The sequence below is a fragment of the Nyctibius grandis genome, chromosome Z, assembly GCF_013368605.1.
Source record: "Nyctibius grandis isolate bNycGra1 chromosome Z, bNycGra1.pri, whole genome shotgun sequence".
NCBI classification, from domain to species: Eukaryota; Metazoa; Chordata; class Aves; order Nyctibiiformes; family Nyctibiidae; genus Nyctibius; species Nyctibius grandis.
Window position 1 is genome coordinate 46,140,715 of NC_090695.1, and position 72,089 is coordinate 46,212,803.

At 38.6% G+C, this 72,089-nt stretch overlaps 1 protein-coding gene across 1 annotated transcript; it reads right to left on the reverse strand.

The window, feature by feature from the left end:
- Positions 1-13,359: 13,359 nt before the first annotated feature.
- RASEF (RAS and EF-hand domain containing) lies at positions 13,360-45,277 on the reverse strand. The gene is made up of 17 exons (XM_068423470.1): positions 44,916-45,277; positions 33,665-33,811; positions 32,796-32,886; positions 29,938-30,033; positions 28,749-28,826; positions 28,175-28,290; positions 27,433-27,501; positions 26,016-26,100; positions 24,579-24,670; positions 21,536-21,770; positions 20,357-20,494; positions 20,129-20,276; positions 19,058-19,139; positions 17,682-17,796; positions 16,709-16,828; positions 15,618-15,694; positions 13,360-13,629 (listed from the first exon to the last, which is right to left on the reverse strand). The coding sequence occupies exons 1-17, from the start codon at positions 45,275-45,277 to the stop codon at positions 13,521-13,523; spliced, it is 2,160 nt and encodes a 719-aa protein (XP_068279571.1). The 3' UTR covers positions 13,360-13,520.
- Between the last annotated feature and the right edge of the window lie 26,812 nt (positions 45,278-72,089).

Here is a 72,089-nt window from a genome sequence, read left to right on the forward strand (position 1 = left end):
GTGAATTGCCCAAACACTTGTCACATCCCTCCTTCCCTAGGTGCAATCAAGCCTGGATTGAATCCTAGGATTGGTGTTTAAACTATTAGGCTTCATATGTATGGAACTCATTTGAAAGGCAACCCTTCTCCTTCGCCGTACTCGTAGAATTACTAATACCAGAGTCTGAGCTGGAACTTCAGTGACATATGAGAAGGCACAGCTGGTAAGACTTTCAGCTTCAAAAATCTACTTTCTTACTTGTTCCAGAACAACCCTTATCTGTCTCTGGGGCACACTGAGAGTAACTGCTGAACTGGAGCTGCAAGAAAGTGGCTGGAGATGTGTATGACTACTGAGTTAGTTGAGATGTGAAGACTAACCTCCTATATCTAACACTCCTGGATTAACTTTTATCTGATTGAGTTTCACTCATCTGCTAGGACAGCCAGTTCAACTCAGTGAGACCAATTATTTTGGAGTACTGGTAATATAACAGTTAAGCCTGCTCTTGTGGTCTAATCTAGATCAGCATTACATGTGCCCTGTAATGACTGTTCCACTATCATCTTGTGAAGACTCTGTTAAGGTCACATAGATATTTGCCTATCTGAAAAAACTTTCATAATCAATCCTGACAATACACTGTCAATTAGGATTTTTTCTTTATGCAAGGAATTAAGATATCTTCATTTACAAAAACTTATTTGCCAATAATTCACATTTCAGTTCTACCACAACACGCAGCAACATTTACATCAATTATTAACAAGTTGTTCAGTTGCATATTTTAATGTATATGTTGAAATCTAATTAGCCTCTTAAGTCAAACCAATTATGTTTTTTTAAATGTTTGCTTTTCTTATTTGCTATAAGTAAGCTTTTAAACCCAAAATATACTAAGCAGAATTTCATCTGAATCCTATCAAACAAAGTTATTGAAGCATGAGGTCTATATAGCCAGTGAAGCAGAAGACCATGCTATTACATGGATAAATGCTCCAGAGTTACTGAAGCAACACAAAAACAATCATAGAAACATGGCTTTTGAAACATCATAAGCAACTCATTGGAAAAAAATGTGTGTGCGTATAGATATATATGCTTATATATATATGAATATACACACACACACAAAAATATAAGCCATTTCACATCAGAAGTCCAGAATAGATGTATGTGGCTTTGATTAAAAAAATATTTTACTATTTCCCGCTCACCTCCTCCCAAAAACAACAGAAATAAGCCAGAAATCAAAGCTATCTATCTATGAGACTAAAAAAAAAAAAATAAATCCTTATTTCTTTATGGTTCGTTGTTCTTTTTCACATGTTCATACAACGGAGAAATAACAGTTCTCAACCCATTTTGTCTCTGGAAACACCATCACCTCACAGTAGCTTGATCACCTACTGTCTTACAAACTCCTCCAGGGCTCCAAGGGGGCTCTGCTCGGGCTCTTACGCAACTCATACTCAGTTACCATTTGGGGTTAGACCCTACCTCCTGACCTACCTTTTAGACAGCCAAACTTAACGCCCATATATGTAGGGCATCGGAGCATTTGCTCCCCAGGGTGACGGGAGAGGGTTACTGGGTACTTAGGCCCGGATGCCTCAGCTCCCAACCCCTCAGCAGCCCATCAGGGAGGTGGATGATGCCAGGGCTGGGGCTTTTCCAGACACTGGACTTGACTGATTGATCTTGAAATCCTCTGTTTAAAATAAGCAAAAAGAAAAAAAAGCTTATGTAAAACAATGTGAGTTTATATAAAGCAGCACAGCAGAGTCCTGTGGAGGGCTGCACCCCGCACCCCGCATGGTGTGTGGAAGCGTGAGGCAGCACCAACACCCAGAGCAGGGCAAGGCCCAACGTCACAGAGAGGTTGGCTGAGCACGAAATTTTACTCTTCTTTATGAATTCACCCAGCGATGCGGAAGAGCACGCTTAGCAGCCTGCAGCCCTGACATCCTCTCAAAAATAGGTGGTGTTATACGCTGCCCATATAAATAGCACTCTCTCAAGGCCTCCATTTACCCACTCTGTGCTTTCTGTCTCCATCTCTCCCCAGCCCTCTGAGCCTACTCCCCTTCACAAACATTAATTTCCTCACCACCCACACCGCAGCCTTGCCAGCCTGCAGCAGGGCAATGTTTGCTCTCTCCCCACCCACACACAGGACCTCCACACATAATACGGGAGGCGTTTGGCTCAAAAAATCCACCCTGGGGCATATCATCAACAGTAGACATCAGCACCCACCACACTGCTTACCCTGGGGGAATACCATTTTACACCACCACATCTGGCAGAGGGGGCGGCCCTGCAGCTCTACCCTCACACCCTCCCACCCCCACTCAGCAGCCCCACTGCTGTGGGGGGAAACCTTCGGGTCAAGCCCTGGAGCCAGGGTCCCGCTTCACCCTTGCCCACCAACTCCCAGGGCGCCCCAGCCTCCTCAGCCACCCCTCACCAGCACCAGCCGGCGCCTTGCAAGTTTGGGACCTCACAGGAGGACAGCAGCAGCTGGTTGGGCAGATCCCTTTTCTCCTGCCTTGGTGCAGCACCTGGAAATTTTTAATTCAGGCCTCCCATGATCCCAGGGGCCAGCAAACTCTCCACAGCTGCAGGCAGCTAGCTCAGCCCTCAGCGACAGGGGCCCTGGGCTGTGGGGGCGACAGCAGGCCCGCTCTCACCTCAGCCCACAGCCTCCACAGTGAAGGCAAAGGCTACAGTAGCACCAGGCCAGCGTCTTTGATTAGAGGTCAGAGGCTTGCCACTTAATGAGTCATTTTTACCACGTTTGCAAGTGTTTTCCATGGCACAGTAAGATTAGCGTGGAGCTCATTTGTTTCCAAATGCAAACATTTGTTCATTACTCTAGGCTGATGGGTAAAGAACAAACACTTGCTGCATTGATGAAATGGGGCAATGAATAAACACCTTGGGACTAGCCATTCTTAACATTTACAGTTGTTTTAGTTAACTAGAGTTAATTGCCAGTTAATACATGCCACTACAAAACCAATCAGGATAGTCCCAAAGTGAAGGCCTTCTATTTCTTGTATTTTAATTGTTTACTTACTCAAAAGTAACAAATTCAGACTATCAAGATACATGTGTAAAGGGTATGTCTTTACATATGTATCTTGAAGTAATCAAGAAGTAATCGCTTCAGTCCACAAGATACTCCAGGACAGAAAATGTGGTGCACATTCTTCATCCTGTGCAACGATGTCAGTCAGAGGAGCTGGAATGGGTTTTTTTCCCTCCATTCAAAGACCATATTGAAATGCTTTTCATTACAGAAAACTACCCTACAGCAATTTGTTTTCATAATAATAATAACATAAAAGACAAATGAAAGCAATCAAAGAATGAAACTAATCCAAGCATTTTTGCAAGACAGCAGCTGGCACCCATAGCCACAGATATATCTGCTGCACCACTAACTGCAACACAAGAACAGCCAAACCAATGTACAGCAAAAGAAATGTGCTACAGGAGTTGGGCGGCAGGAAGATTTTTGAAGGTGAAGCTCAGCCTTGGGGTAATTTTCACAAGCAAGTAAGAAGCCAATCAGAAGGGTTGTTTTACTGAAAACAGTACTGAATTTAACTAATATAGTATGAATGTTCTGCTATACTAACTTGCTTTTTGACTGTATGTATTACTAATGTGGGTTTTGTGTGTGTTTGTTTGTTTTTACAACAGGAGCCTAACCTGAGAGATCAATAGTGAGAGCAGCGTGTTACCCTGGACATTGCTGCCCTCTAGTGACTACACAGAACAAGCAATTGGAAGAGAGAGAGTACTTGCAAAAGGTTTCTTTGTTCTCAAAATATAAGTGATCACTTGAGTGTCATTGAACTACGACAGAATTCTATGAGAGTGAAATCTTAGTTAATCTGAGCCTTAAAATATCATTTGAATAAACAAAGTACTTGAATATAAATAAGTAAACATTTCTGTAAATGGAATGTGTAGTGCAATAAATGATCATATATTACAATCAGCAGTACTTTTGTGTTGCATTAAAACACTGCATGACAAGTAATTCAGAAAAGTTACTGCTGTAAACAAGAAATCTATATTACATGACAACTAGTTCAATGAAAAAATTGGTCTACTTTATCTAGGAAACGTTTTATGTATGTCACAATGTTTACATTACTGGGGATTTTCACAATAATCAGTGTCACACGTTTCAACAAAAAATAGTATAAATCATAAATATGCATCATTGCCTTCATTCCATAAATTGCGCATGTGCAGAATTGCCCATCATTTCAGTAGGAGTAAATGAATACCATAAGGTTTGTTAAAAATTCAAAGTGTTTTTTTTACAAAATCTGTATTTTATGGTGGACAAGGTGTTTCATAGTCCTTAATATTGCAGTTTCAAATTTCCAACATTTGTGTGTTTTTTGGTTTAGTTTATAGATGTTAACGCTAATGGGCCCTTGCCCATATTACAAACAATGGTGAAAATCATACCCTTTGATGTAGTTTCCTGATGCAAAACCTTAAACCTATTTGTTTCACAGCATAAATACCAGTTAACTGAACTAAATTATAACAAACTGAAACATTATAATAAACCACTTCAGTGAAAACCCTGTTTTTTATCTTTATATGCAGCAAGATGTTGGAGAACATCTGAATCCTACAGACATAAACTTCCAGTTAGACTTCACAGTCATTTGCAACAATAACATCAAAGTATCGCAGCTAGCAACATAATCACATAACTAGTGTAGGTTTACTGGAAGGAAAGGGGGTTGGAAAGGGTTAATGCACCCTTAATGCTTCCTAGTGTAATCATTCTTGAGAAAGTTAACTATTGCTTTTCAAAAGTAAGTTCTGGAGTATGAGATGGTTGCTTTATGAAATTAGTACTGATTTCTCAAATTTAACTTCCTTAAAATGGCATTTCCTCACAATAAGGAAAGCTATTGCCACTCAAGTACAGCTACAAATTAGGAAAAGGAATAGTCTGTTCAAGAATTACTATCTACGGCATCATTGTCTGTATTAAGGCATTACCTAGGCCTGTGTTTGGCACTATCAGGACATCAAAAGTCAGTCTCTGATCCAATGAGATTATAAACGAAGTAGATGGTGCATTTACATAAATCAGACTATTTCCTTTTCCAAGTTCTCAGACTATATCTAAACAGCATGCACCACAGATGCTCCTCGGATGCTCCAGGGAAGCTGCTTCTGGACATCACTCCCATTTCCCTTCTGCTAAAAAACAAGATGAATCTGCAAAGCAAGGAGGAAAGGAAACAAACACATTGTAAACGGGGAACACGACCAAAGCACATACCCAGGCCTCACAGATCAGTCCGTCCTGAGTCCGTAATGTTTTTTCGATAGTGCAAACTTGTAGCTAACTTCAGTAAAATTCTCTTTTGAATCAGATTAAAACTGAAAAAAAGCACAACTTGCTCATGCCACCTTTACAGTCTTTCTGTTTGCCAGGACCTTTTGGTTTCTCATGCACTTGTGCTCTTGACTAGGAGAACACATTCCACTTTTTGGTTAACCCAGGACTACAATGCTCCAGATGAATGCAGCGAAACTATTTCTTCTTTCATTAGCAACGTTTTATCTCTGTAATGAACCTGGCAGAATGGAGGGTGCTAAATGCTAAACAGCTATCTAATAACCAACCCTGGGACACACACGTGCACTCTTTCAGATTCTTGCACTGATTCTACTCCACCCATAAGCTCTTATCTGAAAAGAATCAGTGATAAAAACAGCTACTCACATTTTCCTGTCTGAAACCAGATCAATGCCAACCACCCTCAGAGAAAGTGGCTACCACCTGGCCTCTTCTTCAGTAACTTGGCAAAGAAACTATCCCATGATTATCCAAGAAAGTTTTCCCCAAGGCAGGGCAGAGACAGGCCCAGGACTGTCACAAGACAGAGCCCTTGCACTGGGATCACAGTGAAGCAGAAGGGATGGAAGTTTGCAAAGCACTAGCTATGGGTGAAAGAAACATAGAAAAGACATGAATAATTGGAAGGACATGAATGAGAGGGGTGTGGAAAAGAATGGAAGAAGGATAGTGAGAGTATGGGTTTAATCGAGACACAGGACAAAGTTAAAAATAAAAAGGCTAAAATAAGAACTAGAAAACTCCAGGACTTGGAAGCAGAACAGCAAGCCTTTCTGGGTATGCTGTGCAAGTCGACTTTTGGCCTTCGAATATTTGGTTACATTTTTTGGGCATATTACTTTCCTTCAAGAAGAAAATATTTTAAATGTCTTCATATATAAAGTACTCAGTTGCCTAAATCCTAAATCTCAACTTTAAAAGTAAGAAAAAGACAGGTTTTAATAAAATATTATGACTTAACAAAACGTTTACAGAACTTGTCTTTAAAGAAAAAAACCCAGGTTAAACGTGCTTATACCTCTTACATTCAAAGTTACATAGGCACTTCTGTGCTTTGCTAGTTGCGACTTTAAAGCCCTCCATCTAGTTTCAAATGTATTCTTTGGAAATATAACTTTACCACTTTTATTCAACAAAATCCTATCAGTAGCTAATCACCAAAGATATTTCACATTCCACATCATCTATTTGTTCCATTCATTGAACGTGTCATATTCTATTTTGAACTCGCTTAAAAGCTTGATTCATCATCACACTCTCTGGGAAAGCCACTACACACAGGCTGCATGACTCGTATCCTCCCAAAGTACTTCATTACTTATAAATACACTTCAAAAAAAAAGAGACAAGTCTTTAACAGGCAGAAAAAACTCTCTCTCCACTACACACACAAAATGATGTGTATGTTCCCAATTTTCGAAGGACAGATTTTATGCCTATCACAGCACTTCACTGCTCCAATTACTCACGTTCCTCTTCAAAAAGCACAGCTATTCTGTGAGAACTGTAGTGCTCAAATAGTCCAGGTAAGTCTTCAGGAAAGACACTATTATTGCTTGGGACCACCTTGCAACCTAAATCATTCACGCAGGTCTTTTGAAAGAGGATCATTCTGAGGCACTTCTATACTCAAATATTGATGCACATTCCCAAGTAATTACAGAACAGAATGCAAAAAATGTTATAGAACTTTTGTCCAGGGAAGTGTTTGAGGCAGCATCCCTGGAGGTATATAAAAGACATGTAGAGGTGGTGCTTAGGGACATGGTTTAGTGGTGGACTTGGCAGTGCTAGTTTAACAATTGGACTTGATGATCTTAAGGGTCTAAATGATTCTGTGATTCTACAACAGCGCTTACAAGTTGCCAATTTTACCTGAAGCAGCTTTTAATTTGGGTTTTGGGGCAGTTTTTTCTTTGACATATGGACCCATAAGTATTTTGTGTTTGAGGTCTAGAGCCCTATATAGAGCATAACTGCTTGTTACTTCTGGTTATTTTTTTCTTTTCTTTCTTACCTTACCACTATCACATATTAGTGGTTAGAGATGGAGTAGCTAAAGCATCTCTGTAAACAGATACACCAGCATAATTTCAAGACTTATTTGGGACTCACAGTGAGGAACATCTCTCAGCAAGAGACATCTTTCAGCTCAGATGTAAACTGATGACTGTTCATTGAGGCTAATAAGGTGGAGGCAGTCAGACATACCAGTAGTTGCATCACTCTTCTACGCTGTTGGCCACAGAAATTGGTGAACCCTAATGACATTAAGCTGACAGGTCACAGATGCTATGCGAGACTGCTGCTCATGAGCACTGACAAAAAGAAAACACACTGAAGAAAAATGGCTATTGAAGCGTATTTTATTATACAGCAATTCATAATACAGAGAATGTGTAGCTCTTTTTAAACATACATATGTACAAAATTACAGTGAATGCAGTGATCTGTAGTTTTGAGGAGGAACAAACTGCATAACACAACAGTTCTACTTGTAAACAGCATAAAGTTTCAAAAACGTTTTCACAATTTAGAGCCTTATTTATATAATGTATAGACTTTTATTAAAAGGTGGCACATTCAATTGGCATTGAATTTCTTCCTCACACTAGTATGAAAATACACTTCTATTTTAAATACTTCACTTTATATTCAGTGGGAAACCTTCACAGCTTGGGTTTATTTGTTACTCAGCCACCTAATGACTAATTTCTATAAATCCAGCTAGCTATAGCCATAACTCAGAGCAGAAATTGTAGAAAAAGGACTCGAGTAACACATTTGAACCTACATTCCACATATCTGAGTCAAATTCTTTTACCATATGAAGAGTTTTGTCACAAAACAAGATACGTGAAAAAAAAAAAAAAAGAATAATAAAGAATATTGATGTTACCAGTCCTAAGGACACCAATAAGAAGGGATTAGGCCTGATAGTAATACAGTGGGAGAGAAACACTAAAATAACTGGTGATGTAAAAAGCTTCTCCAATCCGTAAGTAGCCTGGACAGGGTCAGAAGGAGAGCATTACATGCTATATGAAATCTAGCAGGGGTAGTGGTAAAGGGCATTTGAACTGCACATGAGATATTGGTCCATTTTTTTAACTACCTAATACAGTCAGAAACATCTTGGAAGTAGGTTTCTTTGTAACATAATAAAGTGCCTTGACTATATGAATAAATATCTCCCTTTGGTTTATTAATTAGGCATCTTCCAGTGAAATCTTTTCCCCCTAAAAAGTTACCTAGCATTGTTGTACAGCAGTGGATTGGGGAAAAAAGAAAACCTCTTTAAAAGGATCTATATATGAACAGATTGCCTGCACTAGCACAGAACCTATTAGCTTGCATGGGTGCACATGTACGTGATGCTCCTTGCAGGAGTGGCCCGTAGATATTTTCCTTGGAATACATTTTAACAGGCTATACAGATGTAAAACTGTAACCTATTTTCCCTAAAATAACAGAGGATTTTGTAGTCAATACAAAAATAGTTACAAAGAAAAACACTTAAACCATGTTAGGCGATAACAGTACTTCTAAGAACAATTAAAAGAAGCTGTAGCTTGTCTTATTAAGCCACTAACGTATGCTAAACAGGCATAAAGTGGTTACAAGAACTTACGTGATCAAAACATTTTCAGAGCATCTCACAGAAATTATTGCTTCAGAAACGCATACTCTGCCACAATTAAAAAAGGTTGAAAACAATACAGGATAAAATAATACTTCTGTGTCAAGTGAATAAAAATAATTTATTTACAGATCATGAGGAAAAACATGAAAGGCCTTTCCTTTTCAAATAAATACATGTATTAAGGGAACAACATCCACTAACTAAAAAAATAACTTTGTGCAATTAAATGAATAGTTCTTATGTACTAAAGAAACCATAAAAACATTCGAAGTACAATAGTGCAACCATGTCAGAGCATAAAGCTCATGTTTGCCAAAACAACAGAGAACTTCATATATTCACTACTCCAGTGTATAAATACACACTTTAATTTCTGAATTTAAGTATTTTTTTCCAAGTTCTTCTGCTTTAACATGAATTCTACATGTGAAAATTCAGACTTGATGGAGCTGATCATCAATTTCTAAAACTAGTTCCAACTGAGCTATAGCTATATCCCCATTTGGTAGTGCTTTTTGAGTAACTTACACATTGACCATAAAACTACTCCAAGGTAAAACTTTGTTAACAGTTTCCAATCCTGAATCTTATTTAAGAAACAACACTGCTTGAAATTAAAGTTGCTTTACATGACACACAAAAATCACAGAGCTTAAAAAAAAGTTATTTAGTTTATATAATTTGGCCAAATAACACGACGTATTTTAGTCATTAAAATAAATCAAAAATGTACCCAAAATATCAATGGCCCAATCCAGCAGAGAGAAAAAAATACGTGTGAAGGCAGGTCCCTGAACTCACATCCTTCAACCAAGCTCTCTACAGGCATGGACATTCACATGGCACTCTCCATATGATAAGAATCTTAGACATGAAAGCAATTACTGCACATGCATGCACACTGCTAATTCTGGGATGTGGAACCCACATTTGCAAGAGGTACCTCACTATGTTACTATACTGGTGAAAAGAAGGCCAAAGGGGATCTAATAGCTTACAGTATTGAAAGGGGAGTTACCAAGATGGCAGTCAAACTCTTCCTGGTAGCAGATGATATAAAGATGGCAAATGGCTACAAATTTGTAGCCACTTAGGAAAACGAGATTGGACACTGTCCTGGTTTGGCCTAAAACAGGCCAATATTCCTTTCAATGATTTTTACTTTCAGCTAAGTCGCTAAGTAACTGCACTTTCTGAAACTAACTGCATGTTTTGCAGACAGCATCTGCTTCTAGGACTGATAACACTCGAAGTTTATAGTTATCAGAGGCACCGGTAGGGATGTTCTGCAGAAAGGCTCTTGCTGTACTTGTTCTTAGAGAAACCAAGGTCACTGCTAAATTCCTCACTGCTTACGAGCGAAGAGCCGAAGGGGGCTCACACCTGCAGGGGGGAGCAGACAGGACAGGTGACCCAAAATTGACCAACGAGGGTATTCCGTCCCATACACGTCATTCTCAGTATAAAGCGGGGGGATCACGAGGGTCTCACTCTCTTTCTGCCATGGCCAGTGTTCGAAGAGGACTCGGTCCGTTTTCCTGCTGCTCCTGATCCCGATCCGTGCATCCCTGAATCCAGTTCCCATCCGTCGCTGGGCCCAGCCTGGGCCTTCCCGGAGCCTGCCCTGCAGTGCCGGTGGTGACGTGACTGACATCGGGGGAGCTTGATCTTGGTTTTGTATATATTTGTATATATTTAATTATTTCCATTATTATTATTATACTCTTTTTCATTATTATAGTTTATTAAAACTGTTTTAACTTTTCAACCCTTAAGTCTCTCTCCCTTTTCCCTTTCCCCTTCCCTTCCTGGGGGGCGGTGGAGGGTTAATAGAGAGCGTCTGCTACCAGTTTAATAGCCAGCCCAGCCTTAAACTGTGACAGACACGGAGAGAAATTTTTATCCAGAAGAGGAGCGCAAGCATGGGAATAGGCTGCCCAGAATGGTGGTGCTGTCTCTGTCTTTGGGGATTTTCACAGCCTGGCTAGACAAACCCACAGCTAACCTGATCTAGGGCTGGCAACAGTCTATACCTGCTTGGGTGCTTGGGAGGTTGGACAAGAAATCCTTCTTGCAAACAACTTCATGTGATTCTCTGTATCCAGCCAAAATATTTTGCTCGTGCAGGTGTGTCAAAAAGGTTTAGACAAACATATTTCACCTCATTTACTGCACGCCAGGATCACAGGGCTGGTCAAACACGTAGAACACTGAGCCTCAGTCTAAGCCTTGCAAGTTAACAGAAGTCAGTAACACTGAAGGAGCAATATTTTGGAATCTAAGTAACAGCTTATAATTATGGCCTTCTCATCCTGAGAAAATGCAAATACCTACATGTTGTAAGCTTACACTTCAGAAACCAAGCGCTGGATCACCTCCCTCTCCCCTCCCTACTGCTGCAGGAAGAACTATCTGCAAGTACAAGCCACATTAATTCTACTTCCATTTCACTCCTTCGGTGAGAGAGAAGCTTTTACACACAAAGAACACAGAAGAGGCTGTCATCAATATGCTCAATTAAGCGTGGTTTTCTCCTCAGAGAAGCTAATTACAACTGTAATTTTCTTGTTTAAATAATACAGGGTTAATAGTAAACAACACATATGTGACCAGGCATATTTCTGGTACACCTGCATCTCCTTCATTCTCTGTCACCTGCTCCAGGTAAGTCTCAGGACTACAGTGAGGCCTCTTGTACTGCTGGGTGGGAAGATGCTAACAACCCTCAAGTCTCCTGCACGGAATAAGGTAGTGTGTGAAGATTCCCTTAGTACTTCCAAAAGTACACCAAACATGTTTTCTCTTCTAGGGCTGAAGTACAGTACGGTGAAATAAAATGTCTTATTCTTTCCTTCTGGCATTAGATTTCTCTGTCTTGTTAAGAACAAGCTTTCAGATAGTTACCTGAGGATTAGCTGCTCTCAGCTAGAGTTTTGAAAGGATGCCTAAAAACACTGCTCTTCCTACTTTCAAACTGTATTTTTTTAAAATTATGAATCATCCTGTTTCTGGAATCATCCTGTTTCTGAGAACTCCACGTTCTATAAAACTGGTAACACAGCACACGCTATACAGTGTTCAAATACTGTACTGATAAAATGCAGTAACAGCTGCTAGTCATACGGGTTTCCAATCAGTCCATAAAACTTTATCCAAGGTTTATTTACTGAGCTAGGTTTCAGCCTGGAGATGTTTTAACATACCCAGAAACAACTGAAGTGGTTTACTGGCTCTGAAGAGGCCCTATCCCACTCCCATCAAAATTAGTGAAAGCTGAGAAGAACTGGAACAGGATTGTTAACTGTAGCAATACGTACAATTTTTACTACACTATAGGACTGTTGGGAACTATTATAAGCAATAACACTCAGTTTTTCGAGATGCCGACACCTAAAGCTACCACCCACTGGTGAGCTTCTCAGAATTTTCCCAAAATCAGGCAAAGGAATTCTCATTAAGGTAAGTGGTTGCTGTTCATTTCAGGGACTTCTTTTAAGGAACAGTTTATACAGATGCTTGTGCATGTGCAGTAATTCCGGATTTAAAACTTCAAAAATGCATAAAACGTACCCATTAAAGCAGGCTCTTCTGTACTATTACAATCTCTCAATTAATGTCTGAATGGAAGACATTTGAAAAACAAAGGAAAAATTACAACCCATCTCTCTGTAATTCTAATAATGATCTAGTCTAAACAAACAGGCAGGTATTGGATCATTAATTCATCTCAGTAATCCTACATATCACAGGTGTTACGGTCTCTCTGGAATTTTGAATGGTAATGGTCCATGCAAATGCTCCTTTCACTTCTGAGCTGTGTAGGATCAGATGTAAAGTCTACTTCTGAGTTCTGAATCAAACCCCAACTCCTAAAATTACATACATTCTCACCAAGTTTTGCAAAATTACACCAGAACCCCATGCACCTGCAGCTGTCTTCTCCTGAAAGAGAGAAACTGCCTCACGCTGCTTTTCCTGCTTCATGCTCCGAACTTAACGTTAACCTGGATCTAGGCAGCCTTTTAATGGTTTGGGGTTTTCTTGGGAAATATTTCATCAACATATAACTTAAGGCCTTCAAAAAACTACATAAGCAGACATGAGCAAAAAGAGATTAAATTAATTGAAGCTGTAATTTTTTCTTTTCCTACAAGTATATATGATATCAGGTTCCGTATGTAAGAAATATTGAGGCCATAAGGAAACAAGCAGGTAAAGAAGATAAAATATCTTACAATATTGTATGCAGTGACTACTGTAACATTGATTCTGAGCTCAGTTCATTGATTTACATTAAGAAAAATCAAACCAGAGCCTATGGGGCAAAGCAAGTGCATAAATATGAATGAGTCTGGATTTTTAACATGATGTGCCATTTCTAAATACACAAATGCATAAATCCACAATAAAAAGAATACATTATTGAAATCCTTCATTTTTTTAAAAATATACAAGTTATTTAAGCCAGGAAAAGTTATCTGTCACTTAAATATGGCAGCAGTTTTTCGTGAGAGCCGATTTTTTGACAGGTGTCCCAGCCAGGCTGGTTACTGACCTCGTATCATCTTGATTATCACTTCGTTTTCGCACTTCACTGTAAAAAAAACAACCAAACAAAAAAATGCACACAAATAATACATTTCTATTCATGTTCACTGTTCCGCCTCTCCCAGTGTATCTTACAGACCTCATCATCATCTATCGCATGGTTAAAACTACGGTTTTTAGTGCACAGAATCAACATGTCTCATAAGTTTCCACTTTGCAAATCACATCAATATTTCTATACAAATCTTAGTGACAGAAACACAATTATTTCTGATATGTAGTAACTCCACTATGTTCTGGTTTGCCTTTCCTTTTCTTTTGATTATTTTTCTTTAACGTATTTCCTTTAGTATATTATCACAGAAACAGAATATGTTCATAGATGAAAGTATAAAACTAAATAACTGCAATTTCAAGTATAAACTTACCCTCAGAGAAAAAACACACATTGTTGGTTTTTTTTATTATAAATGCAGACTTAAAAGTTGTATATATATGAGTGATTATTGATCTGTATTCTTACCATGGGCCCCTAAGAATGTCACAAGACAGAGCTAAAGTTTCTTGCTCTCTGTGTAAGAGAGAGAGTGAGAGAGATCTAAAAAATATTCTAGTCCTCCTCGTATTAGTAGAATAAATTTATTAAGTTCCTCTCAGAACACTGTATTATTCAACAAAACAATGGCAGAAAGGAGTGCTACAAAGCAGTACTCTAATGAAACCTTCATTTAGAAATTTTTATTTCAAAGTGAAATGCTTCTTTCAAAGAATACAAATTACTGAGTAAAGAAACTGCAGTCACCCATTCCAGACCAAGGTTCTGGGTAATGTCTAGACTACCTGAGGATCAATGAACCTTGTGAAGAAAAATACCTTTTTTTTTTTTTTTTTTTAAGATTCTGAAAAGAGAGCTTCCAACTGCCAAAACACTTTTTTATCCTTGGATCACTTAAACAAAGTTATCATGTTTAAACATTAGAGATAATTTTCCAACTGTGATTAATGTTATATAACTATGCTATGTATGTTCTCTAATTTCATAACCCACTGCTGCATTCATGGCCAGGTTCTTGGAAATGAATCATTTAACAAATCAGCAATTAACTTCACATTGACACTGACAGACAAATTAATGCCTACATTTTTGCTGCATCTCTGACAGATCCATTTTCCTAGAAATACAGGTGCTCTTGAAAGAAGCAACGATCCCCTCTAGAAAGCCATTACTTTGTATGCAAGCCATGTTAATCAGCAGTATTTTAATAATTAATAATCAAATACTGACCAAACGCCAAAAAGTTTGGTTATTTCATTAGGCTGCTGTAAAAATCACAGTAATATGGTTTGTAATTCCGGCCTTGAGGTCCATGTATTAAACTAAAAAATCAGAGGCTGAGGATTCATTACATGCTGTCAGCCCTGAAAAATCATATTGTAACCAAGAATAGTTCAGAAAGGTAGTGGAAGTGCAATGTTTGGCTCGCACATTACCACAGAAATACCAGGGTGCTAAATGGATATAATCAGAATTTCTATCTTTTAAATAATTTAGAAAAAGGGACATCAAAGAAAATATGTGGGATTAGAATGGTCAGTAATAAAACTGAATATATATTAATATACGTGAAAGAATTAAGAATTAATTATAAATTGAATTATAAGCATTTGAAACTAATTTAAGAAAGAAAGAAGAAAGTAAATCCATGTACCATTAAAAAAGTAATTCACTCACCAAACAGGTTTTAAAATTGTGAACCCCATAACGGAGCTCTAATTTAAATACTAATTATTCAGACAGCTTTGTAACATTTCAAGCAAAAATGTTACTTGATTAAACTGAAAATAAATCCTGCCTTGCATTTATCTATAAAGATTTAACATGGTATTCTTTTTAAAATTTTGTTTGTTGAATTTGATGTTGGTACAATTTTAAATGTATGTGTGTCTTTGTATGTATATTTACATACAATGAATGTCCTTTTTATAAAATATACTCAGATGTGTTTATTCGAAAATAGAAACATGGCTACTTACCGAGCAAGATGAAGAACTGCTTCTACAATATTAGATCCATCTTTAGCACTTGTTTCACAGAATAGCGCATTGTAAGTCTGTGAGTAAAAAGCAAATGTTAAGCCAACTAATCTGAAATGGTTCCCATCTGAATATGTATACTCAATTACAAATGGTTTCCTCAAAAACACAAAGAAAGATGACACACATTTAAATGAACAGGATTTCTTCTGGTACTCTTCATTATCCAATATATTCATTTTAGTACTGCAAAACAAAACAGTAATTGCTTTTTAATTGTACCTTTTTTATATTCAGTATATTCTGAATTAACAAACTGAACAAAAAAACACACCATAGGCTTAATGCCCAAACTCAATCTTCTTGTTCACAAGACTACAAAATAGCAAGAGTCGCTAGGACAAGTTACTGAATCCAGCTTGTAAGCTACTCATGAACTACAGCATCTGGTATTCTAGTTTAACCAGAAGTATCATTCCATACATAACAGATATGGTATCTGCCTTGGTATAATCAATCAGTTGCACAAGCACTCAGCAGCTCAAGACTCTAAAGATTCTACCTTTTTTCCTGAAAAATATGGGGTATGTGTATCCCTTACCCCTCACATAAATACATGCAAAAAACTTGTCCACACTTGTATTTGTAGCAGAGAGTTCCTTTTTTTTTCCAGAGACATGGCAGGAACACCAAGATAGTCTCTTGAAGATGAAAATATTCCACTCAAAAGCTGGACAGACACTAGCCCAGTGAAAAGCCTCATACACTCACTAGTGTGCTTCATATTTGCACTGGCAATTTCTCTTTGGCATCGGAAAAGCTCAGCCTCCTAGCCCATCCACTTTTTCACCATAAAGACTAAGAAGACTATCCCAGCCAACAATGAAGTTCAGCTCAGTGGACACTGAGATGTCACAGCCCAGCAAACATCATCAAAATAGGATAGTTTTCATGAAAAGTATCCATCAATCCTAATTACTAGATTTGAACAAATGACCACAAAATGACTTCTGTTTACTAGCTTCTCACATGGTTTTCAGGTTAAAGTTTTTAAGATCATTTTATACTAAAGAGGTAGCCCCGGACCTTACCATAGCCAGCTTTTCTCCACAGTTTATAGGCACACATTTTTGCCCTTGTTCTGTAATAGCTTGACGGAGATCTGCTTTGTTTCCCACCATCATAATTGGAATGTTCTCATGAGTTGCATCCTGTAAAGAGGATTTTATTTCTTTATTGCTAGAACACTCAGAATACAAAAAAGTAACTAGCAACATCATGTCATATCGATTTCCTTCCCACAAAAAAAGTCTTGCACGCTATCACAAAAAATTACAAATTATGAGTCATGCTGAGAACTTTTCATAAGCTAGTCGATTTTCAAGCAGCCAGCTTAAACATCAGCCTGCAAAGGTGTGCCTCCACTCCCATAAGCCACATTTCCCAACAAGGAATTTCACGTGCTAAATTAATCTAATGGAAACAGTTACTGTATCTGAATGCTATATGACAAAATTACTATGGGAAAAATGACCAACTCCTTTACCATGATTAAAAGAAATGTATTTCAGAACATGAATTCAAGATTTTTCTTATCACTTTACCTCCTATTAAATATCTCTGGTACAAGAGAAAAACTGTTTTCATTAAATGCAGATTTATATTCAAATAAACAAACAAGATGAAATAGTAGACAGAAATACTGAAAATTTCACTTGAATTATAGCTGATTTACAGAATCTAACATATTGGTTTAAAATACAGAGAATCCAAGGAATACCCTTTTGTTGACAGCTTGAGTATCTGAAATGGGCTCTCATGTTCATTTCAAAAGGAAGTGAACGGGAAGAGTGTGATTACATGATACCCTTTTACACAAAAAGACTTACCAGTTTTAACCCCAACTTAATATATCAGGATACATTTAGGACTTCCCTGTAGCTTTTATTTCCATGAAAGACTGCAGTCTGGCAAATTCCAATACACAGATATTAAGATTTTATAAATAAGGTTAACAATGCAGTGATACATAGTTTGTAAGTTGTACGTACTTAAGGTTCTTACCTCGATCATATCCACCCATTCTCGCACATTAAGAAAGCTTTTTTCACACGTTACATCATATAGCAGTAAGACACCATCTGCTCTTCTGAAGTACGATTTAGCAATACTTCGGAATCTTTCAGAAAAAAAAGATTTGCATAAGGCCACATTATCAAAAAAGAGTTCAATTTGACATCAGTAAGAACACAGCTTTACTTTATTGCACTACTAAGATTCTCTCCACGTTACAAGATGAGTTTTCTCATAGCTTCTTTCGTAAGTAGTTCTTGATAACTGATGATGCAGGTCTACAAATGCTCCTTAAGGATGCACAGGATTCTGTCCTAAACAGCAATCAACATTTTTTTGTATCAAAACAATCTACAATGTATCTATTACAAATCATCTGCTTTGCACTGGACTTTCAGTTAGGTGGCAAGGCTTTTTCGATTACATAAAACTTCATAAATAGAGAGGATTACTCTGCTACATTTGAAAAAATATGAAACCAATAAACTTATTCCAGAAATGAATTCATCAGTTACAGTCACCTTTGCCTTTAACGTAACACAACCTACTTAACAACCAAGTACAGCAACTAGGTATTTACATTATATATCAAAATATTCTTCACAAATTTGTTATGTGGGAGGAGAATGACTGGGCCTCTGACCACCTACTTCACATAATCACTCATTCAGGGAAAAGTAAACACACACAGCCCAATACAAATCTTGGTCAATAAACAGATTAAACTGACTTCCAAGGTGTTAGATTAACCTCTTAATAAGCCCCAAAAGCTGTCAGCAAAGAAGTAATGGCTCAAGAGTTAGGATGTCATAAGATTTTGAGGAAACTCTACACAATAATTTGAAGAACGTTCGATATACATTCAGCAATCTGTACAATTTTGACAAAAGTCTTTTTAAAGTCTTTGGGAAGAAGTTTTCATGCACTAAATACAAATCACATCAGGATCAGGAATTTCAAGGAAAGGAGAGGAGAGGAGGGTGAAGGGAAGGGAATCTCCAGGATAAAAGCCTGCTCAGAAATACAGGTCTGTAAGGATAAAGAAATCAAAAGACTAAAAACAGAAGAAACAATGTTTTTGTATTGCAAGACAGTGACATACGGATTTAATTAATTAATGCTGTGGTGAACCTCAACTATTTCTCTCTGCAAAGAGAAAATATTACCTCAGGCATTACCAAAGCTAACAAATAAACATTCCACCTGTCCTGGGGTCCCAGCATAGGAAAATCACATCTGTCTACAGACATTTACTGACTTACCTACTATAGGGCCATATAATATTTAGTGGAAACCTAGATGAAAAAAGGCAAATGTCTTTTAGAAACAAACCAATGGAAATTACCTAAGTGCAGAGAATGACTAACCTCTCCTGCCCAGCTGTGTCCCACAGTTGTAGCACTGTAGGTTCTCCATCAACAATTAGTCTTTTCATTTGAAAATCCACACCTGAAAAGAATAATGTGTATAGTCTAATCAAAAACAACAATAACCTTAAAAAACCCACAGAAAATGAAAAGTTATGCGCCATATACAACAGCTATTTCAAAATTCATTTCTTTTAATAGATTATGAGATTTCAGTCATTCACATAGCCTTGAACTGCAATAATTGCCTAAATGTATTTAATTTGTCTTTAGAAAAACAAAGAAATATTCTACCTGCACATTTTCCCAGAAGCATTGATACAAATTTGGTATTATGACCAGCAAACAAGAAGATCCCTCTCTACTTTTTCTTGCTAAAGAGTTTTATGGAAGAAGAGAAAATGTTTTATAAAACAGACTTTCTTTCAAATGCCAAACAGAAAAAGATAATTTAGAACAATAATCCTGACTCAGAGCCAATAAAACAAACATATAACTATGATTTGATTGGAAGACAAAAATTCAGTCTTTGGAATCAGTAAGACAAGTTTGTTAGCTGACAGCTAAAATAATATACACAACAAGCCAGTCAGAAATCCCTCCAGCTGCATTTAAACTAAAGCTTCAGTAACACTTCGAAGAAATGTGATTCTGTGATTCTGTGAAATGGAGACAAAAAATAGTACAAAAGACATCAGAGGATAGTGTGAAATACTAAGGGAGGAGGAAAGAGCTGAGAAGACAAGAAAGCAATGAAAAATGTGAAAAGGATCGTACACACATTCGCAGTTCATTGTACTGAAACTCTCTTTTCTGGTGCTTGGTATTGTTCAGGAACAGGCTTTGTGCTTTGCCAAGAGAAACTACATTAGAATAGTACCCTTTATCCACTCCAAACAGCAGTTAAGCACTTCTAAGCTTTAGTACTCAATTAGATCTCACAGCCTAAGAAACTACGTGTGTACATTCAGGAAGCTCTGGCAAGCAATCACAGAGGGTAATCTTTTCACCCACTTCTGCAGAACAGCAATGAAATTCACTTTAATATTTTAAGAAGAACAGTATCTATACCCAGGGTTGCACTGGTATTGCCTCGAAATTCATTCTTGCAAAGCCTTGTAAGGAAACTGGATTTTCCCACTGCTGCGTCTCCAGCAAGGACAATCTTGTAAGCCTTCTCTGAACTGGGATATTTTGGAGTACATTCGGTTGCATCTGACTGAAAATAAAAAGAATCCCTCTATTCCAACTCATACAAAAATTATTCTCTATATCACTTTTTCCTAAAGAACTGGTTACCTGAGGGGTGAGAGCAGATATGTATTTCCTTGTTGAAGCAACTGAGCTGCTTTGACTTATTGGTCGTGAGGGCTTCCAGTCTAATACTGTACTGCTGTTATCAGGACTGTATGCTTCTTCATCCCTGATCTCTGGAACCTGAAAGTATAAGCTAGTGTGTTAGCTCCAGTGAGAAAAGTATGCTTTTTTTGGAAAGCCACAGCTAAGACTGATTAAAACATTCGTTTTAGCAGTTCGGATTAAACAGAGATAAAGGACCAAATAGAGATGTGCAATTGTAGTCGAAATACTGTGATTATTCTGTTCTTATTCACATTTACTGTTTACTATAGCCTAGATTTGGTCCTTAAACATGCTTCCTGTTTGGCACATATGCCTTCAGTACAGTTTCCAGATAGAGCAAATTCATTTCCACATGGAAAATTTCAGCTTAAAAAATAATTACAATAAACACTATTACTTATTTTACAAAAATGAATTTCCCTACAAGACATTACTCTCTATGTTATTACTATTCAAGCTAAATTAAATACAGCACAGCTGTAATTAGGACTATTCATAGCACTTTCAACTGCAGAGACTCAATGTCTCTACTAAATGCATAGCAAAGGATCTGCTCTAAAAAAACCTCAGTGTTCTGTGCTTGATACTAGTCTTGCTATGTAGCCATCAGTAAAGCTCTCCATTTTACTAACAACAAAATGGACACAGTAACACCTTCCTACATTTCTAAATTCTCTGAGACTTACTGTGTAAGTCAATGTATGTATTGAACAGTATTCTTTTTCTCATACATGTGATTTTTTCATGCACTGCCGCAGGACAGTAAGAGAAAGTGAGCAGAAACTTATTTACTTCTGCAGTATCTGCTTTCTAATCATTAGAAAATGGGCTCCTGTCTGCATGCTGTTTAACAACCTTCAAAAATCCCGGCTACTTCAAAAATAAAGTTATTACCTCAATAATCTATCAAAAATGTCAAAACAAACAATTTGAAGAAGAGTAACTATTTATGCATTCTCAAAAAAATTGTCACTAATCTCATTTAAATGCATACAACTCAAATACTTAGTTTCAACTGGCCTATGGGCAATGATCCATTTCATTTTAAAAACAGGAAACTACTTCTGTCTCCAACCAAAGGTCTTTTTCAGAGAAGGAATAAAGTCTGGCACTTACATCTGTATCAGAAGCATCACCACCAAAGGTTTCTTGCATACACTGTGACCTTTGAAAAATCCTTTGATGCCTGTATTCCACTTCTGAATCATACTCATTTGAATCTCTCAGGGTAGACAAACCACTGTCAAAACAGCTCTCAGGTAAGCTGTCAACTTCACAGTTTATCCTTTGCATGGGATCACAAAGGGCTAAAGAATCATAATCTTCATCCACACAAGAAGAATGAGATGATCTAATAAGAAAATATTGGGAGGGGAAAAAAGATTATTCCACAATTGTTTTTCCCAACAAAATCTGAGCCATTCTGGAACAGTCAATACTTAGAAATGCTAACTATACAGTTTAAGACATATGTCAATGCCTATTTTGCCTTTCTAAATAATTTCTTTTTCAATCATATGTCTTAGGATGCTCAGATTAAATTATATAATCTATGTCATTGATGATGACTTGCCGAGTCTCAGTAAGAACACCTATTTATTCATACAGAGAAAAAATAATTGTTTAAAAATATTCAGAAAATTACATACTAAGAAGACACTGAAGGCAGAAAATGATAGCTGATGGTTTAGCTAAGCAATCTAAGACACACAAAATGACCTTGAAATACTGTATCTAACTTAAATTAATACATTTGCTAACAGACGCACACAGGCCAATAATTAACAGCTATAAATATAGAAAAGGGGGTAACAGAGTTCAGGAGACCAGTAATGGTGGAAGAAGTCACTGAAATGTTTTTCTTGCAGTTTGGTAGGCTACGCAAAACTTAAGGTTTTACACAAAAGTCCTTTCTTTCCCCTCACCCTTCCTTCAAAGGCCTTTGCTTTTTTTTTCTCCCTCCATTCTGGGCGCTGAAATATATAAAAATACTTAAATGGATGCAGAAATGACAGTACGGCTTACAGACAAAACAATTTCAATTTTATTTATATAAATGAAGAAAAGATTAATAGAGTGAATCTTAAAAGAATCAATCTTTTAAAAAAGTTTATCTACGGCTACAATTGTTATCCTGTTCCTGCAGCAAGACAGGGACAGGCACAAATTAAAGCGAGGTAGAAAAGGTCTCCAAGACACAGCACAGAAGAAAGAACCAGTTTGGCTCTGTCCTATTGGGAATGGATGTGAAGCACTAAACTGCTAGAACAGACAAGGTCAGCATCAATCCTTGTAAAGACAGTTTGCTGCCAGAGGGCCTGGGAGCTCCCAGTGTAATGGCAGCAGAGTACACTGGGGAGAATCACCAAATTATGAAGCTGTTACTAAGTCAAATACAATTCCTCCCTGCAAGTGATCAAATAGGGGTGACAGAGGCATCATTGTCCCATGCAACAACAACCAGAACCATCTAATTTACATCCTTTCAGGCTAAGGAATAATCACACGAATGAGCATGATCCTTGCTGTGGAATATCACAGCATTCATGCTACTTGTATTCATGCACCTACTAGCCTACACCAAATCACTGAAATTCAGAGGAAGGGTGCACACCATAATAAAGTTAAGCTTGTCAGGCATTCCCTGAAATAAAGGTGTTTATTAGTCAATTTTCAACCTCACTAAAGCATGAATTCAATGCTGGGAATTTCATATGTGCTTAAAGCAAGTTAGACCAAGACGTATGATACAGCTAAAAAAAGAAAAAGTATACCTACTAACGTAAATTGCTTAAAACATGTTAGAATGCAAATCAGTATCTCTGATGTCAGGAGACAAAGTACTGAAAGTAATGTGAATGTCCCAAAACCTGTTCATTTTCATCTCTTTCTGTCTTTCAATACTACTAAGTCATGCCTATTAAGAGTAAGTTTTATTCCTACCATATAAACTTTCTTCTATAGCAGCTTGCATTTCTCAGTTTTGTGGGAATGCAAGGATTGCACCATGTGGCAGACTCTAACAAATATTCACAGAGAAAGACATCACTAAGCCTCCAGAGAGGTTTTAGTTATCCCTTCAGAAAATTACTGGATGTAATATGCAACTTAGTAACAGATGCCTCTCAAAATTTGCAGAGGGTCCAACAGAGGGGAATTGGTTTTATCTGCATTCAGCAGAAGGAATCAGTTTGTGACGAGCAAAAATTTACAGCCAGCAAACACATCTCACATGGAGACATCAGAATAAGAGTAACACTATTGAATGAATGGGAATATTATTAGTGTGAAGCAGAAGCCAGCTTAATCCCTACCAAAGATATTCATCTCTCTGGCAAAACATAAAACTCTAACAGAGACGTCTTGAGTTTGAAGTACCACTGAAAGAAAAAGAAGACAAAACAATCTATCAACTGAGTAAGGACACACATTTTTCCTGGACGCTCCAGCTGTTTAAAAAAAAACAAGTGTGAAAACATAGCATGATCTAAAGCACTTGAGGTTGGATCCAATGTCCAGTGACTTCAATGAGAGACTCTGCAATGACCTGAGGAAGCTCTGATCAATGACCTGCATCCAGTAAGTACAAAGCCAAAGTAGCTCTGACCATTTGATATTTGCATTTAGATAACTTACTGTTCTCTGTGGCTTTTACCCCACCAATATCCAAGCGTATCCATTATTCTTGCATGTCAGTGTAAGATGAGGATGTTTACTCTTTTGAAGAATTAGGCTCACATACCTTTGCAATAATTATTACATGGGAAAACCAGACATACAGGCTAAAGATATGACCAAAAATGTTTTATTTCCTATGGACTGAGTAAGCTAGCTAAAAGAGGTCCTCGGTATATTTTTATAGTTTCTTGGGACAGAGAAGGGAGATTGAGAATAAAACTAGAATCAAAACAGTTCAAGACCAGAGGACTGTCTGAACTCTCCACAAGTCCACGATTTGCACTAAGAGTTTTCCTGAGCTTCCTGAAGTCATTGAAAAGGTTCCCATTGACTTGAGTATGCTTTGGATCATATGCTATGATCACATATTCCCTCTAAATCAGACAGAACTACTCTCTCTGTTATTTGACAATCTTTGCTCTTCTAAGACAAGCGTGATGCTGTAGTCTTTTTAAACTTAATAAAAGCAAACCTGGCTTACCTGTCATACCGTGGGTTTAGAGGAGACTGTCCACCGTTAAATTTAGGACTGCTTCTAGAAATGGTACTTCCTGGTGACGTGTTTGCTAACCGCTGTGACAGATACATTACAAATGCATAATAATTTTGATGAACACAGTGTAAGCATCTAGATTTGTCATGAAAAAAGTGTGTTTCATGAAAACTACTACTGTGTTTTATATAGGACTGGATGTCAAAAGGCCCACTACATACAGCCTTTAGGCTCCACTCTTGCTTTAATACTGAACTTGCTAGCCACACTCAACCATAACAGACAATGGAAATTCCAAGAGGATGACTTCATTGACTACACCTGAAGACTCTGAAATGCTAAACTTTGAAAAGTAATATTTAGAAAAACAGCATGTTGACTACTGGAGTGGAAAGGGAAATGTCACTGGCTGAGCTAGTTTCACTAGACACCTGGTTCTTGACCTGGTGAGAGATCTCAACTGATAACACGTGACAGAGTATTTCGTATGTTCTGCTGTCACTCCACAGATTTATTCACTGGGAACAGTTTCCTCTGTCTTCTCTGTAATCTGCCTCCCTTGCTTATGTTTCAAGGCATGGCAGAAGAAAATGTTATCTCTTGCTGCATCTGCAGTGAATCTCTGGTAGCCAGTATCAGCAAAAGGCACTCATGTTCATTGGTATGGTATGCTGGAAACAGGCAATGACTCCTACTTCCCCCCTTCCTGGCCAGTATTGTCTCTGCAGGCCCATTATTCTGGCCCCATCCTTCTAAAACAGTTAGTTGCTTTCCTGATGATGTAAGAGCTTGCCCCATCATTCATTTTGGAGTTTAACAGGTTTCCCCATATTGCAAAATGGCAGTGTAGAGCAGATTCCCTGTAACTTTCAAGCCTTCCTTTCTCTGGTTTGGAGGATGCTGGGTTACATCTGTTACAACAGATCCTCATACAGTTGTAATATCCCCGAAAGTGTCTGACTGACGTCCCTATCATCAGTAGTCCCTGATATTCATTTTCCCACTGACTTGCCTGGACAAAAGTTCAAATTAGGTTAAGACCTTGCTAATAAAAGAAAGCAGTTTTCTGAAAAAGTGTGTTTTCAGTGGTAGGTACTCCCATATAGACAATACAAACACACTTCCTTCAGTGCAGACGAAACTGCTGATATATTCACCTTGTCAGATACATTTGGCCATAGCATATTAAAAAAATCTCTACTTTCCAAAGCACCTCAGAAAGTAGTTGTGCTCTAACAAAACTCCATTATTTCACAACACACAAGTAAAATCTAACAAAATTGAACTACACAACTGTATTCCCCGAGTGAGTCCACTGAATAAAACTCAATTTTCTGAGTAGCCACTGAAGTACAAACAAATTTGCACCTAGTGTGTTAATTCTTAAACCTTCTAGTACAACATAACAAAATGACAAATACATACCAATGATCTGTTGTACTTGCTGAAACTGTTTTCTAGTGCACTCCTTAAACCGTCATTGCTGTCATGTAGCTTTCTATTAGCCGATCTAACAAGAAAACATAGTTTAACTTGCAGGAGCAGAGTAAAGAAAACATTAAAAATTATGTAACTTATCACAAAGAAAAACTGAAAAAACACATATCAAAAAAAATCTTTTCTTTTTCTTTAGATGAACACTAAAGAGTGACGTGGGACTAGAAATGTGTTATCATACACTCAAACAAATGATTGTACACGAAAAAAGCACTGTGAAGTTTAGCCTCAAGTAGCAGCCTAGGAAACCCTGCTTCACTTCTGTGGCATAGTCTGTGGTCGGCCGAAGGAAAAAAAGACACTGTAGGAACAACTGCAAAAAAACAGCTACAGGGCAGTAAACTGGTACAGCCATTTCTGAAATACATAGCGACTACCTTTATGTATTGCTGAGATGACTGTAAGAACAGACGTGATTCACCTGCTTGGAAGATATGTTTAGGATAAAGAAATTAAAGATTTAAAAAACCTATTCATTGTGATCCTCCTTGAAAGCAAAAATCTGTGCACCCCTTGTATAATGCTGCACACATTTAGTACCTTCCAGATAACAATAAGACAGGGAGTTACTGGTGAAGCAAAGTCAATAAAAAAAGGAGTCAAATAATAATTTTTATAACAGCATGGATAGACTCAAATCTTTTTCACCTTATCATAAAGAAATGAAAGTCAGTGAGGCTAAGGAAAAAAAAAAAGGAAAAATAGTGGCTCTGTATTCACACATTACCAAATACCAACTTCAAGAAGTTCACGTATGTCAGATAAATATTTCATACCTTCAGGCCACCTAAGTCAGTGGAGAGCTCTGCCTAAAAATAAATGGCGTAGGATGACTCTCCAAGTCTCAGCATAACAAGCATCGAGGAAAAGACAGATAGTTTTAGACAGCATAAACAGAGCACGGATAGGCTGCCAAAAACTTCATAGAAATCACCTGATGCACATTTACGTTAAGCGCAAAATAAGAGTCGGGAAGGCAACTAATACCATTCCAAATGGATACAGCCTTCTGAAATTGAAGTTTTGAAAAAACAGGATCTGATATCCCTTTGCTCTTTAGGAAAAGGAGGAGATCAAATAAAAATATCAGTGAGAAAAACAACTTGGATGACACAGCAATAACTGTTGTCACATGAGTATCTGACTTGAGTACACAGGAACACAAACTTACGATGAAATGATAAAGATTAGCACAGTACCTTCTACGAGAATTGAGGCCATTTCAGTATTTTTACTTGGTAGTTTTTCCCAAATCTTCTCCCAGTCTTTTGCATACAAAACCATTTACCCCTGAATATGCTGGGACAAAGTTTGTTAATAAAAACCTGAATTACTAAGAACTTACTGAAGTATTTCAATTTGTCTTTCCAGATTATCTCTGTCTTCAGTATACTCTCGGATCATTTCTAGGTCTCTGCAAAAAATATTTATAAGAGGTGATAAATATATAGTGGGGAAAAGATATCATTTCAAAGTATGTTTACATTTCTGCTGAAATATGTTAAAAGCAGTTTTATGCAAAGCAAAATCACTTGGTAACTTCAATGATCTCTGCCATTAACAAAGACTGTAAATAGAAGATCAACAAAATAACCATATGGACTGCCTCCCTTCCCCTTGAAATATCATTTGTGTTACCTGAAGATAACCATGTAACAGAACTGTCATTTACGCTCCTTTAAATTATTATCTAGAAGCAGCTTTCATTCACTTTAGAAAAAACTGATTGAGACTGATGTGGGAGGCTTCCAAAACTATTCTCCCTAATATTCATACAGATATTCATCTGAGTGAAAGTCATGGAGGAAAAAATTGCCTGATGCTATAACTTTTACTCCTAACTGAAGTCCCAGTAAAATCAATGGGCTTCCTTGCAAGATTATGAGTTCGCATCACATCCAGAACTTGCTCTTTCAGAAACCTGACATGTGAACAGTAGTCATGGCATACTTTGCACAGTGTCAAATGTGTACCTGTCATCTATGGCAAATTTAGAAAAAAAAAGTTACCAATGCATACATAATAACTACATCAAACAACAGATTTTTTTCCCCTGGTGAAAATACCATTGTGTGGAAGTACCTTACCTCTCAGTGTTCAAAGTCTGATCTGCATACTCGCTTTTCAAGCTATCTAATTCACTCTGTAGAAAAGCTATATTTGTCTGTGCTTCTAAAAGATCTTTCTTAAGTTTCTGATTTTCCTTAAAAAGAGGAAGATACTAGATGTTAGCTGTCATAGTCACCTGCATAAAACATTGACATATTGTAACAGCAAAATAAAAAACATCAAAATTAAATAAAAACCAAAACACTAAAAAATCTGAGCATAAAGCGGGAAAGAAAATGAAAGAACTCTAAATCAACAAAGAAGTCAGTAAATTAGCATGCAAGAACCATTGAATTTTTACTTTTCCTTCTCAGTTACACAAAAAGGGGATGATATCATCTCAAGACATTTCTAAATGTTATACTTAGAATGTGCATGCATTTATACAGAACAGGTTTTTTTCCAAGTTAAAGATCCTCATACACTTACCAACAACTTTAAAAGTTTATTTCTTAGCTTACCAGTACTAAACATAAAAAAATACCAAACGATATGTATTGCAACAAATAAAACTGAGGCTAAATTAATAAGTTAATGATAACCAACTCTTACCAGCAACATATCATGAATTCTTTTTTTCAATTCAACCACATCTTCCCTGTGATTTACAGTTTTGGATTGCTCCTCCAGCTAGAAAGATAAAAAAATGCACAATTAATCTACGTTGTTGATTGTTCTGATTTGAAGTACATAAAAATAATGGAAATCATATTAAATAGCCCCTAAAACGTGTTACAGCTATTAAAGTTCTTAAAACCCATATTTTTCCCAACTGTGTGAGTAGGCAGCGCTACTCCAAAAATTTCTGGTTTTCTGAATGACTTTCTAAATCAATACTTAAAAAATGTTTAACGAGCATTTTGCACTCTGTAGGTGTTGAATATGCGTAACTAGTGACACAGAAGCCAGCTATTGATATAAACAGGTATATCACCACTAACATTAAAAAAAACCCTATATACTCCCTCATCTGTGTAGTGTTTCTACTACAAGCTCTTATGTTTCTTGTGAGAAATTTCCATTTCTACCAATGCTCTTTGAAGTGCAATTCAGTATGAAGAAACAAAAATATATCCTCATTGGTCACTATAATTCTGGTAAAACTTATTGCAAAAACTAATGACGAAATTAAACACAGATTACAAAATAATCCAAAACAATATTCATATCTGAGATTTCAGTTTATCCTACACTTAGATATCAAATGAAAAGATCAGGCTGGCGCTGGGTTCAGACTCGTAATTACTAGTTCCACTAGTAATTTTGTTTAGAATTACAGCTTAAGCCCACCTCTACCATTAACATTTGAGAGAAATGCACTAGCTGCTAAAAGGCACCATATTACTGTAATACAATAAATTACTACATTTGGGTTGCCATTTTCATCTAAATCTATGAATTACAAATACTTAGAGGCAATATATTAGACTATGTCTCATGTACCAAATACAGGACTACGTAACTGCAGTGTTAACAACTTGATGGGCCTAGAAAATTATCCAGCTACAGAATTTGGCTAGCAGTTGGTCCTTTTCCGAAGTGTTTCAGTAAATTACACAGAATGAATACAACAGCACAGAATGACAACACAACCTAAAAAATTTTTTGTAATTGCCATTTACTAATACACATTAAATTAAAAATCTACAGGTATGATTATCCATCTTGGGGAAGGCATTTCATAATGTCAGCATCTCTTAAAACACTTTAAAAACTCTCGCCATGACTTTAACTCACTTACCTTTTTAAGTTTTTTTATTGTCACCTGAAGATCCCCAACTTCAGAATCATACTGGCGCTTCAGCTCATTTAGTGCTTCTTCAGCTTTTCGCTTCTCCTGCAGTATTTTTTTTATCTCATTAAAAGCTGAGACAGGTTTCAAATGTTTCTTAAAAAAGCATTCATCAATTTGGAAAACACATACCTTCCCCTTAGACTAATGTGTATAATTTTGTCTTTCCATTACATTAACCTGCCCCTTCCTTAAGATCCACAGATGTTGATTCTATAATTGCAGTCCACTTATAAAACAGTCAGAGAAATAAAATGGTAAGGTGGAAGCAAAGATATGGGTCAATTCAGTGTTTGTTATTCATGTCATAGCTTCCTGTGCTTAACATTCTCGATGTTTTATAAAAAAAGTGAAAGAGAAGTGTTCAAATTTTATTTGTAAATAAATTCAGGTATGTATTGCATATATAGATGAATACATACACGCCTGCACACAAATCATGGCATTACATCTTTTTTTAAAACCAGCGTTCTATGGCTCGGCATACAATGTGCTCGTAACAACATTACTGCACCACCATCAGTCACTTATTTATTTCTGGTTTTCTTTTAATTTTTTTCGCTTGCAAATGTTGGAAAATTACATGCCCACGTTCAGTAACAGTTTTAGTCTCATATGGTACTTGGTCTGAATATCAAACCAAGTACGCTATTCTGAGTTTTATTTTAATCGAAACAGAGATATTTTAAAAGGAAGTTACACCAAGCACAATGAGAAGAATGATATGTTCCACATGCTACAGATGATCATGTGTTTAACTCACTTCAGTCGCTCCCCAGGGAATTCAGTGCACAGTTTCACAACACAAGAAACCAGAATGCAGCAGTGACACACAGTTCCAATGAGACAGGTTGAGATTTCACATGGAAAATACAGACATAAACTTTGCTCAGAATTCAGTGCTTTCTTGTAGGTCATGCTGACATCCATGTGTTAAAATGATAATCCGTGTGTTAAAATGGTAATCAAAGTAATCAGCTTAAGATGGATTCTCTTAGTGTTGGCACCCATATACATGTAAGTATTGTTTGGTAACTATTTGCTTCCCTTGAAGAAACAAAATATAGGATAGGCTCAACCTGCAGATACTATCATGCAGAGGCAGGTGTCACAGTGGCATGAGTGAGATCACTCTGACAAACAATAGCCTTGAGTACAGGCATTAAGATTAATGGCTTAGTACAATCCCACAAAGTAAATATCTCACATTTACTGCAGGGCGTTTTAGTAGGTGGAGTATGTGGAGCTATGAGCTAAAGGGAACACTCAGGAGTGAAAATGAGAAGAGCACTGTGAAAAACAAGTTACAGCCCATCTTTGATATCTATAGTTACATGTAAGCAGTGAAATGGCAATCCATGCAACTCTGTGACAATTTGAGGACTTTTTGGAATTAAAAACACGAGACTAGATGTGGCTAATTCATAGCAGATGTGTTTTTACATAATGCTAGTACATAACTGTGGATGTTCTCAGAATGACTGAATATACACATCCCAGTCATCTTTTTACAGTAGTGACAAGAGTCTTCAGGGCTTTTTTCAGTGATTTACCACTTTTTGCAGAACAGAAATCTTCCAGAGCAAATGTATTTGTTTTCTAATCATAAATGCTAAGTCTCCCTGGAAATGGAAAGTTTATCTGTACTGAGAGTTTCATTATCATTAGTTAAACATATTACGATACGCTTTTTTGCTGGGGTGATATGTTTAACATTTTTATGTCATTATATTTTGTTTCTAGGAAAACAACTGGCTTTTATGGTTTGGTAGGAGTGTTTCCTCTTGTATAGAAAAAGATGCTGTTTAAAGCAAATCTATCAATACCATTTACCTTCACAGATCAATTACCATGAACTATTTGAAATCAGCAAGCTGGGAGACTGCACATTGTTGCTTTTGATTCTGCAAATGCTTTGGTGAAAGAACCCATACCAAATATATAGATGTTCAGTATATTATGTGTCCTACAAAGTAATAATTATGCCCATAGTACATGTTTTAATTAATGAATTTCTTATGTCCACATGAGAACACTTTCACAAACTGTTATTCTTACACACATTATAAAGTCAGGTTTATCTTACGCGAATTTAGCAACAGTTCAACATGAAGCAGACAACACAGGTAGGGTGGTTTTACTGTACTGCTTTCTGCTTAGAATTACAAAGCCACACGTGGCTCTAATACGTCTTTCAATGGATAAGGGGAAGAGGATTCTTGTACTTTTCCACCAAGACTGCAAGCCGGTTGAAACAACAGCTAAAACTCCAGCACATTGAAACAGAATTTCCCATCAAGTCTGGGAGGTCCACGCCCTCACACACTGTCATCACAATTACCCTCTCTTATGTCTCTACCTCTAAAATATAGTTGCAGGACGAAAATGGGGGAAAGAAAGATCACTGCTCCAGGCAGATACAAATTAGGAACAAATGATCTAAGCATTAATTTCTACATGAATTCATCTTCTAGAAGAAATGGGTTCCATTCTTTTATGCTGAAAGGTCATTTTCTCCAACCTGTTTCCAATGCTGATCTCAGAAATAAATTCCTCTAGGTCAGCATATTCTTACAGAAGAGAAAGACTTTTTCTTGGTTTATTACAACCATGCAGCCATTCCTCTTTGGGAAAGCATTAGAGAATACATTTTCGATCTCATGGATAGCTTCTTTTCAACCAGGCCCTGCCTTCAGTGGCTGTTAGTCAGTCCATCACGATGAAAAAAAACACACCGGTCCATTAATCCTGCTTAAGACCACTGAGAGTTTGGTAATTATGAAATTGTGTAGATATAAAATACTCACTTCCTTTTTAACTTTATGCTCTGCAGCCTGTATCCGTTGTTCCATCTCTTCCTCCAGCTCACTGAGCTGAACTGCCGCTTTATCCTGAGCTCTAAAATTTAAAAGTAAATACTCTCTTAGGAATTGCCCTCTGGCTTGATAGGAAAGTTGTATGAAACATCTGCCTACCTCTGCTGAAACAAATTAGACAGACAGACATGGAAACAGCCTAACATTGCCCAGACCTTCAAACTGGTATGGTTTGGAATCAAAATCACAAATTAATTTGAAGATACAGGCAAATTAGATTTTAAATAACAGCTAACAGCTGATGATTAGTACAAAATACTTCACAACTGCATTTTGAAAATTAAGTTAGAGAGATAAAACTGGTTATCCTATGAAGAGACTTCAGAAGGATAACTACAGCCAAGTTGCATCACCCACACATACAAGATCTCTGTCCTGAGATAATCTGTTTGGTTTTGGCAATAATGATGCAAAACTGCAAATGACGAATAGTTACACAGCCCTTGAAGCTGAAGCAGCAAAAATATGGTTTCTAAAATTAACGTATAATGGCTGTGTATGCTAAAACTCAAAGTTACAGCCAAGGAAAAAGAGTCAAAATGTTTTAAGACATTAAACATAAGAATAGAGCCTCCAAAAATTTGGTACAGGGCTTACCCTAAATATGAGCAGGGAATCATTTGGAAGCTCCTACATGTGCTTATGCACATGTGTGTGCATATAAACCAACCTTTGAATTCAGTTTATGGAAATACTCCACATGACATATTTTGGCATTAACTCCCAGTAGTTTAACCCAAAAAACTGTGATAGAGAAAAAAGTAACTGCATAACTGAACTAGAAACACAACTCGCTATACCTTTTTACCACGATGGCCAAAGTTTCCATCTCTGTGCTTTGAAGTTTGATCTCTCGAATGAAGCTCTTAATGACGTGTTCATACGGCTGGATTAATCTTGGTTCCGCTATGTGTATGTTCTGATACAGAACACTGACTTGTTCTTGTCTGAAAAAGAGAGATACCATTTTAACACACTTATTGGAACAATGTGGTATAACATGTTTGAAAAACATATTACAAATGAAGATATTCCCCTTTTTGCATATTTCTAAAATTTAGCAAGTTAGATATGGACTTTGAACATTCAGCGCAATATGTCTGAATTATTCTAAATTATGTTTACCCTTCCTGCTTCTTTAATATAGTTACTGTAGAAAAAACTAATTAGCTTAAGTAAATTTTTTGTACTTCTATTTGTTGTGTGTTGAAGAGAATGCCACTGGAGTAAACCATAATGTCTATCAAGTTTGTTGGTGGCTCCAATTTTAATCATAATCAGTGAAGTTTACAACTTTAGGAAGCTGCATGAGAAATGAAAATGGGTGTGAAAGCCAATCACCTAAGTTAAAATGGATGTTTAAAGGGGGATGAGGGAGGTGATCATATCTCCTTCAAGAAAAAAATGTTGATGTTCCCTCAGCTGTTGGACTTCTAGTATTTACAGCTATTGTATCAGTGCATGGCTGGGGGGGGAGCTATATAGGAAACGAAAATACAGTGCTGTGGTTATTCTGGGCCATATGATTGCACTCCTCAAAATTCTAATGTACCCCAAAAAAATCATTGATATAAGAAGTTAATTCTGTATATGATTCTCATGTGAAAGACAACAGATATATCTCAAACAGAAGAAAGAAAAGGGTTTCTGTAGATCCTTTAGTTATTAAAAGCCCTCTTTAAATTTATACTGCTTTTTAAAAGCTGCCCGAATGCAGGAATAGCACATTCTGATTTCCATTTGATCTAGACTCATTTACATAGATTGTATACAGCTTTAATTGTCACAGGAAAGAATCTTGACAACATACAAAACCACATAGCATAAGCACCAAAACATTATTACACAGGTTACTACACAAAAAGCACTGATTTCTAGTCATATCCCTAGTAACGCCACGCCAGCTAGGTTCCAATATCTGGATTACCATAAGGCAATATACCAGAGAAAATTCTGTAACAGAATTTAGCAGTCCCAAGGAAAACTGAAGCTGATTGCCACGTAGACTATATGCCAGAACAGGACCAGGTATTGAAGAACTTAAAAATTAAACAGAAAAGGAAAAAAAAGGAAAATCAGGTCTAGAAAGGTGGAGGAAGCAGGCCGGTAATGTGGAAATACAGCGTATCAGTGGCAGAAATGCAAACAAAAATAACGTTTTGCAAGTTCTAGTCTAACATCATATCTAACATATCACAAATATGTGACCTCTTTTTGTTGTCAAAGGAAAGCTTGAACTCTGATTTAATGATCCTCCTCATCAGACAGATTATACTTTCCTATCTTCTGTGAAGGCAGTGCTACTTAATACGTTCACCATACGCATGGTATCAACAATCAGTGTATATTCTCTGCATTTTTCCCACTTGAAGCAATTCTACAGATTATCAAATTGTAGCACTCTGCTTCTCCTATGTGACTTCCCCACTGAAGGTATAACTTAATTTATTACAACAGTACCATAATTGTTACTACAGCTCAGATTCCCATTTTAAATAACTGAAGTATTTCAGGACACTGTAAAATCTGTTTCCAGCTGAAATGCTGACATTCATTTCAACACAGAGAAACATAACAGCAGCACAAAGAAATATACATTTACTGACACCAGGGGCATTTCTGTATACATACATGTTCCTGTCTTGCAAAGGGTTTCCTTTACAAAGGTTAATGCTTTAGCTGTATTGAATATTTCTAGAAGTTACGTTAAACCTGATGTAGTGCTCTGAGTATCTGCCAACGTATGCACACAATTTCTTTTTCAAAATGTATTTTAAACAGAGTTATGTCAAGGTTCACAAATAGTCACAATAATGAGCAGATTTATCTGATCATCAGATGCTATAAACTATCTATAAATAATATATCATTAAAGAACTGCCCAAATGTATGTTTACTCAATTAATAATTCACATTTAAAAAACTGTTACGGACATTTTCCTTAGCAACAACATTGTGTTAAAACAACACTGACATTATCAGCACCATTAGAAATATTAAAACTAGGAAAAGACAAAAAATAAAAATAGAATTGTGGACTTAAAATCTGCCCTCCTTTCACTCGGTACTATCACAACATACAGACAAATGTGAGACTTCTGTGCTAAAGGGTTTACTGTACAACAGAGTTTTGGAACCGTTCTGTTGACAGTGTGTATCCAAAGTCTGAGGTTTGGGTTCATCAGATCTCAATTAAATTTTACGTGTACAGCAGATTTGTAGCATTTAGACACTGATTTTCAAGTACACGCAGCTGGACAAACGATAAATTCAGTGTCTCAAGGTGTTACCATTTACAGAATTCCTACCACATCTCCATTAATGTTGGGCAGGCTTGAAGCTAGAGCCTGGCTGTACTTCAAACATTACGAACTGTAGCCTCTCCGTAGTCTGTCCATTTGAAGTTACATTTATTTTTTGGTAGTTGGACTGAGAGCTGGTAACATATGCTGCATTTCATAAATTCCTAGCACTTCAGCAGTTGTCTTCAGCTGCAAATTGCTCACTAAAACAGCCAATAAACTATTCCAGAATAGCTTCAAATTTTACATAGAAGCAGACATTGTACATATTCAGAATTAGCTGCTGAAGAATGTCACTTCAAGCAGTGTGAATATACACACAGCCCTTTAAATGAGTCACATGTAAAACAGAAATGGCACTAGCCACAGCGAGATGGACAGTTTCTGTCTTCCAAGGCAGATAAATTCAGCATAACCTAGGTCAACATATATGACTTTTAGAAATACGAAATATAAACATGAAATCCGTGTTCTGAAATTTTCTTTTTTCCTTAAATTTCCTTTAAATTTTACCAACAAGATGCCTACGAACAACCTTGTTTCCTAGAAGGCAAACAAACAGTAGGAAAATTACTTGTTACTTGATGCTAACATAAAATATTCATTACTTGAGCAAATATTTTCCTGATTCTTTTCTAAATCACAGGTCACTGAATTAGGGTTGGATCTTTCAGGACCTACATAACTTTTTTCACAAGATTATAGGGTTATGTTGGTACTCTCACCTCATCTTGTGCAAGATTAATCAGCTGCTGCCTTTAGACCGAATGAAGCTACATCCCTGACACTACACTGTACCTCAAACTGTACTACAAATCCCATGTTCAAAAATAACACATGCATAATGTTAATACCAGAGGCCTCTTACTATACAGATTATTAATGGAGTAGCAAAACTGAAGGTACAGTGTCTTACGCTGAGGGAGTGGAGAATCAAACAATTAGTCTGGCCTTTGTTTACTGTATTTTGTGCCAGGTGCAGAAGACATTTGTAGTGGAATATTCTAATGTATGTCTGCAACTTTCGTTCCCTTTACAAGAATGCCACCGCCGCTCCCTCTTGCAGCTTCTTTTCAAAGTGTATGCAAACACACATACGAGAACTGAAGACAGAAATTAGTATCTCCATGCTGCTGAGCCTCTGCCATACAGTAAAGTCTGCTTTAAGATGCAGTAGTCAGAAGCACAAAGTAGTTATTGTGAGAGTTTATTCGCCCTCTGTAATACAAAACCCTCTTTATATTTATTATTCCTCCTTAGCCCAGTGAATAGCTACCATCCAGATGGATTCAAAATATCTCAGTGACACAGTTTTACAAAGCAGTACTTAGGCTTAAGAAACACAATACCCCTACAACCACAATTGTGCAGGATCCTGGAAAGGGTGGAAGGCTTTTTTAGATTAAAACTGGCCACTGAAATTCTCAGTGACACTTACCTGAGTGGTTCTATGGCAACTTTACAGCAAGTTTTAATTAAAAACACGAATCAACATCTACTGCAACAACAAAAAAAAAAAAGAGAAGAAATTAAAGTCATACAACAAAATTGATGGGACTCTGCTTAATCACTTATGCCTTCAGCAAGAAGCAATACACTTTCATGAACTGGGAATACTGCTATTGATTTAATCACTCCAAGTATCCGTGATAAATTAGCAGCAAGCACACAGTGATAATATTTTATAGATACATACACAGGATTTTAGAAGGATGAAGCTATATACACTCGATATCAACATGAAATAAGTATTTCATGATTATAAGAGGAATTGTTCTGAATTGTCTCTTTCTATATTTTGAATCACTCCTCTGCTGTCATATGCTTTGGTAAATATCAGTAATACCACTGCAGCAGGACAGATTAGTTGCAATGAATATTGCCCCACTTGTTTGTCTCCAGTTCCCCTTGAATACATGCTATTTCTTTCTGCAAATTCATTAGCTATTCAAAATTACTTATCAAGGAAGATTTCACAAATGGATTTCGCCCAGCTGACTCCTGAACTTCTGAATAGTCCATCCTTTTGCTGTACAAAAACGCAAGTAGAACACTCTTACTTCAGTTTCAGCAAAATTCATCAGAAATGCTCAGGTTTGCCCTTTAAAAATGGTCTTCCTTGAAATCCTGATACCATTTTTAAATGGATTTAGATGCACCCCTTCAAGTTCCACACTAACACTACTGTAGATATTCACAAATACTAATGCATAGAAAGAGTATTTTTTGATATACAACAGGAAAGAAACTGTCCCTTTGGACCATCTGGCACTATGGTTAATGCTACCTACTGTGCATGCCTTCCTGCTGCTTCTACAAAGTACAGACGCAAAACATTACTACACAAAAAAGTACAGTATTCTGGCCAAGTACTGCTCTGGCTTTACCCTATCTCATCTCAAAGGTTTTATAATGTAAGCTGTCTGTACAATTAGTAATTAGTAAGTTTAACCAGTCCATATTTGCAAGACTTCATGTAAGAGTTAATTTAAGCAAAGTTATCGTATTCGCATGGTTTCAAAGAGTTCCTGAGAGAATTACAGAAAATAAAACTGCCCCGATGATAACAATATTTGCAATATCATGGGTTTAAAAGAATATGGTAGAATACAGGAGAAGCAGAAGAGGAAAAAAAAAAAAGAATAAAAACAACACTGGGATTAGAGGTATCGGACACTTAGATTATATTAAGGGGCATAATTTCATAAAACCCACAGAGCTACGCTAATTCCTGTCAGTTCATAGTATTTTGGTTTGCTGAATGTACAGTGACTATTTGCCTAATGATCCACACTCTGCATGCAGCTCAGAGGGAGCTGATGGAATTTATCAAAGAATAACTCTGCAGTTGCTCACTATCTTACATGTGTTCCCTATGTAGCTGCCAGAGAGGACACTACACTACATGGGCCCCTTAGTCTGACCCCAAGGGTCGTATTTTCAATATAGTCCTCCACCAAAGATGTACAGAGTGCAATAAACTAGTGCAAAACTGGACGAAATCAAAGAAGTGCCAGTAATATAATACCACCTTCCCTCATTCACATGGTAAAGATTCAGTGTTTCTTCCATTGCTATTTTGCATATATTCACTGGGTCTGCTTTAGAAAGGTGAAGACTGACAAGGTGACCAGTACAATTTCAGGGCCCCCTATGCAGAGTGCTCTGGGGAGCACAAAAACAGCAAAACAAGGTAAAAGCTCTCATAGGCTGAAGCTGCACATGGGCTGTCAGGCTTAGCTGGACAAGGGTTATACTGAGAGGCAAGAAAACTAGACCAAAGTGTTCCCCAGCAGGACTTACTTTGTAGGTCCTTCTGTGTACATCCATATCTTTCTTAACACCATGCCTTGCCAACTACTGACCTCTGTCTTCACTTCTGTCTTCTTTCTTATCCGTGTTTTTACCTGCAGACTTAAGGTCTCCAAACACTTTCTCTTTGTTTTCTTGACCCAGACATCTTTCAAGCACTGGAAAAATACAGTTTCTATTTTTGTAGGTGCAGGTAAAAGCAAAGATAATCACAGAATCACAGAATGGTTAAGGGTTGGAAGGGACCTCTAGAGATCATCTAGTCCAACCCCCAATCACCACTACCCTTAAACTTGTTTTCATGCTGATAATATGCTCCCATTCCTGAGCTTTAGAACACTATTCTAATGTTTTTTTTCCCAGGGTAGGTGAGCTTCTAACACTATTCTCATCACTTGCAGTAGCTCTGTTCTGGGATGGGCATGAAGGGATGAAGTAAAAGGTGGTCTGAGCCAGGAAGGTCTGAGCTGTGTGGCTGGAGCAAGAGAAAGATCAAGCATTACACATCTGATGATGACCCTTACACTGGAGACCAATAGCCTATGTGTGCCACCAAGAGGCAGAGAAATACCTTCTGAAAAACAGACACATTGGCTATGCCATCTTATCAGCCACCAGAAAAGATCGACCGAATCCGTTTCAAATGAGTTCATCATCTCTTGGAAGTAAACACAAATTGCTGACAAGGGTCGATGCTGTGCTCTGTATTGACTTTGGCAAAAATCCATCCTGGCTCATGACGGCAAGAGCACAACAGGTTTTGGACAGTTTTTTATGCAGCAGCGCCCCTTTCCTTTGCTGTAGCACAGCACTATATCCCATGAGCATCACCTGTCATAGAATCACAGAATGGTTAAGGGTTGGAAGGGACCTCTGGAGATCATCAAGTCCAACCCCCTGCCAAAGCAGGTTCACCTACAGCAGGTTGCACAGGGTTGAGTCCAGGCGGGTTTTGAATATCTCCAGAGAAGGAGACTCCACAACCTCCCTGGGCAGCCTCTTCCAGGGTTAAACTGTCTTCACAGTTTAAGCAGCTCATGTTAAAAACATCGCTCTTTTCTCATTTTATCACGTCCCCCATATTCACATTTTCTGTACAGCTCCAGATGACATGATTGGGGGCAAACTGCTATCATAATCACATTAGGACTTTGGAATTGTAAGATGCATAAAATCTCAGAGTCTGGCAGTACTGGAGTCCGACGAAGAGTCAGCTTGGTCCAAAGTACAAGACACACAAGTAAAACAGACCCCCAGACTAAAAAGCAAAGCAATGAAGTATGAGGACTCTCAGAAGCAGAATTTAACTCAAAAATAGGCATACAAACTTTCTTCTCTAGATTCATCCACTCATTTATGCTCAAATTAATTTAGTTCATTTTCCAATCAGATTATCTAATTTGCCAAGTATCACACAAAAATTGCCTCGTAGGGCTTAAGGGGATTCAGTTTATCCCAGAGTGATCCCACAAGACACAAGAACACACGCAGCACACCCAGTCCCAAGTCTTTGTTCTTTCTGATTGAAGGTCTTTGACGTTAAAATTTCAAAATCTGTTTTCTGGGAAGTTTTTTGCCTGTAAGTTATAGACCCAAATAACTGTTGTAGCATTCAGAAGCACAGGTTTTCTCTTGAAGTGTCAGTGGATGTTGGATCATTCTTTGTTCAAGCTGAGGAATGGAAAAGCATTGCCATTAGGAGACTTTCACACATGGTTAAAGGAGCACATGCCTATTAGGAGCGTGGAGGGAACCTTTCAGTCTTACAACTGAAATCCAAACAGATCTGAGGCTGGCCACATATTAAGAAAGAACACAACACTCAGTAACACTGTCAACGGCTAAACCCTTCCAGTGTGAGCAGTACACCGGAGTACTCACTGCCCGGAGCGCCAAACAGGTAAGTTTCTTAACTTTTTTTGTCTACTCCTGTATCATTGCAAATACTTCTTAGAGGAACAAACTAACAAACATGCCCGAGCTCTCAGCAAAACAGATCTCCTACAGCTCACACAGGTATACTCCAGTTGGCAATTCCCTAAATACAAACCAAAGGCACTGCAATCTTTTGTGTTTAATTATTCATTATACCTGATGGAATATAACAACACAGAACGGTAGCTGCATTTTAAATAAAATTAATGCCAAAATAAAAACTTCAACCCTCTACACAACTCCACTAAAATCTGATTTCACACATTATATTAGGTCATCAGCCTGGAAAGACTTTCCACTTTTTTTGTGCTAGAGGCACAGTTGCCCAATGTGTATGTGTAAAGACTAAGGCAAACAATTTGACTCACGGTGACTACCTCACCAAGAAATATAACTGAATTCAGTCCCAAAAATCTGTTCAGGTTGGGGAGGTAAGGAACAACACTGAAAAGAAACTCTTTGATGTTACTCCTTCTGTTTACCTGCAACGGATACAACCACAGCTCCAGTACAGACCTGGATGTTCTAAAGTATAAGCTAACAGAACTGTGCAACCAATAGACTAAAATATAGAGGCAGGATACATCCCATAATAAAACCACTTTTTAAAACTAACTAGATTCAAAATACGCTTATTTTAGTATATGCTTATTTTAGTACCTGGAATGAGGCAGTACCTGGCAGTAATGTCTGCTACTGATGTCTAATGTCTGCTACTACACTGAGGACTGGGTCAGGATAATGATCTGTTACTGGGTTTCACACCTCATTATGGAGGCTTATTTATGGCTTTTAAAAGCTCAGTCACAGAAACAGAGGCTGAACCATGTGTATTGGTATCAGTGAAAAATTTCCCCTTGATTTCCATGAGCACTCAATCAAGCTCAGGAACAGTAGAGACCACAGGTGTTCACTGCATAATTTTCTCTTGACTTCAGCCCTGGTTTTTACCTCACTACTCCCACCTACTATGCCTTGTTTCTCTCTGTGTAAACCACAATAGCATCAAAGCTCATGTGCCAGTGTTTTCCTAGACTGGGGCCAGAAGGCACAACATTTTGAGGGACTGAACACCAAAATGATCAAGTTAAAAAACACATATGATCAAGAAAAAAAATATGGACAACTAACTCCACTCATCTGTGTTTGAGGAGTTTCTTCTTTACAATTACTTTTCTCACAGTTTTCAACATCAATGCTACAACACACATAGGAAGAGTAATAAACTGCAATGTGAGGACACCAACTGTTTTATAGTATTGAAGATACAGGTGTGTTCCAAGCTAGGTCTGTTTTTCAAAGTACCGTCTTTCCCTAGGAAAAAAACTGAACTGATAAACAACTAAAAAAAATCAAATCATTTAAATAAAAATATAAGTAACTTTTTTCAAGTACCCGCTTGTACTTCACAGAGTTTTGTTACATTTTATTGCTTAAAATCTCTTCTATGCCCAGATTCCTCAATTTCAATATATTCAATTACTTACACAAGAGGTCCTCACTTTAGTGGGACTACTCATATGAAAAAAACTTACACATACCTTTCAACAAAAAAAGATGTGGGCCACAAATGGAAAAAAGTTGAGCTGTAACACAGATCTGCTTCTAGAACTTCAGGACAGGAAAAAGAAAGAAAAGAAGACAAAGGGCACACTGTTCTTCAGCTGACGTTGGCACACACCTAATAAATACAGCCAACTATGAAGGATATTCAAAGCTATTTATAAACCTGAACACAAATAGGAAGCATTTGCATCAAATTACTGCCCATCTGATACACATATATTTAACTATCAAAATTTAGTTCTGTTTGCAATTTTGATGTATAAGAATAATAACACAAATGACATAAACTGTGTCACGATGAATTTAACAGAACTAAAGGACATGTCTGCACACTCAAACCAATGAAAACTATTCCTCCTCCCTCCCACTATCCTCTTAGGAGCAGGAACAAACAACTGAACTATATTCAAGCTGCTGCTGCAAACACAGTAACCAAGATACTGAGATAGGCTTATTACCAAAAGGAGACAGATGCTTTCACAAGCCACCACTGTTCATGAGTCAGATTTTTTCCATCTCCTATTGAGTTTCTGTCTGGCTTTACTAAGTTATGAATTGCTTCTGCAAATTTTCAAACAGCCTTATTTTTTTTCTCTTTCTGTATAAAGCAAGTATGTATCAAGGAAGGCATCATGAACTAGGTAAGAAAGACCTATATGAAGTTACTGATCTGTCCAAAATAGAGCAGTCCAGTAAGACTAACCAATGTTATTTACCCTTCCAGTCCAAAAAGAAAAGAACAACCAACTCCAGTTGTGCACGAGTAGCAGGTTAAGTAACTGAAAATTTCTCTGAAGAAACCTCTCATCTCACAATCCAAAAACATTTTTAAAAGTGGCTACAGCAAAATTATTTGGGTAGATAAGAATTTAAGGTGCACTATATGGAGACTGGTGATAAAAATTTGCCAATTATTTGACATGTGCTCCTGCAAAACAAAAGAGTACATTCAACTCGACTGTTACAAAACTAATGTGCTTTTTATTAGCTTCTGTGTACCTCACAGCCAGGACCCACTGCAACTTGACAGTCTCTCTGGATATATTCATGTACTTATTCTTTTTAACTGCCTCTTAACTAGCTGCTAAGCCCTTAAACTCAGATTGCTTGTTTTCCACCATAAATTTCAATTTTTAAATGAAGCAGAATCACCGCCAACATTTTCATATTAATTTTGAGCACCTCAGGTTTCAGGCAGATTACTGTGAATCACCAAAATATGCCTCTCTAAATTGGAACCAGCTCGGTACTGACAGACCAGCGGTAATCGGGTTTAATCCCAAACCAAGCTACCATTAGCTGTCTTCATTTCACTGACATCGAGGGCAAAGGCTCTCACGGACTTCGGTGAGCAATTCAGCCCGAGAACCGTACTTACGAACACCGTCAACTTGGAGGCAAAGGTGGTGTAGGTCTGCATTTACAAGCAAAAGGAAGACGGGGGTGAAAGAAGGATGCTGGGGGCTGGTCGGGGATGGGGAGGGGAGGAAGTTTCATGTGCGGAGCCGGCAGCACTTCGCATCCCGCGCGTTTCACTGGCCTCATACTCCCACGTGGGTCCCGGGCAGAGCAGTGGAGAGGAAGTAAGCGAGAAGCTGCGCGCTGGGAAAAGAGAGCTGGAACCCCTCAAACCCGGGAAGCAGACGTGGGGAGGGCCCTGTACACCTGCAAGCACAGCGGGCGAGGGGTCAGGCTGAACGCCGGCACGGCCGTTCCCCAGCAGGGTATTGCATCAGCACCGGCGCAAGCTGCTTCCAGGAGGGCCCTTCCCTCTCCGCGGGGCGACCGGGGCGGTTTGCCGCCGCCAGGCCCCCCGCGGGCAGGCTCAGCCCCGGCACCCCCGGGGCCGCAGCCCCGCTCCCACCAGGGCGGTCGCCCCTCCCGCTGCCACCGCCACGGGGGTGCGGGCGGCGGCGCCGGCGGGCCCGGGCCTTACCTGGGAATGTACCTGGCCTCGTCCCCGAGCCGCACCTCGAAGTCCCTCCAGGGCTGCTCCAGCCCCGCGGCGGCCCATGCCGCAGCCACCGCCTCCTCCTCTCCCCCCGTCCCGCCGCCGCCGCCGGGACGCCGCCGGGTGGCGCCGCGGAAGCCGCGGGCGAACTCCGGAAAGGTGATGGCCCCGTCGCGGTCGCTGTCGAGGCGCTGGAAAATGGCCTCGGCCTCGGCTGGCTGCACCCGCAGCTCGGCGCAGAGCGCCGCGAAGTCCTCACGCTCGATACGGCCCGAGCCGCTGGCGTCGCAGGCCAGGAAGAGGGCGCGCAGGCGGGACAGCTCGTCCCCCGCCGCCTCGGGATCCATCGGCCGGCGCCGGGGTCGCGAATCCTCTGCCCGCGGCGGGGACGCGACGGGACGCAGCGAGCGGCGGCGGCCCTACGTCGCGGCACAACTTTGCCGTCGGCTCGGCGGGGCGGGCTCCGCTCCGCCCCGGCGCCCCGCGGGGTCGGGCGCGGTCGGGAGGCGGGGTGCGGGCCGCAGGCCGCAGGTGGCGGCTCTCGCCTGCGGCAGGCGTCTGGCAGTGCCTCGGCGGCCCAAGGCACCCGGGTAGCGGTGCCGGCGGCCGCGGGAGAAAGCGGGCAGGTCCCGAGCAGGCGGCGGGCAGGTGCCGGCCCCCTCTCCCCCCGGGCTCCCGCCCGCAAGCCGGAGCTGCAAGAGCAGGGTGTTCCCTTTCCACACCTCTGCCCAGGATGTTGCTAACAGAACAGGTAACTATTTATAATCATAGAATGGTTTGGGTTGAAAGGGACCTTTAAAGGTCATCTGGTCCAACTCACCTGCAATGATCAGGAACATCTTCAACTAGATCAGGTTGCTCAGAGCCCCGCCCAATCTGACCTTGAATGTTTCCAGGGATGGGGCATCTACCACCTCTCTGAGCAACCTGTTCCAGTGTTTCACCACCCTCATTGTACAAAATCTCTTGTATTAGAAATAGTGTGGCCAGAAGGACTAGGGAAGTGATGGTCCCTCTCTATTTGGCGCTGATGAGGCTGCACCTCGAATACTGTGTTCAGTTTTGGGCCCCTCACTTCAAGAAAGACACTGAGGTGCTGGAGCAAGTCCAGAGGAGGGCAATGAAGCTGGTGAAGGGTCTAGAGCACAAGTCTCATGAGGAGTGGCTGAGGGAACTGGGGTTGTTAACTCTGGGGAAAAGGAAGCTGAGGGAAGACCTTATTGCTCTCTACAACTGCCTGAAAGTAGTAGAGAGGCAGGTGTTGGTCTCTTCTCCCAAGTAACAAATAATAGGACGAGAGGAAACTGCCTCAGGTTGCAGCACGGGAGGTTTAGATTGGATATCAGGAAAAATTTCTTCGCCAAAAGGGTTATCAAGCATTGGAACAGGCTGCCCAGGAAAGTGGTTGAGTCACTGTCCCTGGAGGTATTTAAAGGACGGGTAGATGTGGTGCTTAGGGACATGGTTTAGTGGTAGACTTGGCAGTGCTAGGTTGATGGTTGGACTTGATAATCTTAAAGGTCCTTTCCAACCAAAATGATTCTATGATTCTATGATACCAGGGGTTGCCATGACCCAGGTGCAGGACCTTGCACTTGGCCTTGTTGAACCTCATGAAATTCACGTGGGCCCACTTCTCGAGCTTGTCCAGATCCCTCTGGATGGCATCCTGTCCCTCAGGCATGTCAACTGCACCACTCAGCTTGGTGTCTTCTGCAAACTTGCTGAGGGTGCACTCGATCCCACTGTCTGTGTCACTGATGAAGATATTAAACAGTACTGATCCCAATAGGGACCCCTGAGGGACACCACTTGTCATTGATCTCCATCTGGACGTTGAGCCATCTGGACATTTACAAGCACCACACAGTAAAAACATGTCCCACCCCCCTGCAGCAATCAAATGTGAGTCCCAATACTATGTGGTCACTGTAAGGTGTTAAATCTCATTTCTGTTTTCCATCAGAATAAGAATATTCCTTATGTTCACAGAAGACAAGGAACCTAGGATGACCCAAAGTTTCACTAAATTCTTGCTGACCATGAGTAGTCTTGGAGTTGTACGTTGCTGGGTACGTGCTCACTGCTAACCCATCACCAGTAATTTAGAAATGCACATTGTTAAAATACCAGCTTAAACTGAAAATGCAAAAGCTAAATTCAAATCAATAAACTGAAGGAGCCATTTCTATACAGTGCTCTGTATACAAGAACTAGCATCTTGACAGAAGTCAAGACTTCTTGCTTTCGTTGAAGCTGGACTCAAGACTCAGATTTAATTTGAAGCAGTTAAATTTTAACCGAGATTTTTTTTATTTCCCTGCACTTATTCTTATTTATGTCTATCTGCAAATGTAAATTGTGTATACCAAAGTTTTGATAGAGTTAAACAAAATACAAATCCAGCTATCGAAACAGTGTTCCCGTATTGACCGAAACATAGCCCAAGGCTAAGTACGTGATCCAGTAAAGCACAAATAGTCCAACTGACCTCTCATTAGAATAAATCAGGTACTGTAAATGGGAACTATGAAGTGCTCCTCTGCCTATGAGGTGTGGAATGCCCTCAAAGGAAATTATTATTTTACAGTTTTTGATTACTGTTTTGTCAAGCTTAGGTAGACTTAGCCTAAAATCATGCCAACAATCTATCTCTAGTCAATAAAACGTTTTGTGAAGTGTTCCCTGCACTCTAGAGAAATACAGCTGTTAAGTAATTTGGAATATAAATTTTAGCTTAAAAATATCAGGTAACAGAAGGACTTCAGTTTATGATTTTATACATTTTTTTCACCACATTTCCATTACACAGTTGTAAAACTACTAAGAGTAGCAAAGTGGTATCATCTTCAGATTCTGAGTCTAGCAAAATCTAGTGTTTTAGTAAAGCAGAATTAATTTAACAAAAGTGTTCTTTCTGTTCCACGGTTTCTCATCTGCCCATCAAATTTTTATACCAAACAGTATCATGAAGCCCTTATGCGACTGATGAAGGGTTGTTCAGCCATCGAAAGAAACAAACTTATCTTGCTTACACACACCAGCTCTCTGTTCATAGTAGTCACGACATTTGGCTTTCGGTGTTGCAAGCTCCTGAGCTGAACTGGAACAGCCTCATCCGGGGGTGAACATGTCTCACTAGCCAGACAGGGAGTTCCCACTCTTATCAATGTGCTCACATTCTTGTTTGCTTTTGTGGCTGCAGGTTTATGAGTTGACGTTTGTCAGCAATCCTTATCCTGCCCACTCTCTTATTCACTCTGATGTGTGTATCTCTTGTGGTAGTGACTACCTCGGACTGCTAAGTAGAGGGCATAGACTTTGGACATATAGCTCCCATCTTTTTTTTTTCTCTGAGATTTAATATAATCTTTTCCCAAATTTTTCTCTGTACCTTTGTTTTTATACGACTTGGAAATTGACCCTCCTGCTGCAAAGGTCTGTATCTTTGCGTTCTTTGAAAGCTTTGTGTTTCTACCTATGTGATACAAGTAAACAATAAGTAAAACTGAAAACAAATTGAAAGCTTCACATTAACATTCAGTTTTGAATCAAGCTGTATAAAAGTCTTGCAATACTTGCCAATGCAATGCCTACACGGGCTAGATTTCAGCAGGCAATCCATTGTGCATTCAGTGGATGTTATTGTCTTTGGCATCTCCCTTATTTCCACTGTTACAGAAGTTTTGTCACACAAATCTCAGGCACTGGCATGAAGTACAGTGTGTCATTTAGCACTGCCATGGCATAGGTATATGCTGCAAAACAGATGATGCCTGCAACGTTACACAGAGCCATGCAACAAGTGCTCGCTTGGGAGACCATGGTTCAGTCAAATGGTCCTATAAAACAGCACAGAGTCAACAAATAAAAGATGATTTATTTGATGAGACCTAAGAGTGAGTGGTGAGGGCAGGATTCCTGGCAGGCAATGGCAAAACAGTACTTTGTTCTGAAACTATGTGCCCGTTCTTAGAAGGATCTGTCCCTTCAAGTCCAGCTCTAAATTAAATAAATATACAAAAGCAAAGCACTGTTTCTGTGGTCTAGTAGTGTGGATATGGTACAGGTGGATTTTTAAATTCATAAGGTATCGAAGCTACAGACACAGATATACCTCACATGCAATTTTCAGTCTATCTGTTTTACTTCACTGTGCCATGAAACACACAAGCTAGCCAGAGTATCTGTTTGGCTGAAGCGGCAGAACATGAAATCACGCTCAAGAACTTCAGGGAGGCCTAAGGTAACACATGAACAAGAAGAGATTCATCGTATCAGGACTAAAGTGTCCTGTTGTAGAGAGTGCGAAAAGGTGGGGTTTTGACACTGTTGTAGACAGTGGTAGAGGTTAAATGGAGCAGATTAAAACAGACAGGGAATCCAGAAATGGGAGGTGTGGCACCACGTGACATGAAGACCCATTCATTGTCCCATGAAGCAAAAGAGCAGAGGAGCTGAGCTGGCCAGTGGGATATAAGCTAGAGGACTTTCAAATGCTATTTGAATACATGTGGTCTCTGAAGGTAACTTTGCAGAACTGTGCAGAAGCCCCGAAAAGCTGGTGTGCTGTCCTCCAGGCAGATCCCATACCTGAAATAGCAGTCCTCTTCCCATCCCTCTCAATATATTGTTTCAGGAATCTTACATACATATTAAAGGAAGACTTTTGCTTGGAATATCAAGCATTTAAAAGTTAGAAAATAGAACATAAACTGGAACAATTCTTCAGTAGTTTGCTGCTTCTCATTATTGTATGTGGTCTTGGGCATTATTTACAACTTAATACACACTATTCGGACCTTACTCTGAAGACAGAGTATTTCTGTTCTATAGTTCTTGCATATATTAACTAGTCTTCCCAATATTATGGATAGTTAAGGGAATGAATGGATCCTTCTATGGTTGCAATAACTCTCTTATTCACCTTTGTCTGTTTTATGTTTGGACAGTTTAAGCAATTTAGCACAAACTGTGCGGTTTACTTGGAAAGTAGAGCATAAGTGAAATGGAATCAACCAGTAATATTGAAACATCTCACTGAAAGCAGTCAGTATTACACACAGATATCATACCAACCACAGCACCATGAAAACTAATTAATTAAACTTACTCAACTTTCTCCACTCACTGACACAAACTTTACCATCTCTGCAAGCCACTGTATATCTCAAAGCATCACAATCCCAGTTTGGTGCTCTGTCTCTTCCTTTTGTACCGTGCACCTGTTCATGAACCTCGTCATCTCCCTACTATCAGGAAGGGAAGCACAGTGTGTGCAGGCAGATGAAGGGCATGGTGAGAGGGTGGCATGCAGAGCAGAGTGGCTCTGGGAGGTCTCCAGCAGATGGGCCGTGGTAGTGGTTCTTCCCCCCCTGCTGTTTCCCTTCTCTGCTTTTCTCCTACTGTGCCTTCATTTGCACTTTTTATTACTTTGATGGCATTTTCAACTGTTTACCCAGTTATATCGAGGCATGCACTTCATGTGAAGCATATAGGGTAAGTGCACATACTTAAATGCCAGGTCTGGGCAGATTATAGGCCATTGGTACATACTCTCATTCCCTGCTGTAAAATTTTTAGTACTACTGAATGTGACTCAATAAAAAACTAGGGGAAATGTATTTAGTAACAAGCATCATGTAGACTGTACTTCTCGGATGTATTGCATCATTAAAACCTCTGAAGGGGAAAAGGCATAATCTATATCTTTAAAAACTTAGTTCAAGGCAAAGAAATTAAGAAACTTCCATAATATTGCAAAAGAACACTTTCATGCTTCAACTTTATCAAAAAATGAGACACAAAGTGACATAAAAGCTCTTTGTCAAAGCAGAGTTACATTTAAAAGCCAAAAATAGCTCTCAGGATACACAGAATTTTTCATTCAACTGAAACGTTAGCAGTTGGGACAATGAGGTTATGAAAGACTTTCACAGTTTTATTGATTTCTTGAATGGACTCCAGACGATGACTGAAGTGGACACCATACAGATGAAGCATCTTCAGCCTGCAAGAGAGAAAATAGACCATTAATAAAAGAATAGTGAAGTACCCAAAGTGCTTTTACAGAAATGAAGTATCGGCAGCAAAGGAGGTAGGAATATCTGACAGCCTTTTAAAAAGCTTGTCTGTATGATCAGCTGAGTAGCCAGGGAGATGCTAAAAAAACCAATAATGACTTCTGGGCTTAGTTTGGAGGTGTTAGCAGTCGTCCTCATGCTGGTCTAACAAGAGACTCCAACCCCAGAAAGAACAGAAAAAGACTGTTCTAAAGACATGCTGTCATGTTGCCAATTCTCAAAATCTATAATGGTTTTGAATAACAAGCAGCTGGCAGTAAAGGCTTATGAATTTCATCTTTAACAGGAAGGCTTTCATAATGATTTTAATTACATCTTGGTTCTTTTTTTTATTCCATCCTATTTTTAAGGTGTTAGGAATGCTCACAAATACCTTGCTTTTTAGTGAACAAGAATAGAAATGCAGAATTGGCAGCGTGAAATGCAAAAGAAGTCACCGAATCCTAAATTCCACCTTCAAGTATGGAAGTAACACTTCCTCAGAAACAAAGGGGCAAATGAGACTGTTTGAGCTGGAAAGATCCACAAGCATACTCAGAAAATGAAGGCTTTTCTTCCCTTGTCTTTTCAGTCCCACTCGGCTCAAAGAAATCAAAGCTGCTAGATCCATTCTGTCATTTTCTTGTGGTAAGGCTAGATTGCTACAACAAGCAGTAATTGCATTGCTCTGTGGAGAGAAAACCTGACCACTGCTTAATTTCTGACTATGTCTTTCTCCATAGCTGTAAAAGAAATTAATCTAAAGGAAAACTCTCTGAGTCCATTCATGAAAAGAACTGAAAAGAAAAACAGTTATTCTGTGCACAGAGAAATAACATGTCAATGGAAAAGTCTTTTATTACATTAGATTATTACATGCTGCTCATTATTAAGAGTTTGAATTTCACCGTGGACTAAATATTCCTTCACACATGGTCACAGATGGTGAAATCCATATTGATCAGACTCCTAAGTTTCCTGGTAGTGCTGTAATAGACAGAATAGTCTAAAGAGATAAGCAAAATAAGGTTTCTAGGTTAAGAGGGTATATTTTTTTAACTGAAAGATATATCATCTATCAAGTACATAAACCTTTCTTGTGTTTGAAAGTCTACATACATTTTCCAATTCTGATAGTCAAAACCAAATTACATCTACTGATGAACCTTCTCTGTTCTTGAAGAAATGCCATCTCAAAATGCAATTCCCCATGTGCAGATCTAGTTAACAATGAGCAATGCTGAAGACAGAGGATAGATGTGTCCTTTTCAGGATCGAGAAGAACAGTGTTAGGTCAAACGGACATATCTCCTTCCAGTTAGGATTAGCATTGTCCTTTTTCTGCAAAATGGTGTCAAAGCTCTTTTGAAAACACAGCAAGGTCCAGGTTTTCCTTGTGAACAGAAAGATCACTGTTTCATACTCAGATTTCTACCTCCCTTTCTTGCTCAATGTGTTGGAACTTTTCCCTAGAAACAGGAGAACCAAGTTTAATTCACTGCCCTGCCTGAAGCAAACTAAATTTATTATTCTTTTTCCTCAGTCGAGTGTCCTAACCACAAAGATACTGGAGACAGTGATAGAGTTGAGAAGCATTCAGCTGCTCAAAGCCACTGCTCCAGGCATAATTTCTGGGTTTTACAGTGTATTATAACTGAATAAAAAAGCCTTTACAGGAAATGCTGAATGCCAGTTTTCCCTATGCCAGTGGATCACTGATCCATCCTTCATTTCTGTCTATCTGGCCAAAAAAATCTTACATTATTTTCACAGATTCTGGCTAAATGGTATTTAATCACTTGAGGAACTATAAGACAGCCTAAAGGACAGGGTTTCTTACATGGAGAAAGAAATATCTGAATCTGTTCAGAGAGGAAGACTGAATCCATCTCCCAAGCTGTGTGTAATGCTCTTGCCTTCAAGTTGCTCTATGAAGAAGACACACCCAATCAGTACTTCTTTCTACTTTATTTTGGGCAAAAGTGGCTGCCACTCTTTCATTGTGTGAAACCTTCTCCTGTTCTTATTAGGCAAACTGTGACATCAGAGCAGGCCTTAAAGAATGAGGGAAGAATGTCCCATTTCTGGATTCCAAGAGGACTTTGGCTGTTGAGCTGCTCTGTGCTCGCAGGGCTATTGGACATGCCCACAACTTCAGGCTTCTGGGCAATTTTCCTGGAGAAAACAGAACTGCTCAATGCCTCTTTGAAAGCAGTTTTGGATGGTGTCTCTCAGTCCCCTTGACTGCAACTAATAATCTCAAATGTGCCAAAGCTCAGGCAAAGGCACTGAAACTCAACTTATATTGTTTAGAACAATCCCCTGGCATTGGATGCAGGACAACTAGCATCTCCCAAATGATTTCTCTGTCCTAACACTAAGTGGGAGACAGGATAAGCCAATTTTAATGTGGCCGCCCTGTTTTGGAAGGCAAGTCCAGTTTAATAATAATGAAGTGGACAATGCCATGCCCACTAGCCTCAGTGCCAGAGAACAGTTCTGGTGTTTTTAATTTACTAGGGTAGAAAAATAGCTTGTGTAGGCCTTTTTATTTATAAAAGGTCAGAATAACATTTAGGATTATAATCTTCATAGAATTTACTTCCTGAATACATACTACTTTGCAAATAGTTCAAAATTAAGTGCTGGTTAAATGTGAACACAACTAATTTGACTTTTCTCCACCGAAGCAAGGCTAATTCTGTATCATGTGAGAAATAAAATAAGTGCATTCAAAACCATCAAATAATTATATATTACATTGTACTACCAAACAGTGTTGCAATAAAAGCATGGAGAACTGGACAAGAAGAAAGGTGTAGTAAAGCATCTTCTAAACAGGAAAGTGTTAAAGGAAATTAATGGGGTTTTTAACCAAAGGAGATTAAAGATTACATGACTCAGCTGAAAAGGAAAACAAACAATAAAATAATCACAAAGTTTTAAAGCCACACTAATTCTTCTGGAATGTAAGATAAAATACTGTTCTTGTTAATCTTGAAGAGGAGTGAGATTTTGTCATATCCTTGGACAAAAAACTTGAAAAAACTTCTGCCAGAGTTTCTACCAATTTAAGAAATCCTCTTTTCTCGTCATACAAACTACAGAAAAGACAGTGCATCTCAGCAACATAGTATAAAATCAGAAAGAAAAAGAAAATAACTCAATTGGATGTTTCCTCCTCTAAAAGGTCACTAAAACTAGGTTCCTTCTCATCTGCCTACAAGGCATAAAGAAAAAAAATCATGTTCTTATGAGCCCAAATCAATTAACAGACTTAATATATCCTTTAGATACATGCATTATCTTGCAGATCTTCAAGATTTACACAAAAATAAGTATTTCCAATGTGTTATTTTTCTACAGGTGAAACTTATTCCACAAATTGTATCAATTTTTGCTCACAAATCTTTTACGAAGTAAGTATACTGGCATTCATGTATTCGTAAACTTCAAGTGAATTCTCAAGAACATTTATGGAAAGTTAATTCTGTGTATGTAAAATAGGTGCTCTCAGTGGCAGGATGATCTTCCTTCTGAAGCACGTGACTTCTGAAACCCAAAGCTAACAACTGCCACCAACTTGCTTGCGTTAAGTTAGGCTTCAGCTGTGAGGAGGTCTAAGTGCTTTAGTTGACTACAGGACAGGTCTAAAAGCTGTTGCATATATTCATGTTGTATTTCATACCACTTTATAGCTATGTGACAGTTAAATGTGCTAGCTGGGGTTTTATTTAGCACAAATGGGCCATCACGTTCATCCATCTGATCAGGGAGGAAAAGCATAACATGTGACTTTGTCTTCAGCATAAATGAGGACAGCTCTAGTTTCAAATAGTCATCATGAACTGATAACTTTCAAGGTAAAACTAAGGATGATCCCATGGATAATTTTGAGTACATGGTTTTGAGAAAAAAAAAAAAAAAAAAACTGTTCAAGGCAATCCAGAGCAAAAGAAAAAGTTTTTCTCTTAATTGACAAACTATTTATAGAATGATTTGTTGCAACAGTGTCAAAGATGTGTAAAATCATTCTTACTTTCATGATAAACTCTTTTAAAAACATGGCATTTAAATAAAATACAATCTTTTGTAAACAAATTTACTCTTCATTAATTTCTGTACTATATAGTATTAAAGATACCACTTAAAATAGCTACATCATAATGCTGTAAAATACTATGTTCTTGAGAGCTGTAATTTTGAAAAAGTGATGTACAATCTATAAAAGTAAATAGTTTTAACAACAGACATCATGAATGACTATAACATTATAACACTGTAGTGCAGACAAATTGCTGTAGGGTTAATACAAACTGGTTGCATTTTAAAAGTTAGCTGTGAAAGGCTTTAAAAATATATTTTGCATTTAATGAGAATAAGAATGCTTTCATGTTTCCGTTAAATTCTCAGGATCTGACAGGAAATACTACAACTTTAGCCAAAGACTGAAGGATATTTTTTCTGGAAATCCAGACACCTTTTGCAGTTACTATACAGTTTTTTAATCTCATCCAAAGTGACTTCTCTGCAGAAAATGAGCTTCACACATTCCAGACTGACCTAGCAAAAGCTTGCCAACAGGCACACCCTGAGACGCACAAACAAAAAACAAGTTAACCCTGAATTCTTCCAGATATCTTTAAGAATAACTTTGTGGGTCTTACAGGCACAGCGATCTACACATTACATCATTGTAAGGGCTGAGTCAGCTTTACTTTTGGAAAACCATAAATAAATATTAAATGCAGAATCCTAGTAATATTGATGAAATTTGAATTTCATTTTCCATGCTTTAGAAAAATCGAAGGAAAGAAAGGGAAATTATGTATAGGCTGGGAAAGGAAAAATCTCCGGAAATAATAGCAGGATTTGTGAAAATTTTTAACTAAAGGTGAATTTTAATGTATAACTTTCAAGGTTAGGAAGAGGCACTTTGACCACATGTCCAACTTAAATAACTAGTTTTCCTCTTCTTTGGTGTGTCGCTGCTACTTCCTAGACGCTATAATTTATCTGCGTCTGCTAGTAAGTTATTAGACCATTTATTGGCACAAATTTGGCCAGTTCTAACTAACACTCTCTGAACAATTCCCAGCAGCCAGAATGGTTCAGAGACTGTTCCCAAAACAGGGTGTGTGTGCAGTCAGACTGCACAGACACGTTGTGCCACGTGGAATGATTTCAGTGCCCAGGAATAATCCCAGGCACACTCATTAATTTCCTAGTACAGATGTAATAGCTATTTCTTTTCTCACAGGACACTAGGGTGCCAATTAATTCTGAAGAAGAATTGTCGAGTGGCACGTTTCTGGAAAGTGATCTAAAAATATATAAATATATCAATGACTATGATAAAGAAAAGGAAGTCCCTCTTTCTTTACAGTTCCCATTTCCTATAGTGGCAAGCAGTTGTAAGTGTTTCTAACAACTGCTCCGTGGCAATTGTGTGGGTTTGGTAACTGAGCTAGAATCAGTCCATATAAATGCAAGATGATTCGCAGGTCTGTCAAGAGTCTTGCCACTGCTTCAGCAGGGCCACGTTTCTGTCCAGACAGCTTAAGCAGTAAGAAATAAAAATTTTTAAAAAGCACATATCAAAACTAATTAATATAAAGAGACATATGTGACAATTCATTAGACTGGACCAGCTGTTCTTCTAAATTTCATTTCAAACTAATTAAATGCAAAATGTACCAGCTGTAGATTTAAAATAAATTTATTCCATTATGTTTAAATAAAGATAAACAGAATTGTAACATGATTTTGGCTTTTAAAAAAGATGTGAGTTTTATACAATGTTTTAAAAAGTAAGAGCAATTACTGTAATTTAAAACACAGCATCTAAGATCTAAAGAAACATAACTGGCAACAAGGAATTTACCAGTCTGTCTCAGGTTTAACCTGCAGCTTAGAATACAGTTATCATTCTCATTTGCAGGGCAGGAGGTGGTGGTGTTGTAACTTCAGTTGCTACTTTGACATGAATACGTGCTATTCTGCAAAGCCTATGCATCATGCAGTAAGCTGTAAGAGCTCGTTTTCAATTATTTTTATAATTAATGCTCATTTTCAAAATACATAATTGTGTCTAAGTACTCAATTTTGTTCACTTATTGCAACTCAAGGAATAAGATTAGAAAGTGAAAATATGTCAGTTAATACCACAATTAAAAGAAAATTTGTCTGTTTTCAATTAAAAAAAAAGGTAATACTTTTGGGTTGGAAAGTAATACTGTAAAGAATTCCACAGAAAACATAAAAGTAAAATAGTAAATAATAACAACTGAGAAATTAAAATCAATTCTGATGACCACATTCATTTCAATTCTTTCAGTTGACAGAATGTGACTATTAATTGGGTGAACTCTGGTGTAAATATTCTTGTGATTAAAGTATATCTGAAAGATGCTCACTGACATCAGCAGCATTTGATGAAGAAAAAATTGTGGTTTCCAGATCAATGAGGACACCTATATGTTAAATTTTTGAAATCCACAAGCTTTACTCAGCTGACAAAGTGTGAACAAGGTGGTTTGATTGGCTGCTGAAGGAAGCAGCAGGGGTAACATTTGACTCTGGATACATGTTGCTGATAGCTAGCTCAAGGCTACATGTTCCTATTTTCTCCTTTGTGGAAAATAGGAAGATTTAAAAGTATATGGTTTTGAAAGAGACCATGTGTATTATTCTGTTGAGGGACATAAACCCTGTATTGAGCAGGCTGCAGAGAAGTGGGATACTTTCTATTTCCCACTATTTAATAAAAAAAGGGCAGAAAAGATATTTGTTCTTTGGAATCTCTATTCTGTATGCCTAAAGATCTAAAATGAAAGAGGAAGCATGCAAAAGCATAAGGCAGTTCTTTGCGGTCAAAAAGCTACACGTTTCCAAGTCTATAGGACTACCACTTCTGCTATGATAATACCACAGTAATTCAAGAGAATAATCCATGAGAAATAATAATAACTGGAAAAATTTCAGGTCTCTGCCTTGTGGTTCCGCTGCAGCTTTAAAAAAATTGCATGTATCCCATAGAGTTCACCATTATAAATGCTAACTTCAGAACAAACTGTAAGCACACAACTGGCAACATGTGGCACTTAGCATTCTTTAGTGATTTGTTATTTACATTCAGAGGGAATAAAAGTAATTTTCTAAATACAGACAGAAATCTTATCAAAAGTGCAATGTATCTAAGAATCTGATTTACAGAAAAAAAATCCAGCTACTTGTTCACAGCAATACTGAACATACAACTGAGAACAAGAACAAATGACAGCAGATAGTGAAATACAGGTAAAACCTACAAACTTGGAAACTAAGGTGAGGCCATGAAAAAAACCCAATTGTGTATGTGCTGAATAAGCAGAGCCACGTAAAGCAATTATAGAAAATAAAATTGAAAGATATTAAGGATAAACCTCGGAAGACATTTATGCTTGAGCTCCATAAGTCCAAATATGAACAATCCTAGGTCCAGCTGCAATAAAAACATTTTGAAATGTCTAAGTACTGCAAACATCACAGCAGTTTAATGCTGAGAACTTCTGCCTTAATGACTTCCAAAGGAGAGTAAGAGGGCTGAAGGGAAGGAGAAGTTGGAAGGGAAGACCCACTTCTACACATGGATAAGGAAAGAAGAGAGTCAGCTTTCTCCAGTACCTGATGAGGTGATGGCAGAGAAAACTGAGAGGAAAACAAGGAGAAAGCTACAGCTTTCCAGTATTTGAGCCCTTGTCAAATGCAACGCAGGTACATTCCACCTTCCATTATAGGCTTGTGGTCACATCAAAATCCAGATCCCAAAGTCATAAGTTATCTGCGTGAGAAGATTATAGCTAAGCACCTCTTTTTTTGAAATTTCTTGAATGGTTAGAATTATTGCTTGATAAAATATCAGGAAATCACCTTTCTCCTATATTTTAAATAAATAACAAAATTTTCTTCTCTTTAAGTGTCAAACTAGAGCAGCCTATGCTTGCAAAACAGATTAGTGTAATTATTTTAGAGTTAGAGTATTCATGCAATCTAATTAATTTATAAGTGATACAGCATAAATGGAAACACCTTTGGTCTGACTCTCTCAAATAGGGAGAGCCTTCCTTGGAGTCAGCAAAGTAGAAAGCAGTCACAGGTATAAAGGTCCCTTAAAATGATCTCAATAATTTATTATGCACAGCAAGATAATTATAATTACAAAAAAACCCTCAAACAACCTATGTAGTCAACACAAATGCACTTTAATTAATTTTCATTACAGAAGAAAATTACTAAGTTCAGGATCAACTGAAAAGTTCACATTAAGTTACGTATAACTGCAAAACAACAAACAGAAATAAAATGTTTATTCTTATAGCACTGAACTCTATTAAAGAAACATAAAAGGTAACAAAAACATGTAACTGTAGCTACTGACAAAACACAGTCTAGAATCTTAATACATTGTGATTCAGGGTAGGAAATTGAAAATGTACTGAAAAGCTCTTTCGCTCTTTTACCTATTTTGCTCTCTGTATTTTAATTAGCAGGCACTTAGCCTCTTAAAAGATGGAATCAGGATGAAAAGAGAGTATATTCATTATACCTACCAGTAACTATTCTCTCAACATGCAGCTCTGAACCCTGTGATGCACATCAACTCCATCAGAGAAGATAATCTTTTCAAATGTAAATAATTCTCTCATCAAAAATATATTCCATTTGTAACATTCAGGATACTAAGATCCACAATTGTAAACAAGTGGACCAATAACAAGTGTATGGCACTCCCTTTTTCTCTTCAAATCTATAAGCAGAGTATCTTTTTACTACTGAAAAGTAGAAATCTGAAGTTCAGTATGAGATACATGTTTTCAATTGTTAAAAAAAATGGAACTGCCTTGATGGTACAAATAATTATATGCAAACAATTCTTATTCTAGACTTTCTAAATCAGAATACAGTTGCAAGGAATTTAATCAAAAGGCATGTGGGGAAAGACATTTCCTGAGGGGACTAGCAGTGCACCAGCCTCTGATGAAGTAACAGGTAACATAAAACTATTGTTATGAGGGTGAAAAAATGCCTTGAAAAACCGGACCTGGGGAGTATTTTCCTAGGCTTCAAAATCTAACTCAAGATCTGTCATAAGTACATAACTATTCATATTTTCACTGATAACCCTTCTGGAGTTAGGAATATTCTTACTAAACTTGTAGCTGAAACCTAGCTGAAAAAGAGATACAAGCAAGCGAAATGACAGCCTTAGAGTTAAAAAGTACTTGGGTGGATTGGAGAAAAAACAGGATACAAATTAGTGACGACAAAATCTTCCTTAATTAGATACCACTCTTAGGCAGGTATGCTTAACTGCACAAGCTGGTTGAGAAATAACTGACTAGGTAGCAACTTTTCAGGAAAGGGTCTGGAGGTGTGTGAATCATCATCTGGGCATCAATCAGAAAAAAAACAGATGTCATACTGGGATCTACAGAGAGGAGCACAGCCTCAGAGACACCTGACATAAACTTCTACTCTGTTCAGCACTAATAAGGTCTCAATGGAAGAACAATGCCCAATTTTTGCTACATGGGTTAGATGGAGAGAATCCTGAAGAGAATAACAGAGATCACAGCCTGGGAAACATGACCCTATTCCAAAGGTCTGAAAAAACTAAGGTTGTCGAGGAGGAGGGAACACTGAGCAAAGGTCTAATACTCAGAATAAGAGACCATTGTATGGATGTAGAGAATAACCTGTTGATCACAAGGAAAACCTTTCTAGCAGTAAGTAATATATTGCCACTGGATATTAGAACATAACACAAGAAAGTTGGAAGGGCTATGTCAGGACCATCTATCCCAGTGTCCTACCTCTGGCCAGCAGCTAATAAGCAGGAAAGAGTGTAAGAACAGGTAATACACAGATGATATTTCCCCCTTAATACTCTGCCAGTCTGCAAGTGGCTATCCTGTGACCGGCCAGGGTTCATCCTTTCCTACGAGTAAATGATCAGCAAGTAAAAAAACCTTTCCTCTGTAACCATCTATATTCTTAATAAGTAATTACTCAGTCATTTTAGACAACAGTGACAGTTTGTTTAAACTGCAAGAAGTATTTCTCTCCCTTACAAGAAAAGTTTATTAGCCTCTGCTTTCAATTCTGCGATGAGTTATTTGCACCTTATAATAGGCTACCACAAATAAAAGTCGCAGACATTTGCTAACACGCTTCACAAATACAGAAAACTTTCATATGTATTGAAATATCTGTGAAAATATATATCTAGAAATTATTATTGACATTTTTCCTATTCTCTATTCTCTAACACACATACATGAATATGAAAGCAATTTTTCTAAGAGGGATTATATATCCAGAGAAATGTTCCAAAATTATGTTTGTGTTAAATTTCTACATACATATATGTTCATCTGTCTTACGAAAAAGCATAAAACGTACAGATGAATAATAAAGTATTTTGATTCAACTTCATACATTATAGACTAAGATGTATTTCATATATATGAAGATTTTACCAAGACAATATAAGGCAGGTGGAGCTTTAATTTTTATTTTTAAATAGAAAATAAATTAATGCAGAAATAACCATAAGGACAGCAATTTCAATAAACTTCAAACCATAAAGCATTTAAAATATTTCTTCTTCAGCTGTAAATCTTTACTAGAAGCAAGATTTTTATCAGGGATGTGCATGCAGAATTTTCAAATTGGGAAGAATCTAAGTCACATTTAGGGAAGAAGTTAATGGTTACTCATAGGATAGCACAATGGGGACCCCCATGTTGCACCCAAGGATGATGTGAGGGCATGCCAGCTGGGTTTGCATCGGCAGGGGAGGATAGGAGAAAGGCAACCACAGAGAAAATCTGACTCACGGACAATTTTTCCTTCAGAAAATGAGTCTGTGCGTTTGAGAAACAAGAAGTCTAATTCCTAAGGCAGAGTTTTGCTATGTCAATGGTTTGTTCCAAAGAAAGGTAATGAGAAGAATGAACCATTCAAATATCTGCAGATGTCTGCACAGCAAGCGCCATTCCAACCTTCATTTTTGCAACACTGTGATATGATATTTGCCTTAACCAAGGATTTCTGGCATAATTCTTACTCAGAGAAGGGCACCAATTGCTGTGTGTGATTAGCATACATCTATTCTTTAGTGAAGTCCACTATATGTTCTTTACACCAAAGGTTATGCCAGATAGGCCAAGTTTGAATGCTCATAATTAGCAAGGAAAATTCTACAAAAGAAACAAATTTGTAAAATATTTCTTATGGCAAAAAAGATGATAGAAAATGCAAAAGAATACTTGTTACTTTCAGTATATTAAACCTCAGACAAGGGTCTTATCTTCTTTTGCTTGTTGCTGTAGAGCTCAGAGCAAGATGATGAAGCTGACAACAGCTGCCTGCCAAAGCCTGAATTCCTGTATCATCAGTCACATTTTACAGCCACAAATATCAAGATACCAGTAGATATCAAAACAAGTTACAACTTCCAAAATATATCTGTTATGAGCACAACAGCATGAAATTAAGAAATAGTCATGTTTTCAGGGTGATCTATATCGATTTACTGTATATTTTAAATAAGTATACTAATAACACCAGAAGTAGATTATGTTGATTACTCTAAAATGTATACACTCTATACTAATATATATTAATTCTCACTTCTCCTGCTTATATAATGGCTTCAGTTCAAAATAATTTTGTACAAAAACTGTTAATGAGAAAGATTTTCACTAGATCAACAAGATAATCTCTGTAGCAAAGAAAATTTCTCATACTAAGAAGCCTCCTCCACCTTGTCCTCAGGCTTTTATGTATACACGCTCACTTTTGACAAGGAAAATCTAATGATTCCCAGAATTTAAAGTAATTATATGCAACCAAGAGTTACAGTTAACGTTCTATAAACAAGTTGCTTCATTTGAATTCTAAACGTGAGATCCACTAGCTTTGCTTGCAATCCTCATGCCTAAGCAGCTCATGAAAGTCACTCTTATAAGAAAAAAAAACACTGGTGCATGTTAATTCATGAATTACCTCACCAAAGAGGGATATTAAACCTGGGAAGCTTACAACTATGTCACAACAGCATGTGATTTTAGAGCACTAATTGACCAATTGAGAGCTAAAATGGCAGAATGGTTATTAAGGTACGTCTTGCATCAGAATATATATATATCATATGCTAGAAATGAAATTTATGCTAAATTGCTATATCAAACAAGACCATGAAATCCTATTATTCTAAAGAGACTGCAAGAAGATTTTCCTCCTGCTGGAGTCTACTATCATGTTCCCATTTGGAGGCTATAAACCTGAGCAGCATTTGTTTGTCCAAGAATTTCAGGAGTGTGAACATGCTAGAGGGCTCTTAGGAAAGTAATGCTTTCTTGCTGGACAGAAGCAGTCTCTATTACCTTGTCATTTTCTGTCACTCCAATTACATAGAACTGTGCAGAAAGTTAGAAGGAATTATGAGAAGCTACAGTTTCAGTGAACTCAGGACTTTGTAGCAGAAAAGGAAAGCTTAACTGAAGTAGATGCTGTCACATATTTCACTCCTTAAATAAATAATGTAACTGTTTTTTTCATTTGCATACATTTAAAAGGTGAGAGAAAATATTCTAAGCAGTGAACTCCTTGTCAGTATTTATATAGAAAATAATTAATTAATTATCCAGTGATTTAGTAATTCAAAATGTTGCAGGCTTGCATAAAGTTTCATGATTTCATTGTGGAAATATCTTTACAGAGTAATAACATAACGTTTTGATTGTTCATAGCAAGATAAATATTTCTATAGAGGATCACTATCTTAGCCTACTGAGATATGCTCCGAAGGAAAATTGATGTCTCCATCTTTTCCTAAATCAAAATTACTGAAAAAGTTGGACGTTTATGGAGATGCAACTGGCTTCTGCCAAACAGGACATCATTCAAAATATCCATGTTTTCAGTCACTAGAACCAGGAAGACTAACTGTTGATTCAAGACTCGTATACCACTGCAGTGACATCTCCAGTAAAGAAACCACCATCTCTGCTTTTGGAATGCCAGCAAGACCTACATGCTTTTTTTGAATGGCTGAAATATTCAAATTTACAAGACTCACATATGGACTAACATTTTCCTTTCAGCATTCAAATTTGTGTCTGATCATTTGTAAATAGGTGCTGAAGTCCACTAGGCTTTTATCTGTCACTTGTGAAGAGGAGACGAAAACTAAGTGCTCCGGCTTAGGACACTGACTCACAATAAAGTGGACAACAATATTGCTCACCTAAAATGCAGTAAATAAAGGCGAAATGAAAGACAGACATTTTCTTTAGGTATGTGCCTAAACCTGCCTAAAATGTCCCTGCCAGAACATTGAATGGTGGCTGAAAACAATACGTTTACAACACGTATTAATTCCATTAACACATACATGACATGGCTGGATGTTTTGTCTGCTATAGCATGGTGACCATCCTCACTCAGAGGGCAGATCTTCCCAAACCACAACATCCTCATTGACCAAAGACCACTAACAATGCATTCTCTATTGCTAAATCAAGTCACCACTATTTCCTCACCAGGAAGGCAAAATGAAGAACTATGTATTGATTTAAGCTACCAAAATAAATAAAGGAACTGACAGTTGTGTGCAACAAGAGACCTCATAGCAAGAGGTTATTTTCTTAATAGCTAAAGTTCTTCCAATTATAATTTATTTTATTTTCTTAGTGTCTGTGTTTTGTTTATTATCACAAGAAGAATTCACGTCCTCCCACTGAGGACAGCTTTCCAATTTCTACACTAATCATGTTTTTTTAAAGCTGTGTGTAATGACTCCCACTGATACTCAATGAGACCTGGTAACTTACTGTCTTTTCTATAGATGAAATTCAGTCTGCAGAAAACACTCTGCAACAAAGCACAGTTTTTAGCACATGAATGGGGGACTCCACAATATTTTTAGGGTTCTCTGTGTTGTATTATATGTAGGAGAGATTCTCATGCCCTGTATTATGCCATTTGTATAATACAATGCCCACAGGCCTACAAAAACAAAGTGCAGGCACTACTGTGAATCCTATGGATTACACAGAATTCTGCAAGACCATAGCAAATATCAACATATAACATTACAAATACCAGCATGGCATACAATGCAAATTATGTGGATAAACTATACCTAGTTGTTTTAAAACTAATTGAGGCAAGAGCAAGAAATCAAAACTTCCTCACTACATAGAGCGCAGTTAGTTTTCTCAGTTCAAAATATGTCATGAACGTGCATGGGTAATGCTCAGGACTCTGCCAATGCCCATCATCTGCAGATCTTGACAGCCACTAGCCATGGAGCTTACACATTTGGCAGTTAGAGAATAACAGCCAAATACTTCTAGTTTTCTGAGTCTGGGGAGAAAAGGATGAAATTAGAAAAATATCAAATCCAAGATCATTAACACAGAAAGCAAAACATTCCAAAACTTTTAAAAATTGTTTCAGTTTTCTTTTTCCTAAACAGACTGGACTTGACACAGCAAAAAGGTTGCAAACACTGATAGAGAAGAACTGATGACTTCGTATCATCCAGTTCTGGTATAACATGGGAAGAAACAAGCAAAACAGAAACTTTTAAAACAACCCCAGGGAAAGAAGTGAGTAGTCAAATATTAGTCCCTATGTCTGAATCTCCTTCTCTGGGGATCAGTGATGGAAACCTCTTCAGGATATCTAATCATATAAAATTTTAATCCTGATAGACCATAATCCTAGACATATAAACTGAAGATTTTGGTGGATGAAAATGTGCATGTAAATCTCTCATTTCCTAATTTCGCACCTAATTTCTTACATATCAACGCTTCCCCCCCCCTCTCCTGAACAGGCTCTTTAGTCACAGTGTCCAACATAACAGTGTACACATAACATACAGTGTTATGTTATGTTATACAGCCACAGTGTACAACATAACTCAGAACCTGGAAGGACTCAGCCTCTCTGCCAGGACTTATATTACAGCAACACATAATTCATTAACAAAGAGGAATGAAGTAGGAGAAATTAAAAAGGTATTAAACAAGAAAGTTACATGGTTAGCCTTGGAAGCAGAAACATATGTTGACATATATGGCCATTTAAAGTCTACTTCATAGTCCATTAGCATGTTAATAACATGTAAACATAAATCTATTTAGTTTCCAAAATTACAGAAGCTTTAAAATTTTAGACTTGAGCAGATGTGCAATTTTAATTCACCATCTTTCTTCAATGCCTTATAAGGTGCCTTAGTGATATGATAATATAAACATTAATCAGGGTTCAACACAGCTCAGAGTCAGAGAATGAGGAAGTCTTCCTTCTCTGTTTCTGCACTACACTGTTATAAAACAGCATTGCACTGAGCACTTCCCCCACCATCACCTTAGATGCTTTGCAGGATCACATCAATAAAATATGTGAATCCTTTGAAATGAAACTTAAAGTCTCTTTATAATTCCTCTGAGAGATAAATAAATAATATTATCTTATATTAATGTACTTTTACTTAAGAAAAGGTGACTTGACAGAGGTCAAAGTATCTATAACAAAACAGAAGACAAAACACATTGCTTCAGTCTCAACTCTTTACTTGCTTGTCTAGTGTTTTACTATTAAAGATATTGCTGAGCAACAGCAGCCACCAAAGGCCTCACTTGCAGCTGAACGTGCAACTCAAGCCTCGTAGGGATCAAACTGCCTTGAAAATAAGGAGTATGGTTAGTGACTAACTAGAATTATTCACCAGACACCTCTGTATTGTGCAACAAACCAGACTGCAGCTTAAAACTGTTCTTCATTTATCCCAAAGGAGCCCTGCAGGACAAGGTGATAGGTTTTATAGCTGCTTTCACATGGCAAATATACATTCTGATAAGAAAGTCTCTGTTTAAATTTCTCATCATAAGGTTGAATCTGCAGTGTGCTGGAAAATTTATGGTGTGCTCATTTCCTGAATCTAGTAGGATATGGAAGAGAACTGCGTTCCTCCTGAGCAGAACTATGTCTTACTTACAGTTCTTATAGTATGTTAAAGTTTATTCTTTGTTCTTATTAACATTTTCCTTTGACATCTTTTCTTCTCTCTGATACTTTAAAGTCTATTTTTAGAAACCCATTTGTCCCATATGATCATGATTACTCTTTTTTGCCTCTTCCAACTCTTCATTCCATCTGAGGAAGAAAAGAGACAAAATTAGTTATGTTGTATTCTCTGCCTCTGATGCCACTTCTACTGTTTCTCAGCATGAGAGGAATTCCCCTCTCCATGTGCTGCATAACCTGTTCCATCTGTTTCCACTTTTTTCAGGTCATTATGGTCACTCCTATCTTACAAAATGTGAGGAACAGAGGTCAGAAGGGATTAATATTTAATACAAGACCTACACGTAAGAAGAGGAACAGGTGTTTTTTTGAAAGTGGTAGAAGAGAAGTCGGAGAAGACCTGTCAGGAACAGCAGTGAAACTTTAATTACAGGATATGGATCCTGGCTGGCTTGTTTATTGTCACGGTTTAAAGCTGGGCCAGCTATTAACCAGGTGGCAGATACTCTCTGTTAACCCTCTCCCCCCCACCTAAGGGAAAGGGAAAGGGAAAAGGGAGAGAGACTTATGGGTTGGAAAGTTAAAACAGTTTTAATAAACTATAATAATGAAAAAGAATATAATAACAATAATAATAGAAATAACCAAATATATACAAATATGTACAAAACCAAGATCAAGAGCTTGGAAATCCTCCTCAGGCAGAATTGCTCCCCCCAGTACAGGCAGAGGGGAAAAGGCAGTACCTCCCCCCAGCACAGACAGAGAGCAAAATGCAGCAGCTCCACCCAGCACGGGCAGAGGGCAAAATGCAAAAGCTCCACCCAGCACAGGCAGAGGGCAAAATGCAAAAGCTCCACCCAGCACAGGCAGAGGGCAAAATGCAAAAGCTCCACTGCCATCACACCTGCAGGCTTTTAACTGGAGATTTGGCAAAGCTGGTACCAATCAGTGGGAGACAGGAGGGCCCCTCCCTCCTGGGCCCCACCTCCAGGAGGCAGTGGGTTAGTGATAAACAGGAAAGTGAGAATGACATGTATGGGATGGAATACCTTGCTGGTCAATCCTGGGTCACCTGCCCCGTCCACTACTCCCTGCAGGTACAACCCCCTTCGGCTCTTTACTCGTAAGCAGTGACCTTGGGTTCTCTAAGACTATTTGGCCTGGTTTGAGCCAAACCAGGACATTCCACCCCTTATTCCATACCATTCATGTCATACTCAGATCACCACTACCTTTTCATTTTCAAATATATATATACATATCACTAGTCTATGATTCATCTTTATGCAAAAAGTCCATCAAGTTCATTTGGTTCAGGATTGTGGGTTTGCATCTGGTTAGCAGTCTCTCAGCAGTCTTTCTGGCTAGCAGTCTCTCTTTTGTCATGGTTCGTGCCCACGGGTTGCAGGTTAAAGATGTCAGACTCGAGGAGGTTACTGGACGCCACTTGATGAAGCTAGCTCCGGTCGCATCACCACTGTCTTAACCTAAAAGACACTTATGCAGCAACAACATGCAGTTCAGACTTAAGTAGTCTCACCCATAATCAGATCACCTTCAGGGACACATCGGACTTCACCATCTTGCAACATCACCCACCAAGTACATCCAGGTCCCTGAGCAAAAGCAATCCCACGAATGGGTTTACCTTTGCCCGTTGCAGGAACAATCCAGACAGTTTTTCCCAATAGATTCCTTTCATGCACCACAGGGACTTTATCTCCTTCTACTGTATGTAGAAGGTCTGACTGAGCAGGGCCAGCTCGATTGATAGATCCCCTGGTGTTAACTAACCAGGTAGCTTGTGCCAGATGTTTATCCCAGTTTTTAAAGGTTCCACCCCCCATTGCTTTCAGGGTAGTTTTTAACAGCCCATTATACCGTTCAATTTTCCCAGAGGCTGGTGCATGATAGGGGATGTGATATACCCATTCGATGCCATGCTCTTTGGCCCAGTTGTCTATGAGACTGTTTTTGAAATGAGTCCCATTGTCCGACTCAATTCTCTCTGGCGTGCCATGTCGCCACAAGATTTGCTTTTCGAGGCCCAGAATAGTGTTCCGGGCAGTGGCATGGGGCACAGAGTATGTTTCCAACCATCCGGTGGTCGCCTCCACCATGGTAAGCACATAGCGTTTACCCTGGCGGGTTTGAGGGAGTGTGATATAGTCAATTTGCCAGGCCTCCCCATATTTATATTTCAACCACCGCCCCCCATACCACAAAGGTTTTAACCGTTTGGCTTGCTTAATTGCGGCGCATGTTTCACAATCATGGATAACCTGTGCAATAGAGTCCATGGTTAAGTCCACCCCTCGGTCACGAGCCCATCTGTATGTTGCATCTCTCCCTTGATGACCTGAAGTGTCATGAGCCCACCGAGCTAAAAATAGTTCACCTTTGTGTTCCCAGTCCAAATCTATTTGGAACACTTTAGCAGCTTGATCCGCTTGTTGGTTGTTTCGATGTTCCTCAGTTGCCCGACTTTTAGGTACGTGAGCATCTACATGACGTACCTTCACGACTAGTTTCTCTAGCCGAGCAGCAATATCTTGCCACAATTCAGCAGCCCAAATAGGTTTCCCTTTGCGCTGCCAGTTGCTTTGCTTCCACTGCTTTAACCACCCCCACAAGGCATTTGCCACCATCCATGAGTCAGTATAAACATACAGCCTTGGCCACTTTTCTCGTTTAGCAATGTCTAAAGCCAGCTGGATGGCTTTTACTTCTGCAAATTGACTTGATTCACCTTGTCCTTCTGTAGCTTCTGTGACTCGTCGTATAGGACTCCATACAGCAGCTTTCCACTTCCGATGCTTTCCTACAAGACGGCAGGATCCATCGGTGAACAGCGCATACTGCTTCTCATCCTCTGGTAGTTCATTATATGGTGGGGCTTCTTCAGCACGTGTCACCTCCTTTTCTGGTGGCATTCCGAAGTCTTTGCCTTCTGGCCAGTCCATGATTACTTCTAAGATTCCTGGGCGATTAGGGTTTCCTATTCGAGCCCTCTGCGTAATTAATGCAATCCATTTACTCCACGTCGCATCAGTTGCATGATGGGTAGTGGGAACCTTACCCTTGAACATCCAGCCTAGTACTGGTAGTCGAGGTGCTAGGAGAAGTTGTGCTTCAGTACCAATTACCTCTGAAGCAGCTCTAACTCCTTCATATGCTGCCAGTATCTCTTTTTCAGTTGGAGTGTAATTGGCCTCGGAGCCCTTGTATCCTCGACTCCAAAATCCTAGGGGTCGACCTCGAGTCTCCCCTGGCACTTTCTGCCAGAGGCTCCAGGTAGGACCATTGTCCCCAGCTGAGGTGTAGAGCACATTTTTAACATCTTGTCCCATACGGACTGGTCCAAGGGCTACTGCATGCACAATCTCTTGTTTAATCTGTTCAAAAGCCTGTCGTTGTTCAGGGCCCCACTGAAAATCATTCTTCTTTCTGGTCACTTGATAAAGAGGGCGTACAATCTGGCTGTAATCTGGAATATGCATTCTCCAGAAACCCACAACGCCTAAGAAGGCTTGTGTTTCCTTTTTGTTAGTTGGTGCGGACATTGCTGTTATTTTGTTGATCACCTCTATCGGGATCTGGCGACGCCCATCTTGCCATTTAATCCCTAAAAACTGGATCTCCCGGGCAGGTCCCTTGACCTTGCCCCTTTTTATGGCAAAACCAGCTTTCAGAAGAATTTGGATTATTTTCTCCCCTTTGTCAAAAACTTCTGCTGATGTATCACCCCACACAATGATGTCATCAATGTATTGCAAATGTTCTGGAGCTCCACCCTTTTCTAGTGCAGTCTGGATCAGTCCATGGCAAATAGTAGGACTGTGTTTCCACCCCTGGGGCAGTCGATTCCAGGTGTACTGGATACCTCTCCAGGTAAAAGCAAACTGTGGCCTGCACTTTGGTGCCAAAGGAATAGAGAAAAATGCATTAGCAATGTCTATGGTGGCGTACCACTTGGCTGCCTTTGACTCCAGTTCGTATTGAAGTTCTAGCATGTCTGGCACAGCAGCACTCAGCGGTGGCGTAACTTCATTTAGGCCACGATAGTCCACAGTTAATCTCCATTCTCCATCAGACTTTCGCACTGGCCATATAGGACTATTAAAGGGTGAGCGAGTCTTGGTAATCACTCCTTGATTTTCTAATTGTCTAATCAGTTTATGAATGGGGATCAGGGAGTCTCGATTGGTGCGATATTGTCGTCGGTGCACCGTGGTAGTAGCAATTGGCACCTGTTGTTCTTCAACCTTCAGCAACCCCACAACAGAAGGATCTTCTGAGAGGCCAGGCAAGGTAGACAGCTGTTTAATGTCCTCAGTCTCTACAGCTGCTATACCAAAAGCCCATCTATACCCTTTTGGGTCCTTAAAATACCCTCTCTTGAGGTAGTCTATGCCAAGGATGCACGGAGCATCTGGGCCGGTCACAATGGGGTGCTTTTTCCATTCATTTTTAGTTAGGCTCACTTCGGCCTCCAATACAGATAACACTTGAGATCCTCCTGTTACTCCTGAAATGCTGATAGGTTCTGCCCCTTTATGATCCGATGGCATTAGGGTACACTGTGCACCAGTGTCTACCAGGGCTCGATACCTTTGTGGTTTTAATGTGCCAGGCCATCGAATCCACACAGTCCAATAAATCCGGTTGTCCCTCTCCTCCACCTGGCTGGAGGCAGGGCCCCCCCTAATCAAGAAATGGATTCGTGCTGCTCACAGGGACTGGACCTTCATTTCTCCTATTCACACTTGGGAAAAAGTGATTTGAGGCCCATCTCCCCTGACTGGGGTCCTGCTCACTGGTAACTGGAGCAGCCATCCTCCTAGAAAAATTCTCTCTGGTATTTCTTTTAGCTTGCAACTCACGTACTCGTGCCTGTAGGGTACTGGTAGGTTGTCCATGCCATCTGCTCATATCCTCCCCATAACCACGCAGGGCAAACCACAGGATACCTCGTGATGTGTTCTGTTTCCTTTGAGCTGGTCCTGTA

Coding starts and splice junctions, on each gene's coding strand:
- RASEF (XM_068423470.1), bottom strand. CDS start 45,277: ATGGATCCCGAGGCGGCGGGGGACGAGCTGTCCCGCCTGCGCGCCCTC. Junction 33,812..44,915: donor GAGGCCAGGTACATTCCCAG/GTAAGGCCCGGG, acceptor TCTCTTTTTCAG/ACAAGAACAAGTCAGTGTTC. Junction 30,034..32,795: donor AGCATAAAGTTAAAAAGGAA/GTGAGTATTTTA, acceptor AAAATACTGCAG/GAGAAGCGAAAAGCTGAAGA.